Source organism: Monodelphis domestica, chromosome 3, assembly GCF_027887165.1.
Source record: "Monodelphis domestica isolate mMonDom1 chromosome 3, mMonDom1.pri, whole genome shotgun sequence".
Taxonomy (NCBI): domain Eukaryota; kingdom Metazoa; phylum Chordata; class Mammalia; order Didelphimorphia; family Didelphidae; genus Monodelphis; species Monodelphis domestica.
In genome coordinates this window covers 80,525,845-80,594,951 of record NC_077229.1, presented here as the reverse complement: position 1 = coordinate 80,594,951, position 69,107 = coordinate 80,525,845, and the positions used below count along the sequence as shown (strand labels likewise).

The window sequence follows — 69,107 nt, the reverse complement described above, 5'->3', positions numbered from 1 at the left end:
AAATGGTAGGTTCCGCTCCCCGAACCCATTTCTGCCCTACAAAATGGCGCCCTGCCCTCGGGGACGGCTCGGACCCGTGCTCGGGAGGCAGGGGAGGCGCTGCTGACCATCCCCAGGGCGCAGCCCTAGGATCGGGCCGGCGCTGCCTTGGGTCCCTCCCCTAGACCATTGTCGCCCCTCCCCCACCCCTCCCCCTCCTCTCATTGTCGCCCCTCCCCCCGCCCGCCCTTCCTTTACACTTCACCCCAACCCCCTTACCTTCCTCCTTTCTCCCCTTCCCCATTGTCACTCCGTCCTCCTTCCATTTTCACTCTCCTCCATTGTCACTGGCCCGTTCCTCCATCCGACCCCCTCATTGTCACTCCTATTCCCTTCTTCCTCCTCTGGTCTCCCCCCCCCTACTCTACCCTGACATTCCCTTCCATTGTCTCTTTTTTACTCTCCCTTCCCCCCACATTCCTCTCTCCCATCTTTCATCCTCTGTCTAGACACACCTAGCCCCTCCTCCATGGAGCCCTCCTCCCTCCTCCTCCCTTTGTCTCCCCCTCCCTCGAATCCTGACCCACCTTCTCGCTTTCTATCTCTTTGACCAACCACATGAAAACCTCTTCCCCACTCCTCCATGTGACTCATTTCCTCTCCACTTCATTCCCTTACATCCCCCCCTCCTTCTTTGGAGATCTCTGGCCCTTTGGCTTCCACCATTCTTGTCACCCTCCCCCCTTTCTCCTTCAATCCGTGAGACTTCATCTCCTGACCCCCTTATCTCTGCTGTCATTTCTACTTCCAGCTCACCCTCTCCCATCCTCTTTACTTTCTCCGTGGTTCTTCCCAGATATATGGGCTTTATCCATTTATTGCCGTAGGCTTTCTTTCCCTTCTTTCAGTCTTTTCCCTCTTTGCCTCATCCTAATACCTCCCTCCTTCCCCCACACTTGTTGGTATATCACACTTATGGTATGAACATAACCATTTTCTGTCTTTTGGATTTTTTTAGATTCTCCACCACTATTCATTTTATTTAGGCCTACCCTTAGATTAGAGCCTTCTCTCCTTTCTTCCCTTTTCATTCTTTCATCTCTTCTTTTCCTCTCCTCCCCCTCTTCCTTTTCCTTTTCCTATCTCTTTTCTCCCTTTCCATTCTTGTTGAGAGGCAGCAAGGCATAGTGAATAGAATAATGGACTTGAAGACATCTTTGCCTCATACAGGCTTTGTGACCTTGGGACAAATTATTTCATCCCTTGGAGCCTCAGTTTTCCTGTCTGTTAAATGAGGATAATAATAGCTGTCATGGCCCATCTCACTTTATTGATTTATCAAATGAAATATTTGTAAAGTACTCTGTAAACACAAAATCCTGTAAGAATGTGAGCTATTCTTATTACCCATCTCCTTTTACACCCCTATCCTCCCAACCCCAATATCTCAGCGCCTGGAAACTGGATTTTTCTCTTAACCTTTTTTTCTTGGATCCTTGTATATCATCTCTTTGACTTTGCCTTGAAATATTTTTTTCTTTTTTCTTCTGCTGAACCCCTCCTTGTGGAGATATCTTTGGGATTTCCTTTCCACTGTTTCATATTCATACCAGTCTTATTTGTACCTCCTCTCCTTTTTTTCCTTGACCCACCCAAAAAGTCCCTTATCCAGAGGGCTGTCCCTCTTAGGGGAAAGGAACATCAGGCCTGTCCTGCTCCTAAGCTTCACAATTCTTTGAGCAGATGGTTTCACCTCATTTGTAAAATGAAAGTGTTGAACTAGGTTATTTCTAAGGTCTCTTTACAGCTCTTAAGTCTTATAATCTTGACCCCTTTACCCCCTCTCCACATATATACCCCTCACCCCTTAGAATTTATAGAGGAAGGTGGTGTCTCATTTGTTTTGGTTGGTTGTGGGTGTGTTGTTTATGTTGGTGGGGTGGGAGAAGATGTCAAGCAACCAATTCTCTTAAGATTGGGTCATTTTTTGTTGAGTATCTTAATTGGATTTTTTGGTTCCTTGAAGCCCAGTAGGATGAAAAGGACCTGTTTCTAGCTCTTTCTTTTCCAAGTCTTCTCTCTGAACTATACTGCCATCTTTCTGTTCCAGTTGTTCCATTTCGCCTCTGCTGTTGCGCTACCACTTCTGTTTTCAGCAGAACTTAACAAACATTTCATCCTCTTTTGGGAGCAGGCTCACTTGAATGATTTCCAAACTGGAGAGAACAGGGAGGGGTGTCCTTTGATGCCAGTGAATGAAGGGGTCACATTCCCTCCACCATCCCTGTTTACCATTTTCTGCTTCCTGCCACGCCAGCCTCACTCATCTGCTTGTTGCCTTGGGGCGGGGCCTGAGGAAAGAGGATGGGTGGGTGGTGAGTGCTTCATACTTAGTGGATGACTCCCCCATGCATGCCCTTTGGAGCACTGTGAATAATCATTTTTACACAGCCCCATCTTTTGGGGTTCCAGCTACAGACAATTGAATCTCATTGGTTGAGGAATCAAATTTTTCTCACATGTGGCCTTGTTTTCAGACTTACCTAAGTCAGCATTACTGAAATCCTGCCATCTCTTAACACTCTCCTTGCCCTTTAATGGTTTGTGTTGTGCTGGCAGTATGATGAATGTTTTCATTGGCCTTATCAGAATGTAATACCAAGACTTCTTATTTCATTTAGGGGTTATCCATTCCAGTGGTTCTCAAAGTGGTTCGGGGGTCCCAAGACCCTTTCAGGGGATCATTTAATTAAAATCATTTTCTAATAATGCTGTTTTTCTAATATGGTAAATAATGATGAATATAACTGCTATAAACAAAAGCTCTTTGAGATGGGCAATAAAAAAAAAACTTGCCTTTTGTCTTAGAATGGTTCCAAGACAGAAGAATGGTAAGGGCTAGGCAATTGGGGTCACACAGCTAGTAAGTGCCAGAGGTCATATTTGAAGCCAGATCCTCCTGTCTCTGGGCCTGGCTCTCTATCCATTGAGCCATCCAGCTGTGTCCCCCACCCTCCCATAATTGCTAAAAGAGTATAAAGGGGTCTGGAGACCAAAATAATTGAGAACCACTGATCTAGAACATAGTAAGTGAACTTGCAGTAGTTTTGAGATTTTGAAGTAGGATGGGGTACTAGTTAAACTTTACCTAAGGGGGCTTTAAGAAGATATTTTTCAATGTTGTCTGAGCGTTATTTCTAACTAGAATATAAATCCTCCAGGGAATAGGCCATGAGAGAATGTAAACTGTAGATCAAGCCTTTTCTCAAATGGCTTTTGAATGAACTCTTTCATCATAGGACCTTGCATTTCTGGCTTGGAAATATCTAGAAGTATGGAAGGTTTTACTTTGTCAAAGGAACCTGTTTCCAATCCTCACTTTGGCAGTAGGGGCCTTCCATCTGAACTCAGTTCTTCATGTTTATCTTTTCTGCTTTAACTATACAGAAAGATTTGCTATTCCCAAACATGGTTCTCTCATATCCTTAGCTTCATTAAAAGTGATTGAACATTCATTAAACACCTACTAGGTATCTGATTCTCAAAGATAATTAGTAAGATAAAGTTTCTACCTTAAAGAGTGGCCTGGGAATCTTAACTCTAGATGCCAGTCCTGGCTTTGTAACTAATTTCTTCCTCTTGGATCTTAGACAAATCAGTGAGTTCCCTTCTTTGTAAATCAAAAGAGTTGTACAGGAATTACTTGCTTTATCTCTAAGCTTCTGTGATTCTAATAGGAAACATTAGGTTCAACTCAAATACTGCCTCTTGCATGAGGACTTCCAGATTTCTCCCTATTTTAAAGGTGTCAAGATTTTGTTTTAGATTTTCCCTGTACTAATGCAGATCCTAACCCCTCTATTCAATCATAAATTTGCCATAGCCAGAAAAATTAATCATTTGGTGTGACTTGTCATATTTCTAAGTTAACAGACTATTTTGAGTGATGAGTCCCTCCCAAACTTAACTGCTGATACTCAGCCCAGAAGACACATAACATAAAATTTATTGCTGGGCTTGTATTCAGGATCTTTCCTGCTAGATTTAGAACCTGTCAGTCAGTCAACAATTATTGCCTGCTTCTCTAGGAAGTAGGAATACAAAGAAATCATGTTTTCTGCCTTTGAGAAGCTTAGATTCTTTTGGGGGAGAGAACATGTAAACATAGAAATAGCCACAGATAATTACCACAGGGTAATTTGTTTTGGCGAAGTACTAGCAATTGGGAGAATCATGCTTGCATTCATATAGATGTATAATTTTTACTTTAAAACATGTTTGTTTTAACATTAAAAATTTTTTTTGAGTTCCAAATTCTCTCCTGTAGCTCCTCCCCTAACCATTGAGAAGCAAGCAATGTGATTGATAACCATTATACATGTGAAGTCATGCATATTTCCATATTAGCCATGAGGCAAAAAAAGTCTTTGATTATCATTAAAATATTGCAGTTATTGAGTATAATGTCCTCTTAGTTCTACTCACTTTACTTTGTATCAGTTTATGTAAATCTTCCCAGGTTTTTCTGAAAACATCCCTTTCATAATTTTTTTTTAACCCTTACCTTTTGTCTTAGAATCAAAACTGTATATTGGTCCCAAGGCAGAAGAGAGGTAAGGACTAGGCAAAGGGAGCTAAGTGACTTGCCCAGGGTCACATAGCTGGGAAGTGTCTGAGGCCAGCTTTGAACCTAGGACCTCCTTTCTCCAAGTCTGGTTCTTAATCCACTGAAGCCACCTAGATGCCCACATCCTTTCATCATTTCTTAACAGCACAATAGCATTCCATCATAATCATATACATCTGGTTCACCTTTTCTCCCAACTGATAGGCATTCTCTCGATTTTCAATTCTTTGCCACCACAAAAAGCTGCTATGAATATTTTGTACTTTTCATTGATCTCAGGTATAAACCCACTAATGATATTGTTGGGTCAAAGGGTGTGCATAGTTTTATAGCCCTTTGGGCATTGTTCCAAATTGTTCTCTACAATGACTCATCTAGTTTTACAACTCCACCATCTTTTATGTGATTGTGTTTACAACTATCAACATTATATAGTGTACCTATTTTTCTACATCCTTTCTAGAATTTGTCATTTTCCCTTTATGTCATGTAGCCAATCTGATAGGTATGAGATGGTATTTAAGAGTTGTTTTAATTTGCATTTCTCTATTAGTAACTTAGAATATTTTTACATAACTTTTGATAGCTTTGATTTCTAATGAAAACTGCCTGTTCATATCTTTTAACTATCAGTTGAGAATGCCTCTTTGTACATTTGTCTTAGTTCCCTATATATTTGAGACATGAGCCCTTCATCTGAGAAAGTTGATATAACTTTCCCCTCCCCTCAATTTCCTTCTAATTTTGACTGAATTTGGTTTTGTTTGTGTGAAACAATATTAAATTTCATGTAATCAAAATTATTCATTTTACTTCTCATGACCTAGCTCTTGTTTGGTCATCTACTTTTAACTATCCATAGATCTGACAAGTAATTTTTTTTCATATTCCAAAAGAATAAGGGAGGGAAGGAAGGTTAGAACCAGGTTGGAAAGGACTCTTTAAATGCCAAACATCAGAACTTGTATTTGCTCCTAGAAGAATAGGGAGGCATTGGAATTTATTGAGCAAGAGGATCAACTTAGTATATTAGAAATATCACTTTGGCAGCTTGGAGAAGAGAGACTTGAAGCAGGAAGACCAATTAGGGGAAGGTTAAGCTGTGGGCCATACAACCTTTAAGAAAGGCTCTCAGTGGATTGAGAGCCAAGCCAAGAGATGAGAGGTCCTGAGTTCAAATATGGTCTCAGACGCTTTCTGTGTGACCCTGGGCAAGTCACTTAACCCCATTGCCTAGTCCTTACTACTTTTCTGCCTTAGAACCAATATACAGTATTGATTTTAAGATAAGGAGGTAGGGCCTTTAAGAAAAAAAAAGAAAAAAACCAAGGGGCCACCCCCATTCCTTGATGAAATATGGGAGGAAATTTTTATTGGAAATCATTTAATGCTGCAGTTTTTCCTTAGTCTGCTTATTTGAGTATGTGCCATTCTTTCCTGTCCCCTCTTCTCTTCTCCTAGATTATTTAGGACAGGACTGAAATCTTAATTATCTTTGTGGATCCTCTATTTTCTAGCAGAGTTCTCTGAACATTATATGCACTTAAGCAGAGATTCTTAACCTGGGGGTCTGTTTAAAAAATTATTGTGCTACCTATATTTGCATTGGTTTCCTCTGTAATACTATGCCTTTTATTTTATGCACTAAAAAACGTTCTTAGAAAAGATCACAGACTTTACCAGATTGCCAAAGATGTCTGTGACTCCAAAATAATACCCTCATAGGATAGTTGTGAGGAAGGCATTTTGCAAACTAGTATGTAAATATGAGCTTGTATTAATGCAGTCAATTCTTTACCTGCAATAACTCTGAATATATATGATGATAATTTTTATTTTGGGTCTGAAAATATTTCCTTTCCTCATTCTCCCTATGTCTGAGAATGAGATCATTAAAAAAAAATAATAAATTTTTATTTATATCATTTGCTTTTTACATCACCAGAATTTCTCCAAGTATCTTTCTTCTTCCCTACTTCCAGAGAGCTATCCCATGTAATAATTTTTCAAAGCAAAAGAAGACAAAAAACCCAATCAATACATCAAATAAATCTGAATATCCATACAGGATATCACATCCCTGGACCTCCCACCTCTGTAAAGGTATGAGGAGGAATGTCTTCTCATATCTTTTCTTGGGAGCCATGCTTGTTCTTTGTGGTTTTGCAACATTAATTCTTTTGAGGTGTCATTTATGTTGTTGTAGCCATTATGTATATTGCTTTCTTGACTTTGCTTCATTCTGTATCACATGATGTAAAAATTTCCATGCTTTTCTATCTTCATTTTATTTTTTTTACAACACTGTAAAAATCTATTACATTCAATTACCGTAATTTGTTTAGTCCCTCCTCAATTGATGAACGTCTACTTTGTTTCCAATTATTTGTTCCCCAAAAAGTACTGTTACATATATTTTGGTGTATATGGGGACTTTGTTCGGACTTTGTTCTCATTCATGATTTCTGTGGGTTATAAGCCTAGAAGATTCTCTGGGTCAGAGTGTATGGACATTTTAGTAATTGTTTTTGAATAATTACAGATTGCTTTCCAGAATGTTTGTAATTCACAGCTTCACCAACAATGCACTGTGTTGCCTATCCTTTCAACACTGATTATTCTGAATGAGATGATCTTAGCAGCTGTGTGAGAAAAGTGGGGTTGTGGTCCTTTGTGCTAGAAGAAACCCTATGACTGGTACCAAAGTGGAAGGCTGATAACAGCCTTTGAAAACAACCATACTTTCTTGGATTTAAATTTGGAAACAGATGATTTTCTTCTTGTCTCTGGCTCCATCAAGACAGCATATTTCTTGGCAGTTTGGTCAACTGTGGCCTTCTGCTTTAAGTAAGGTAACAGTTAGGAAACAAAGATTCTCTGCTTTCTGTAAGACCATTGAACTTTTGCTATCTCATTGAAGCATGTGATATTTAGACTGTATATTTTCAGCTGGGAATTGTGTTCTAGGACAGGCAAGATCTGTTTCTGTTCCAAAGCCCTTTTCTTTCCATGTGAGAAAAGATATGACTGTTGTGAGAACTTGATTTATTCTAGCTACTATTTTAGGTCCAAAGGATTATTTCTTTTGTGATCATTTATATAATCATAGAATTCCCTAGTTGGAAGAGCTAACTTGTACTTGGACAGGAATCTCTTCTACACCATCTCTTGACAAGTTGTCATCTGTCCTGCCCCAGTTAAAAGGTATACACTGGCTCTCAAAGCAATCCATTTCCCTTTGAGAGTACTCTCCTTAGTAAATTTCTCCTTCCATGGTACTTAAGTCTGTCTTTATGGAACTTACACATGTTATTCTGCTTAGCTAAATTTAGTAAATATATTTGAATGTGCAGGCCACTATGGGTAGTGCCTATACTGAGCTCTGGGTAAGATAAAGAGATTGGGGAGACTTGGTTCTTGCCCTTAGGGAGCTTAAAATGCCATTAACTGTAATGCCTTGGGAGGGGGTGGGAGGAGGGGAGGGAAAGAACATGATTCATTAAATAAACATTTTCAAATAAAAAAATGAAGCATGCAGAAAGGAATAAAGATTAGCAGGGGTCAGGTTATAAAGGGCTTTAAAAGCTACACATGTTACTTATTCTTATGCTTCTGCAGGTAATAGGGAGACACTGGAGTTTATTGAATGGGGTGGTGGTGGTGGCATATATAAGTAAGTAGGATGATGAGAGAAAGATACTTTAATTTAATAATACAACTCAGTGGGCACCTAGGTAGCCCAATGGATTGAGAATCAAACCTAGAGATATGAGATCCTATGGTTAAATGTGGCTTTAGACACTAGCTGTGTGACCCTGGGCAAGTTACTTAACCTCCATTGCTTAACTCAATGATGGTGAACTCTTTAGAGACTGTGCACCCACACTTCACCCTTGAGCTGCCTGTGAGCCCCCTTCATTACCCCAGACCAAGGAAGGAGGAAGTGCTCAAGTTGGGCTGCTGGGCAGAGGGGCAGATGATGTGAGAAAATGTCCTCAGGCCCAGTGGAGAGGGAGAGGAGACCAGCCCCCTCCAGCATTCGGAGGCACACATGCCATGGGTTTGCCAACATGGGCCTAGCCTTTAACCACTTTTCTGTCTTGAAAACAATATATAATATTGATTCCAAGATGGAAGGTAAGGGTTTAATTAAACAAAAAAAATGATGTAACTCCTCTTGCCATATTCCTTGAAACGTCAGCCATTCAGCCATCTTGACTTAACATTTTCAGTCATGTTGCAAGGGACCTCTGGACTAGAATCCATTTCTCTGGAGGGTGTAGTGAGAGATGTTCACTTTCTTTTTTCTTTTTCTTTTCTTTCTTTTTTTTTTGCAAAATTTGGCACTTTATTTTACTTTTTCAATTTATTTAATGTTTTTCCATGGATACATGATTCATGATCTTTCCCACCCCTCTTCCCTCCCCTCTTCTGAAGCTGACAAAATTCCACTGGGTTATACATGTATCACTGAGAGGTTAGCTTTCTGCTAAGACAATCACCACCATCTCACAGTAGTAGAGATGCAGTGGCTAGCAATTATGAGCCTATAGATGTGAAAATGACTTCATCTTTTCATTTGTGGCATACTTGACAAGACTAGCCAGACCCATGAAGAGGGAAGGCATCTATCTAGCACTAAGTAGTAGCCTACAGAACCCATGTGACCAGATGATGATATTGTTGACAGACTGCAAGCAGTATCTAAAGTTTCTTTTGGTTCACTCTTCAAAGATCCTGGAGTTTTCTCAGGCCCAGTAGCAAAATGTAAAGGCTGCCTCCTTGGATCTTGGATAAGCCTGCTAAATGTTTGATTTTTTCAGCATGCCCAAATGGCAAATCTCCCCAAACAGCAAGTATGACAGACCCCCAGCAGGGGTTTGTTTGTTCCTTCTGATTGTCACTGGTTTATTAGTCTTGTCACTTGGGCCCCTTCTGGGTCCATGTCAAAGTGTATGTTTTTTAGCATGGCGTCTTTCATGGCACACTAGATGGAGAGAAGACCATGTCTTTGCTGGACCCCAGTTGCACTTGTTCTTAGCTTCATCTTTTTCACTTAAAAATCACTCTTTACAAGGTATCTTACACTTAGATTTTTAAACAATGTTTAGATGCTTAAACTGTTGATTTATTTTGAATAAAACCCACAATTCTCTTCCTGTGTTCATTATAACTGGCCTTTGGGCTGGAAGAGCCATAAGAATTATAGTGAGAAAAGCACCAGATTAGTCTCTTCACATAAAATTGTGTGACCTCTGCTAAGTAATTTTACCTTCTTGGGTCTCAATTTGTTAATATTTTTTAAAAAAGGGATAATGGTACTTGTTCAATTTGTCTTCAAGAGTTTTTGTGAGGATCAATAAAGGTTATTTATGCAAAATCTTTTCTAAGTTGAAAAGGGCTACAAAAATGTGACTATTGTTACTACCATACTCTTCCCATGGGGCCTGTTGTTTTTGGCCTCCTACCTAGAAACCTGGTTTCCCATTCAGACTTAAAGCATTGTTTCCAATACAGATAGTGGGATTTAACTTAATGTACTGCCTAATGGAGTCTCAACTGTCATTGTAAGCAGCTGAGCTCTGAACTTCTCAGACTTGTTCTGGGATGAGGCCTATTTTGCTTCTGCTAGCACTAGAAAATGCTGGTAGTATTTGAAATGTTGAGTGGAGAATGTTTCTTCTGATCTGACCAGTGCTGTAAACTTTACTGGTGACCCTGCCTTTTGGACATCATCCATGGTCAGGGAACTCATCATTTTCTTCCTTAAAGGACATTATATCATGGGAATTCAAAGACCTAGGTACTAGGCCCAGCCCTACCACTCACTGGCTCTGTGACCCTGAACAAATCACTTCCCCTTAGGGTCTTCCTTTTACCATCTTATGGGGGAGTAGAATGGGAAAGAACTCTAGCCCGATAATCAGGAGACCTAGAGTCTAGGCCTGTCTCCAACACTGTGACCCTGGGCAAGTCACCTTAGACCTCTCTGATCCCCATCTCTGGGGATAATAATTTTCTACCTCCTGTCACAGGAAGATTATGGTGAGGAAAATGTGCTTTAAACCTTAACCTTACACAGGCACACACAGGGAGAAGCTATTAGATAATCTATAAGGTTCCTTTTGCTTTAATTTAATCAACCTAAATTAGGAACCAATCAGTTTTCTCTTTGGTCGCTTTAGCTATGTCCTGAACATGTTTTGAAAGCAGCTGAACATTTATTCAAGAATTGCTGATGCAAAGGAAAGAGCTTTGGCTTAGGAGCCAAAGACCTAAGTTTCATACCCTCAGCTCTACTAATTTATAGAAAAAGAAAGTGATTTATAACCTATGGCCATGAAGGTGGTTCATAGGTACTATTATCTCCTTTTTGCAGAGGAGGAAATGGAGAGGTTAGATAATTTGGCCAGGGTCTTACAGCTAGTTAAGTTTGAGGCCTACAGGGTACTTTCATACGAAAGTACGAAAATACTTTCTTCAAGTACAGCTTTCCATCTACTATGCAACGTATTTGCTAATAGTAGTAGTGGAGTAAGCAAAAAGGGAAGGTAAAAAGGAGAGAAGAATTAAACCTCTTGTTGGAGTAGAGCCTTAGCTGAGATGAAAACTTGACCTCTCCATTTGTGTTTGTGTTTGTGACACACATTCACTGGACATCATTGAGAGTGGTTTGTCTCCTACATTTGGATGCTGATAAGAGACCTTTCAATTGCATACATCTTGGTATCTCCTTTTCTCCCAAACCTTCTCCTCTAAGGGTAACCTGTAATTGGTCAGTAAGGATGATTGCGTGCTCTAACTCTTCTTGACTGCTCTCTGACTCATCTCTTTTGCAACAGTCTTTCCTTCCTCCTTTGGAAGCTGTCTGATATTCTTAGAACAGAAAATTCTTTTCTTCCTACAAAGACAAGAGAATATACAATTTTCAGAGGGACATTGGAGTTGAAGAAAGCAGTTGCTGATGACTGTCTTCCTCCAGTTAACCTCTTATCAATAGCCTGATACCTGAGATTCTGATGTTAAGAGTGGTGGTTAGGGAGATAACTATTGGCATAGAAGGAGGTAATTCCAAAAAGCTTATATTATTGAATTGGAAGAAACTTTGGAGATCAGCTAATTCAAATCTTTTTATGGATTGAGGATCTGAGGCCTGGAGAAGCTAGGTGACTTTTCCTGGGTCACCCAAAGAGTAAGGAACAGAACTAAGATTTGAATTCAAGTCTTGTGCCCTTTCCACAACCTGTACTGTTTTTCTTAAGACTTTTACTAAATAATAATAATAATACTCAGATTCCTCTTAGTAGTCTGGAACTACCCTTGGGTTTTTTGAAGACTGTGCCAACAAAGTCAGAGTATACCAAATCAGAAAGGCATTGTGGATAGACCTGGTGACCATTAATATGTCTATTGTCTAAGGATTAATTTAACAGTTAAGTAGGGTGAGGTTCATCATTAGAAGATCAACATTTATTTTAGCCTCAACAACTTAGGAAACTCAAAGCAGTTTGCTTTTCTTTGAGGAGAGGTTGAAGGGTGGCCAATATCAGCAAGACCATGGTTTCTTCAGATGATTCAGTTATAGATGGGTGTTGTTACCAAAACAGTGGTTAAAAGCCATAGTATGATCTTCTGATCTCACTGTGGGACTTGGCGAGCCTGAGGACAGCCAGTGAGTTTAGCATACCTTATCCTGGGTGTATAAACAGAGGGATCATTGAAATAATATTTCTGTAGCATTTGACAATTTACAAAGCACTTTGCTTGTAATCATACTGTTAGGCAGTCAGTACAAGTGTTATCCTCAATTTATAGCCCTGAGAGGTAAAGTAATTAGTGGTGGAGTCAGACTTTATACTTGGGTTTAGGACTCAGGTCCTGTAATTCCTCCCTCCCTCCCTTCTTCCTTCCTTCCCTTTCTCCCTCCTCTCCCTTCTCTCCCTTTCCTCCCACTAGAGATGAGGATGAGAGGGAAAAAGGGAGCAATTATTAGGAGCTGGGGAGAGAGGACACCAAGCAATTATTTTAGTTTTTGCTTGTCCAGTGGTCTCTAGCCTTTTCCCCTCCATTGGTGACCTATGTATTTTTGGTGCAAATAACTTTTTATTTTTTTGCTGGGAATGGGAGAGAACATTGAATATCCTTTATGAGTCTGCCCTCATTGAAAGATTTTAGACCAAAAAGGAGCCTTTCTTTCCCCCTTCTCCTCTGACCTCATCTGATCAAATTGTCTGAAGACTTCTGAGTGCTGGGGAGCCTGCAGGAACCTGAGGGGTGGGATAGTCATGAGGAGATCTTGGTTTTCATACACAATAAAGGGCAGCATTGAATCCTCACCTGTATGACCTGTATGGGTATAATGGTGCATCTTGAGGCCCTGGAGATCACCCTCTGTTATGGCTGGGCTACTCTTTTTTTGCTGGCTTATCTTACTGATGCTACAGGATCTCTTCTTATGTCTTTTCCAGGCAGATTTTTTGAAAGGATTACCTGTCTACAACAAAAGCAATTTTAGTAGATTTCATGCTGATTCTGTGTGCAAAGCCTCGGTGAGTAGAGCTTTGAAGGGTGGGACTTTATTGAAGAGAGGCACTTTGATAGGATGAAATATCCCTTACCATGACTCCTCTTGTCCTCTGAGATCTTGTAGTTGTGGACAGAATTGAATAAAGGAATGGAGGAGCTTGTAAGTAGCAGTGGAGGCACATGATTCAGATGTATCACTAATTGTAGTTTTTGCTTTGTTTCTTGTGCTTTCTCCACCTAAAAGTGGAGACATAGCACTATCAGACAGGGAGGGAGGGCACTTGCCAGAGAGTCAGAAGAGAAGGGTCTGGTCCCAGCTTGGACAATGACTCTCATAGTGTGTCTTTGGACAAATACTTTTTCACTCAGAACTTATTTTCCCTTCTTTAAATTGAGAAATTGTACTAGATGATATTTAAGATATTTTTAACTCTAATGTTTTTTAAAGTTCTATAATGAGAGAATCATCCTGACCATCTTAATTCCAAGAATTTAATTTTGATGCGTCTCATTCTACCCCAGTAACACAGGGTTGCTCACCTGAACTGAGTGGTTAAGGGAAGGAGAGGATATGGGCTAGTTGTCATGTGGAGGTTTTTTATGGATTCCTCCCCATCACGCGGTTCCTAATCTCCTCCTTCCTGATTCTCCTACAGAACAGACGGCCGTCAGTCTATCTTCCCACCAGAGAATATCCATCAGAACAGAGTAAGTGAAGCAGCTTTCTTGGGTTGTTGTGCTTAAATGTCTGGTGGGGATTTGAGTCCAAGAACCTGGGACCTTGGAAGGAGAGCACCCTGCTTCTGCCCAGGAGAAAGATGGTGACATGGCATGTCAGGGTTGGATAAGGAATGTCAGGTCCAGTCTAGCAGGAGACTGTGGTCTTCAGTGATTTCAGCAGCTGATCCCAGGAAAGAGTCTTACAGATCTCTGCTCTGCTGTCATCCCCATTTATAGCAGCTGGGCTTTGATAGCTCTGAAGGCATTCTCTGATCAGATCACCTGACACCAAGTCTCATTCCTTCCTCTTACTGAAGAGGGTGCTATTACCAAGCATAGTTAAGTAAAGGCCTGTTAATTCAGACCTTCTCATTTGGAAAGTTTTCATTTTGGGGACATAAGTGGAGGGTTGCCTTTTAAACTCAATCTATGAAGAAAGAAATTTACTGATTTGGAGTACAGTGAAGATTGTGTATAGTAGCAAAAACACTGGATGTCACATCAGAGGATATGGCTTCAAGTCACAGGTTCTGTTGCTGTCTCTCCCATGTGACCCATAAGAAAGTCATTTCCCTTCTGTTCTTCAGTTTCTTCATCTCTAAAATGGGGATAATAGTGCTTACAACACTTACTTCATAGGGTAATTTTGAGACAGTGTTTTGTAAACTGCAAACACCATATAAATATGAGCTGCTATTTATAAAAGTAAGAACAGCAGCGAAGTTTTATAAAATCTGGAGAATGACTTGGTTCTCCAAGGCTGTGTCCATAAGAGCAACAAACCCAAAAAGCTTCTTATGTGGGCCTGATGTTTAACATTGAGGACCTTTGGTGGGAGAACTTGTTGGTCTTCAGGAGATATGAGTTCATTTTGTAATTGAGACTTATCAAGACCTTCTAGGGGCCTTATAAAATATGCCTGGAGGAAGAATTCCCACTAATGGACCATTGCCTCTTTGGAAGTTTTCATTTAATCATGTAAATAGCATTTTATTCTAGAGTTCACTTGGCATACTTGGGAGCAAACTTTTTAAACTCCTCAGGTATTTAAGGTATCCCACTGAAAACACAAACACTGATCTGCTCATTAGAAGCCCCTATCAAAAACCAGCTCTTCTGAGGACTTAGCAAAGTTTGGGGAAGTATTTTGCTCACCTTGGGGTTCTGATGGAGTCCAAATCTCAGAGCCAGAAGGGACTACCCAATCCAGCCTGTTCATTGAACTGAAAAGGAAATGGGGGGGGAGGGTCACAGAAGGGAAGGGACTTGACTGAGGCCATGTGATGTGAAGTAGAACATACTTTAAAATATTTTACATTAATTCAAAGTAGTTCTGGTGGTGGGAATTAGTGATATATTTTTTTAAACCTAGTGCAAATCAGTCAGGGCCAAATAAGTCACACAGCTAGGAAGTGTCTGAGGACAGATTTGAAGCCAAGTCCTCATCCTGACTCCAAGCCTGGTGTTCTATTCACTATGCTACCCTAGCTGCCCTGGAATTAGTACGGTTTTTAGTCTTCTAATTTTTTAAACTATATTTCATATACCATTATAACATGCCCCTGAAATACAGGATCCATAAATCCGGAGAGCAGAATTTTCTGGTTATCAAAAATATGGATTATAAGCATTTATTAAGTCTTACTAAGAAGTACTCTTTGTTGTCCTCTTTCTCCCCACCCATCCTCTCACACAACACATGTATATTGCAACCTAGGCCCAGTGGGTTGGTTGAAAATGAAGCCTCATTACCAATTGCTGCTTTCTGTTTGTGTCTCTCTCTGCCCCTCCAGTTATCGTAACAGAAAAGACAAACATTCTTTTACGTTATCTTCATCAGCAATGGGACAAAAAGGTACGTGCCTAAAGCCCTACAAGTTGGAACAAAGATTATTTCATTGCTGAAATAAGAATATACAAATAGGGTTGATGGAAGGCAGCATTCCCTCTCTCTAGGGGCAGACTTGGATCCCTTTGAATCAGTCACCCAACCAAATGCATTTTCAGGTGCCCACTAGGTACTACTCTATTAGGGGCTGGGGATGTAAAACCAAGGAAGTGGCTTGATAGTTCTTTGTTTTTGAAGTCCATGATCTTTGCTTAAATTCAGGCAGCTTTTTGGTGCTCAGCAGATAGCCTGACTTAGAGATCAGGAGCAGCCTCTTGTGTTTCCCATGGCCTATTGAGCCTCATGTGGGAAGGAGGGACTACCTAGCACACATAGGCTAGTGTTTCCCAACCCTTCATATTCTGGGAAAGCAGAGACTGACAGGGCTGGGAGGGACTGGCAGATGGAACAGCCAAATCAACTAATGGTATAGATGGGGCACTGAAGGCCAGAATCGGGTCATGAACTGGGTAATTGGCATTGTCAGAGCTAGGACTAGGCTTCCTGGTCCCCAGCTCAGGGTTCTTTTTTAAAAAACTTTGTTGATTTTGTTTGTTTGTTTATATGGGAGTCACCTATATACCCATTCCCTCCCCCTATGCCCCCCATCCACACCTTCCCCTGGAGCCATGAAAAAAGTTAGGTAAAGGCAACTGATACAGCACTGTGTCTGACAGTCTGTGGAGCATTCCATTCCATAGACAGCCCTTCTCCTCCCTCCTCCCATGCTGAGAGGCTGAGGGAGATGTCTTTTAGGAACCATTTTCTGGAATTCATGTGTTTTATAGTTTATGGGTGTTATGTGCCTGCGTGTGTGTGCAAGAGTGCATGAGACCCTCAGACTCTCTTTTCCCTCTATGTCTGCTTTGCCTTCACCTAAGTTTGTCTTGAGCCACACACATGTGCATGCACACACACACATACACACACATGTGCACATACTTCTCCCTGCCATTCCATCTCAGCATTTGAGAGACTCTGGGAACACTTAGTCTATTCCCAGGACTTGCTGTGCTGTGGCAAGCTAGTGATTGGGAAGCCCCTTGGGTTATCACTGAGTTGTTGAGTTGAGAGGGACCTTCATAGTCTCCTAGCTGTGTTTTCTCTCTCATCTGAGAAGCCCTTCCATACCTTCCTTTGCTTGAACCCTGACACCTCTAGAGAGGAGGAACTTGCTGCCTAAGGCAACAGCCCATTTCCTTCTTGGGAAGGTGGTTCAAATTTAGCCTGTCAACTTCCAACTTCCTTGGGATATGCTGCTACAGTTCCTCAGTTTGCTCCCTAGGATCAAGCAAAACAAGATTCATCTCTTTTCTGCACGATAGCCCTGCAAATCTGAGGGTCTGAGCACTTCCAGACTCATTATCCCATATTTCTTCAACCAGTGTGGCTTAGTTCCAATAAATCAAAGAATAACAAACATTTACTAAGCCCCCCATGCGGCTCTTTGGGACACACACACACACACACACACACACACATATGAAACCATTCTTTCTCTGAGGGAATTTGAGGGACACAAGATATGTAGATGTAAGGATAGTATGCAGAAAAGAATAGATACAAAATAGATCCAGGTCCTTTTTCAAGTAGGGAAAACACTAGAATCTGATTCAATCAGGAAAAACTTCTAGTGCTGTTTATTCTGAGTCTTGAAGGAAGAACTAGGAACAAAAGGAGGCAGAATTTAGCTCATAGGAGAACTTCATAAGTTGTGGGAGGGAACAGACTCAGGAACTGACCCCCACCCTCAGCTTCAGTGATGAAGGCTGCTCAAGATCCTCTGATCTGTCTCCCATTTAAAGATGAGCTGGGAAGAAAGAGGTGTTGTCAAGGCCTCACATGGGTTGCCTCCCAGGGTTCTTTGCATACCCTAGGTACAAAGAAAGGGAAGATGCCTTCTCTCAAGGAACTTACCTTTGAACAGGGAGAATAGTTAGCATTTACAAAGTGCTTTGAAGTTTGAAAAGCACCAGCCATGTTATCTCATGATATCTCCCCTAAAGGGAGATGCTGTTACAATTTTACAGATGAAGAAACTGAGGCTAAGGGAGGTTCTTGCCTAAGGGAGATGACTTGCCAGAGCTACCTAACCAGTATCTGAGGCAGGATTTGAACTTAGGTTTTCTTGGCTAAATTACATGTTTTGTTGGCTGGGACAGGAAAGCCTTTGTAGGTCAGGTAGTGCTTGAACTGAGCTGAGCTTTATAAGCTTGGAGTTCTGAGGGGCCCAGGTGAGGAGGGAGGGCCTTCTAGGTATGGGGGGCCAAACCTTTGCATAAATATGGATCCAGGACATCTAGCATCTGTCATTTGAAAGAAACAGCAGGGGCTAGTTTGACTGAACTCAGAAACATATACATGGAGGGGGTCAGAAATGTATGGTGAGGTGGGGAAGGTAGGTTAGAACCTGATTGTGAAGGACTTTTAAGTGTCTAATGAAGGAGGCACTTCTTAGGACTGATCATGGAGGCACTAGGGAACCCCTGTAGTTTATTTAGATGAAAAGTGATAACCTATACTTTAGAGAGTGAGGGAGATAGTGACCAGTAGAATTTGAATTTGAATTCAGATCCCAACTCAAAGTCCAGGGCTCTTCCACTGTGCTGTTTAGCCTCTAGGTAGAAAGGATTTCTGCTAAGTAAGTGTTGGATTCATTTCCCTCTGAGATCCCTTCCAACTCTTGAGTTTTTCTGAATGTTTATTATCTGGGCTCTGCTCTTGAGTCTTGAATGTTATTTGGTGAAGTGCTGTAATTTCATACTCTCCCTGCCTTCTCTGACTCCTGGTTCTCAGATGTAAATAGTCCCCTTGGCTGAGCCTTCTGGCCAATGCAAAGGTCTCTTTCATGCCAGAGGCTCCCAAGGCCAGGCCAGTTAACTCCCACTCTGCCCCACCCAGCTCTTGTTTGCTGCCATCCAAGATTGCAGAAAGGGTGTGTGCCTCACCTTTGCAAACCTAGCAACCCAGCCAGCTGCTTGCCTGTCCTTCCTTCTTTCCCTCTTAACAAATTTCAGGAAGGGGGGGGGGGGAGGAATTAAGAAAACCATCCTTCTAACTTCTGGCAGATAGGCAGGGCTGGCATGAAGTTGGTAAATCAAGTGCAAAGCATGGCAAGCCCAGGAATTGAATTTGCCTTTGGCCTTATTTTTGATAGGTAAATAACTGACCTTAGCTCAGTCCTACATTAACCCTGTGTCTAGAAAATTGCTCTGGTAGCCTTCAGGGAGTAGAAAGAGCCCTGGGCTGTGGGTTAGTAGACTCCATCATTGATAACCTTTTATTGTAAGCATGTAAGACCCTGTTTGAGTCTCTGAGAGACAAGAGAGATGGACACAGTTTCTATATCCATGGAGATCACATTCTGTTCAAAACAAGTTCCCTTTTTATAACCCCTTTAAGCTTCCCTTGTACATGAGTGAGGATAATCACACTTTTGCCTAGCTATCTCCTTGGAAGGAAAATGCTTTGTAAACTTGAAAGGACTTTATCTTGATTTAGCTAGTTACTCTAGAATTCCCTTGTGAGAGAGTGGTGTCATCCTAGAGTGACAAGAACATTGCCTTGGGAGCCATAGCTCTGCCATGAATTTTAGCTGTTTGACCTCGAACAAATCAATTAGCCTTGGTTTTCTCCTCTGTAAAATAATACTTTATCTGCCTGGACACGTTGCTATCTTAAAATCCCTTCTGTGGCCTAAAGATCTAAGATTTCTAACGTCAGGAATGTGATCCCTGTGAAGAGATTTGTTATTCCAGCACATGGAAAAAACCTTGTAGCTGTATAGATTCTCCAGGCTGACCTCCAGAAACCTGTAAGCCAACCCGTCCCTCACACATGAGCCTTGCTCTGGCATTCCTGACAGATGTTGTTTGGCCTTTGTCTTGGGAGTTCTTGTTCCCGCTCCCGCCCTTGAAATCTCACTTGGTTTCTTTATCTCATGTGCTTCATGCTGCTCTCCTTGGTATGGATCTTTGCCCTCTCATTCAGTTCAGCAGACCTTTATTAAGTACCTGCTATGTGGAAAGTCTTGTACTAAGTACTGGGGAAGTAGCTTAGATTAGACAGGATCTACCCCATGGAGTTCAGTCTTAGGGTATTAAGGGGATGTTGGAGAGACACAATCCATAGTGAAAAGTCATCAAGCTTATTTTAAGTGGCTGCTATGTGCTAGGAATTGTGAGGGCCTCCTGGAGGAGGTGACATTAGAAATGAGTTTTATAGGATTAGTAAAAATTCATTTGGTCAAGGGAGATAGGGTTAGGTTTAGAGTAGAGCATGCTTAGGGGACAGAATGTGAACCAGTTCGATTGGAGCTTCAGGAATGTAGTGATAAGAGAGGCTCTGTACTACAGAGGCAGAGGGGCCATAGAATATCATCATGGCCACAAAAGCTAGCCAAGAGCTCTGAGCTCAAAGGGACCTTGGAACCATCTCATACAAATGACTTTAAACTGAGGGGGAAACTGAGAGGTTGAGGGAGTGAATACTGAGCAACAGGATTATAGAATTTAGAGGCAAACGAGACCTTAGGGATTGCCTCATATAGCTCCTTCATTTAACAGATGAAAGGAAAGTCCCCAGGGTAGAGCCCAGAATTGAGCTGGGCTGGGCAAGTCTCCTGACTTGGTAGTTGTTAAGTAGTCTGCTCCACAGACTTTTTTTCCCCTTAAACTCTTACCTTCCATATTAGAATCAATACTGTTCCAAGGCAGAACAGTAAAGACTAGGCAATATTGAGGGTTAAGTGATTTGCCCAGGGTCACACAGCTAGGAAGTATGTACCACAGACTTTGATTCTAAGACTTCCTCGGGGGGAATTGTGATTCCATCTGGCAGGGGTCGAAGAATGGCTACTGTAGTGCTAGGCCAGCAGGACCTCAGACCTTCAGGGAAAGGCCATTTTAATTGCAACTGTCCCAGGGAGGGGGGAAGGGTAGGGATTGGAAAACAAAAGTGCCACTAAGACTTTAGGGTTAGAGCTGGGCCTCAATTAGTCCAGTCTCCTGGGACTCAGAGCAGACTTGTCCCAGGTCAACGAGGGACTCATTCCTTACTTTTTCTCCTAAACAGAATGCTGCAAAGAAAAGAGACCAAGAACAAGTAGAACTAGAAGGTGAGAGTTCCGCGCCCCCCCGAAAAATTGCCAGGACAGACAGCCAGGACATGAATGAAGACACTTAGGACTCTTGCTTTCCCTCAACAACTTGTCTACAGGCGCTTCCTGTCTTGTTTCATCACAGTGTGTAAGCCCCTTCCCTCCGCACTATGCAGCCCAAACCACTTCTGACTTCATAGGAGCCAATGTATTTATTTCCGTAATTTTTATTTATGTTGTAAAATGTATGAAGTGATGGTCAAAAGCAAGTCATCAGATGGTGTAGTGTAACATTGGTAGATGCTTTTTAAAAAAATACATGGTCACTTTTTTTTTTCCAGGTTTTACTAGATCTGTTACTTAATTAACTCGGAAGTAGCTGGGAAAAGGTGGGAGCCAAACACAGCCTTCTGTGTCTGTTCCATCTAGGGCTAGGGCATTACCTAGTCCCAGGTCCTGGGGGTGGGGAGTTGATGACAGTTCACCCTGGACCTACCAGGCCTTACCCACAAGCTTCTTCTGGGACTTCTTGGAGGACACATTTGGGAATCCTCCCGATGGCAGGGCCCCTAAGAGGCCAGTGGGTTTGCCTGCAGCTCCACCCTCAGCCTTGAAAGCTGCTGGGCCCCTCCTAAGGGAGTTGGTCAGTTTCAAAGGCTCACTGTGGGCTGCTTCTGTTGTGCCTTCTGGGCACTTGGAAAAGGCTGTATGTTTGGGTAGTACTGAGTACCCCAACTGCAAGGCCTCCATTCTAGGAAGCTGGACTTAACAACTCCTTTTTTTTTTTAAATTTCCCCCCACATCATTTTAATAAGGACTGGCGTGTTCAACTTCTCCAATCAAATAAAAGGATATTTCTTATCCCACCTTGAGTATTTGATCGGCAGCACAATTAGTACATACTGCACAGAGGGAGCTGGTTAGGGTCAGAATTTTCTGGTTGTCTGTCTTTGGCCAATCCTATTGAGGCCCCCTAGCCATCGCTGTGGACTGGTACTTTTCATAGGCAGGGGAGCTCAGTTGTGATGACATTCCTAGGCATGGGCTCTTGTGTGGGTCTGAGGAACTGAACTTGCCTGAAGAACAGAATTTCTCAGCAGGCCCTGGGCAGCCTAGCTCAGCCCCATTGGTCAGGTGCCACTCTGGTTCAAGAGGACAGGTTGGGAATGATGTTGACTTGCCTTGTCAAAGTGTGACCACGAAAAGAACTGTCTCAACGAAACTGGGACTTGCCTTCTAAACTGTGCCAGCCCCCTGGGGAAAGCTTGCCAGTATCCCCTGTAATGGGGTCATAAGGAGAGCATTAGGAATTCTTAAAGTGATAGTGGTGCCATCAGAAGGGCTTTGACCCCACAGCTGGAGCCAAACCACCTGAGCATGTGGATAATTGGAGAAAAATGCCTATAGGGGTCCCAGGAGCAGATGTGTCTGCAAGACACAAGGTGTCTCTGCAGATACCACTTGGACTGGGACTGAAACATCTGGCTCCTTTCCCTTCCTCCATCACCTCCAGTTAGGATTGTGTTGGCTACCGCATTCTTTGAAATCCTAGATAATAGAAATGATCATGAATACTAAGTGTTATTGTTAGGAGGGAATAAAACTAAGTTTCCTGTAGTGCTATAGATGGAAATGGGACTACCTCAGCAGGACTTGAATTTTACCCCTCCATGCCTACCTTAGGCCTGCTGGCAGGGATGGGAGTCTTATACCCTCTTCCTAGAGTTTGAAGGTAACTTTTAAAGCATTCAGCCCTTCTGCAGACAGCAGGTGGTGAGATGGAGAGCATATCAGCTGACTTTTCTTCTCCCTAGAAGGCAAAGCCAACAGACTTGGAATTTGTTCTGACCCTGAGGCAGGGAACTTTGGATTTTATCCTTATTTGTTCCCTGGCTGTTTCCTGGGATCTTGGCCCTTAAAGGAAGTTGCTACCCTTCTCTGGCTCCATGGGTGCTCCTCAGGTGGCTTCCTTCTGAGTCATTTGGCACTTGAAAAACAAGGATTCTTGGGCGCCCTGTTTGATCCCAGCACCAGTACAGAATGGGATCACTGTAATATATGCTGGTTTGGGAACTGAGAGGCCTGTTCTCTGCCTTCTACCAGGTGGATCCTATAGAAATTAGAGTTGCCTCTGCTTTCCATGGAGCAGGATAGCCAGCCTCTGGATCTTCTCAGCAACCTCAGCCTGGGCTAGCACCACATCTTCACTCAAAACTACCTTGCTATAGAATAGCAAAATCTTGGAGCTGAAGGGACTGCTGGACTAAGTGATGCAATTTCCCTTCCCCCCTCCTTCTTCCCCAGTTTTTGGAATGATGGAATTTAGATCTGAAAGTAAATGAAATCATCTAGTCCCAATATCCCCTTTCTTTTCCAACTGAGGCAACTGAGACCCAGAAATGGGAAGGATTTGTCTGCTGTCTCATACACATACATAGGATACTGTAAAAAGTGCCCGGTATTTGAACTCTTCTATGGTGATAGGTAAATTTAGACCTAGAAGGACACTTGGCACTTTTTTCTTAGTTGAAGGGTTAGGGACAATTTGCTTAGCTTTCAAGGGAACCTGTAGGAGAAAAAGTCTGTGAAAATGCTCCAGGGTTACTAGAAGATTCTTTGAGCACTCTCATCTGAGCAGTTAGAATAGTAGTGATCTCATATTTTTGTTTAAAGTTTACAAAATATTTTCCTTTAATAGCTCTGAGAGGAGAGGGAATGGAAATCTTGTTAACTGCTGTCCCACAGATGAGTAAACTGAGGAGGCTCAGAGAGCTTCATTGATTTGCTTAAGATTGCCCAGGAAGTGTCAAACATGGGATTTAGGAACCCAGGTGTCCTCACTCTTAAATTCATTGTGTTTCCCTCTGTACACATCTGTCACAGTTATCTCTTGAGCTCTCATGAGATTAGCTTGGGCCAGTTTCTTTCCTGTTCTGTCAACACATAGTTGGGAATCTCAGAACTTTGGGGAATGAGTAGATAGGTAAGAGAGACTATACCTTACATATGGCTTCACTTTTTATTTCAAATGCCTTCCTTGGCTCCCTGTCAGGAGTTATGAATTCCTCCTTGTTTGGGGTGAGGGGAGACATGGAAAGAGTTTTAGGGACTTGGATTATGGTTGGACTCAGCCTATGCGGGCCCAAGTAGGCCTGAACCTGGCTGTCCTTTGTCCCTTGTGCATGGATGTAAACCTTGACTTTTCTCTTAAAACCTCCTGAAAATTGGGAGAACTTTTACTTAGCTAATCCCAATAAGTTCCAAAGGTGCAGAGGGTTTGGTCATCTTGTCTTCAGCATCCCCTTTGTGGGGTTCATAATACATGCACCCTGGTTTTGGACAGTGATAGTGAGTGGAAGAAGGAGATGGCTAGATGGAGGGAAGGGAAGACTGGGCAGGACTTAGCAGGTGCTGCCTGGATAAGTAAGTGTCCTCTGACTGTGTTCTAGATATCTGTTCCCTTGAGGGAAACCCATCTCAACTCAGTCTCTGTTGGAACCAGGCATAGCAGAATGTACAAGATTTGGAGATTATTAGAACACCCCTCCCTCCCCCCTTCCTCCATGGCTTTGTCCTGTAGAATAGAAGTGGCATTTATCTGGGAAAACAAACCCAGGGGTGGGAAAGGACTAATTCTGGGTCCCATAGGAAATTACTAGTTGATCCTAGGCCTCTTTCCAGTTATCACTACTGCTTCCAGTAAATGGTCTCTTCTTAGCTCCCTGCCAAGGAGGAGTATGTGTTCAGCCCTCTTCCTGAAATGAAGGTAGGAAGGGTAAGAATTGGGACTCCATGTGGTCCCTACTATAAGCTTGGACAGCAAAAAGTGAAAGTTTCTGATAATCTGGAAGCAGATATTTTTTTATTTTTTTTGCCTCTTTCATTGGGTTATTTTTCCCTAAAACCACCAATCGGGGCCCTACAAAGGTGACTGAAGCTTTATTTAATCCTTGTGGATCTTTGCATAGGTTCTTGGCCCATAAAGTTGCTTTAGGATGTCTTGGGATTTCTAGAACAGATTCAACTGGCTGCTGACATCTGTCCAGATAGTAAGTTTTCTTATTCATTCACCAGGTTTTTTAATGGCTTCTCAGAGAAAGGAGCTCATGTATATAAGCTCTGCTCACCTCCAATTCCCTCCCTCAAAAAAGGACATTGAATGTCAGGTGTCAGGGACCTTCGAATAAAGAACAGAATGTCTCTCTGGAAAGGAGAACATACAGGAGTGCAAACATCTGAACTGAGAGACCCCTTAGAACCCAGAATGTCAGGGCTGGGAGTACCCTTAGAACAGTGTCAGAGTTTGGGATGGAAAAGCATGGCTTGGAACACAGGTCAGGGCTGGGTTGGGGGGAAATTTCACATTCTTCCCTTTTATAAGTTCCATGTTCTTGTCACACTAGTTCACCTGCTGTTCCCCAAATTAAGCATTTTGTCATCCCATCCATCACCTCTGTGCCTTTGTACAGACTTTCCCCACATGCCAGGAACACATGTCTTCATCTCCTCTGACTCTTAGACTCCTTAGCTTCCTTCAAGGTTCTTCTCAGGTGCCACCCCACAGAAAACCGTATCAGATTCTCCTCTCCTCTGCTCCACCCTGCCATCCAGTGGGTAATGCCCCCTTGATCCTCAAAGTATCTTGCATTTCTTTGTATCTGTGTCAGTGTTCTGTTCTCCCAGGAGAATGTAAGCTCCTTGAGGGCAGGAGTGGTTTTTAGCTTTGTCTTTGTATCTCCAGTGGCCTAGCACGTGGTAATAATAACATAGGCAATAAATGTTTGTTGAATTAAATTGAACATAGACTGTCCAAACTGGGAAGGACATTAATTACCTTCTATTTGTATATCTGTAAATTCCACTGATAGAATGTAAGCTCTTTAAGGGCAGGGGCAATTGAAGATTTTTTATTTTTGATTCTGTTTCCAATGCCTTGCACCGTTAGTAAGTGCTTAATACCTGTATTTGTTGAACATCAGAGCTGGAGGAGATCCGTAGAACTTGCCATACAGGATGAGAAGGAACCTCAGAACTTAAGTTCTCAAAACAAGAAGGGGGCTTGGCTTGAAAAGGGCCCCTAGAGCCAGAGGGGATGTTAGGGTCCAGCAAATCAGAGCCTGGAGGCAAGCCTAGGCCTTAAAGCAGACACTTCAAACTCTTTTTCCACCATGGATCCCTTTGCCCACTAGATCAAGCCTGTGGACCCCTTCTCAGAATATTGTTAATATGTAAAATACACAAGAGTACAAAGGAAATCAATTATGTTGAAATATAGTTATCAACGTGTTTTTGTTGTTGTTGTTGTTCTAGTAACAACTCTTAAGACAGAAGGACAAAGGACTAAGCACTTAGGGACTTATGAACTGCCCGGGATCAAACAGCTAAGAAGTGTCTTGAGGGCAGATTTGAATCCAGGTCCTCCCAGCTCCAGGACTGGCATTCGACTGTGCCTCCTAGCTACCCGTGTCAAAAGTATTTTTATAAAATGATTTCATGAATCCCAAGTTAAGAACCCCAGTGGATTTGGAGCATTGAATGTCAGAGCTGGGAGGGTTCTTAGATATCACTGCTCATGCAGGTCCCCCTTGTCTTATTTTGGGGATAAGTAACTAAAGCCTAAACAAGTCACACAGCAAGTCTTCAGCAGTGCCCTGACTCAAACTGAGTCCTCAGTTGAAGGCCTTTCTCCTTGGCCATACTGCCTCCCTGTGGTCTCAGGGTGCTAGGCCAGATGTGCTGGGCCACTTAGGCTTGGGGCATGAGGATACCTACTTTTGGAAGCTAAAGTGGAACCATGGGTCTGGGGTAGGGTGGAGGGAAATACTGCATGTCAGAGCAGTTTCTGTAGAGAGCCGTTCCCCATCCATTCCCCTGGTTGGGTCCCCTCATTGCTGAAGGGAGGAGCCAACATTTGGAGAAGTCTGGGGGTCTTGCCCCAGGTCACCCAGGGAGCCCTGTTCCTTTCCTGAGTCAAATTGGCCCACACAGAAAGAGAATAGAATCCTTCATTTGTTGTGGCCACCTTTGGATTTTGAGTTTGTTAGAGTGATCCAAAGATATGGTTTAGGTTGCACCAAGGATTCAAGGCAAAGATTCCCATTAAAGGTGCAAAAAAGAATGGTACCCTGGCCTCCCAGAGTTCAACAAGGCAAGCCAGGGAAAGCTGAGCCCTGCAATGGCCTGGGTCTTCTTTGTTGTTTGCCCTTTCTACCTTCCTTTCCTGCCTGGAGTGGGCTTGTTTTATTTTTTATCATTTGAGGAGGCCCAGATCCCAGCAGGGGAGGCCAGCTTCCTGTTGGGGAGAGGGAATGTTGAGGCCTTTGGTTTCATGCTGTAGCAATAGTCTATCACATTTAAGGCCACCCTGCTCTGCTTAAGTCTACCCAGGTTGCTCCCAGTCCTGGGCAGTCAACTAGCTTGACTGGCAGCCCTCCATGTTCCCAAGGGCTGTCCAGCTTCTGCCTGAATCTGAACGTTTTTCCTGATATTCCTGGGGAAGCCTCTTCAAACGTCAGATGGCCCTAATGGTTAGGAATCTCCTTGTTCGGAACCCCCCAATGCCCCAATGCCTCATTGTAACTTTTTGGCCCTCGTTCAGCACTTGGGAGCTAAGAGACAATTAAGCAAATTTCTTCCTTCTCCGTCCTCCTTCCCAGAAATAGATCAGGCTGGCTTAGGGTGGAGAAATACAAGGTGAAGGGCATGGACAGAGAGTCCTGCAGCTTTGGGTGTGAACCCTCCCCCGATGATATTCCATTCCCACCCTGATGCCCACAGAGCAGAAATGTGATTCCTCTATTGCTCCCCCATGGTGAGTTCTAGGGGCCTCTCAGGATCCTGGGCTTGCGGCCAGCCTTAGCCTCTTGGGTTCACCAGGGTCCAGAGGCCAGAAAGAGGAGGCACAGGGGAAGGCCAAAAGAAATTGTGGATGGAAATCTGAAGCTAGTGCTGGGCCTTGTAACTGGCCCCTTGGGTGAGGAGCGTGGGCACAGGGGAGACCATATCCTAGTCCACAGCCTGACTCCCTGGTCCCAAAGCCCTGAATTTTAGAATGACGGGGGCTGAGCCTTTCAGGGCTGTTGGGGGTGGCGGCGTCAGAGATGGTTTGGCTTGTCTGTGACTGGATGTGGAGGTTGGAATGAAAGGGTTCCTAGTCTGAGGCAAGAGTGAGCAGGAGGCCCAAACTGGGTATTAAAGTGAGGGAAGTGCCCCAGAGCCGTCCCTCCCCTTACCATTTTCCTACCACACAGGTTTGTTGAAATATATTTTATTGCATTTCTGCAAAGTTTACAAAAATATGACAAAATAAATTAAGAAGAAATCAAAATAATCCCCGTTAGGTATTTCCTTCTGGATTGAAAGAAAGAAGACAGCAGAAAACTTGCCTTTTCCTCTTCACCTCCGAACAGAGGACAACCATCAGAGCCCTAGGGAGTAGTTGGGGAGCAAACAGATGGGGCCTGGTGGATCCTGACCCCCTGCCCCCAGCCCATGTGCCAGGCCAGGCCAGGCTGGCTTTCACCAAAGCACACCCTCCTAATCCACCCATCTCCCTCCCTGGCCTAGAGGCCAGGCTGCCCAGCTCTCATCAGTCATGCTCAGCCTCAGCTCCTTGCATTAATAACTCATATTGCATATGTGAATGAAGGAAAGCCCAGGGCTTCAGGAGTGGAGAGTGGGGAAGAGGTGGGGCTGGCTAGTGCCACCCAGCTGGCCAGCAGATGGCTTGGGGACTGGGGCTGGGGCTAGGGCTGGGGCTGTCAGCTGGGGGCAGAGGGTAGGGCCCTGGGAGTGGAGGGCTGGAGAAGCTGTTACCACCCTGAGCAGGGGGTGCAGGGAGTGGGGCAGGGACCCAGGCAGGGCTCCCCGGGGCCCGGGCACAAGGTGGGCACTCCGGTCCATGGCTCTCCCCTCTGGTGGCTCCCCCCTCCCCCCCACAACTCCAGGGGCCCTCCCATTGCCAGCAGCCTGTGGGCGGGGGTGTATTGGGCGACGGTGGGCAGGAGCGGCGTGGTGGTGCAGGGCTCCGGCGGTGGGCACGGGAGGGGACGCCAGAAGCTGGCTGCGCTGTCCCTGCGGAAGGGGAGACGGGGCAGTTCCAGCGCAGTGCCCTTGAAGGCTAGACCAAGAGGACTGGGGACTGGCTGGCACTGCCCCTGCTTCACACTGGCATTAAAGCCCTTGAGCTTCGCCTGGGCACAAAGTGGCATTCCCCAATCTGGGGTCAGGAATGGAGTTTCCTTCTTCGGGGATTCCTAGCGTCCATCTCAGCTACTTATATCCTCCGTGAACCAAGAAGGGCCTAGTCTGGTCCTACCCCCACCCAGCATTGCGTATAGCCCTGTGCCCCCATGTTGGCACCAAGCACAGAGAAGCTGGGCCAGGGTGGATGTGGGGCCCTGCCCTTACCCCCAAAGAAGGCTTTATTGCTTCTAGACAATGGCTCAAGGGGGAGAGGGACGGCAGGGGAAAGCTCCTGCCTCCATGCTCCGGACCCCTCTCAGATGGGAGGTGGGGGAGAGGGAAGCTTCCCAAGGTCTAGCCTCGGCCTCTCGCTTGCAGACCCGATGCCCACTTCTCCCTCTGGCTCAGGCTCTGCTGGGCAGGGGGAGAGGGAGTGGTGGTGCCACACCCAGAGCACGCGTGTGGCCACCCAGTGCGGGGAAGGTGCGGGGTTGGAGAGGGGGCGTCCCTTTGTTCCTGCCCGTGGCCTGGCCGGGCTGAGGCCGACCCTCCGCCGAGGACAGGGACCCAGTCCTCTACCACAGCGCTTGGGTCGAAATACTGGTTGTGGAGGACTGACCACTCCCAACTAGCCCCTTCTCCCCGATTAAGGTCACTCAGGCTCCTCCAGGAGGACAGGTCCCTGGGCCAGCCCAGCTAAGGAGCCGGGGGCACTGGGGTTTGCATAGAGGCAAGGGGGTGGGAAGGCCATGGAGGTGGGCAGGTCAGCCATGCGGGGGTGGCCTGTCCTTGGAGGGCAGGGCAGGGAACGGGAAGGGGGTGCTATCCAGGCCATCCCGATGTTATCTCTGAAACCAGTAGCACAGAGACTGAGGGAAAACAAAGGAGGAGGTGATAAGTACCTTCATCCCTCCAGGGGGCCCTGGCTTCAAGGAGCTGCCCATCCCCAAGAGGATTGGGGGTAGCCCTCTCATCTCCAGGGGTCAAATGCAGTGGGGAGGGGGACCTATGGCTTTTCCCCTACCCAGCCTTGCCCCATTTGCCCTTGCATCTGCCCCTCACTCCTCTTCTAATTGGGACCCAGGTGTCCCGTAGGTCCCCACCCCACCCCAAGTTAAAGCTTATGACCTGAGCCTTCGTCCTCTGCACGAACGTCTGGCTCTTCCCCGCTGGCCTCCTCTGCCAGCCCAGGGCGCTGGGCCTTGCTGGGAGCGCTGTCAGGTCGCACCTGCCCCCCGCCTGCCCCGTTAGATGCAGTGGTGGACTCTGCCCGGCCCCCAAAGGGGAAGAGCTTGCCCGCGTGGAAGGGCTTGGGTGGCGAGTGGCTGCGCTCTTGGTCTCTCTTGGCCTCTGGTGACTTAAGGAACTTAAAGCTGAGGAAGGCAGGCAGGCGGGTGTCTCCTGTGGGTGAGGGTGCCTGAGGCTGGCGTGTAGCTGGGCCAGCACCCCCTGCAGAGGATGACGACGAAGAGGATGAGGACAGAAACTTCCCCTGGAGGGGGATCATGTGCTTGAGTTTCATGACATTGTTGGGGGCGAGCAGGGAGCCTGGCCGCTTGGGCCGATCTGGGCCGGGCCCACCCTTGGCCTTGGCTGGTGCCTTCTCTGGGGCAAGATCTGGACCACTGCCCTCAGCCCGGCCTTCCTCACGCCCAGCCTCACGTTCCCGTCGGGCATGGTGCTCCGCATGTCTTTGCCGCTCTTCCTCCTCCCGCCTTCGCCGCTGCTGCTGCTGGTAGTGATGCTGAGCCTGGCGCTCGTGTTTCTGGGGACAGCCGGGGAGTATGAGTGGGAGTCAAGGCGGGGAAGGCTGGACATGAGGTCCAGATGGAGGAGGGATGGGTGAGAAATGGGACGCCTCGCTCTAGGGAATCCAGGGGTTAAGAGACAAGCACTGGGGGGCCAAGGGAACAGACCTAGAAGTTATGAAGCACTGGGTAGGGAACAGGGCTTGGGGCACCACCCTGGGCAGGAAGGAGAAAGGGCATCAGTGGGGCAGGGTGGGGAGAGGTTGGGAATTGAGTGGACATCCAGCTGGAAAGACCAGATAGGAGGAAGGTTGAGGAACTGTGGAGGCAGAGCTGAGTATCGGACCGAGACGTCCGATGACCAAGGTTGGAGGGGGCAAATAAGGGGGAATGTGGCTTTTTGGGGACTGAGTATGAAGGTTGGTGGATGAGGCTGGGAGGACTGTCAGAGAATACTGGGGAAGATGAGGCACGATAGAAGGGAACAGACACCAGGACATTCAGAAATGAAGAGGATGAATTGGAAAGGCTTGGGGAAGCCCTGGGAAGGAGTGGCCTCAGGAGGGACGAATCTGTTAGGGGGACAGGATTCCTGGTCCTGAATGCATTGGGGTGTCTCCCTTTTGGGGGGCTTGAATAGGGGGCACAGGGCCTTCTTGCTGCATCAGACCAGGGACGGAAGGGGCTGAGACCGGAGAGGTTTTCAGACTCACCTTGAAGGCCTCTCGCCGCTGGTGTTCCAGCTTGGCCATCTCCTCAGCTACCCAGGCAGGGATGTCGGGGATGGCCGCCTGGATGAGGTACTTCAGAAACAGGGCAAAGTGCTGTAACCCAGGATGGGGAGATAGAGATGGGAGTGGGGAGATGTCCCTGAATGATCCAAGGACCTTCCCAACACGAAGGCTGGCCCGAGCCACTGAGCTGCCCTGGGAGTTGGGGGACTGCCCCCAATCCCACCCTGTCTCCAGGGAGGGTGTCAGGACTCCCCAAAACCAAGGTTGCCCACTGCCCTCAGGAGCCAGGACTGGCCAATCCATACCTCTAGCACTACTACGGAAATGATGGCAGCCTCAGGGCTCAGCCATGGGAAGAGGCGCTGCAGTTGCCCACATTGACCAATCAGGTAACAGTTCACCACAATGGCCAGGATGCCCATGGCCTCCATCACCTTCTGCAAAGTCAAGGGGACAAAGAAAAGCATCAGCCCAGACAGGATGGGCTTTCCAAATGTTAGGGCTAGCTTGGATCCCCTCCTCCTCCTCACAGAATCCCCACCCCCTCACAACCGTCCCATTTCCATGAGCCCTCATCCCCCTGAGGGGACCCATTTTCTGGGCTGTTCTGAATCCACCTGCCTGTCAGTGAGATCCCACATCCCAGGAAATCCTCATCCCCAGGGGCCCCCCAGTTTCTCTGTGCCCTCACCCCTTTCCCCACCACTAGATTCTCATCCCCCTCACTAAGCTACTCTGACAGGCCTAGCCACGGATGGCCTTCCAGGCCTACATGTATCACCTGCCACTGGCCGATGCTATCAACACGCTGCCCAAAAGGCCGCTGGAGGCCTGTGCACAGCTTGAAGGCATCGCTACGGATCTCGATGAGGTTGTTGACCAGGGCACAGAGGGCAGCCAGGGGGAAGGCTGAGGAGAAGAGCACCACGTAGCCAAACTGTACAAACATCTCCTGGTAGTCCTGGAAGGGGTCCTGGGGAGTGGGGGGGAAAGGGGGTGCAGGCAGACTTCAGCCCAGGCCCTGGTGCTTGTGCCCCTTTCCTGCCCAGCCCCCTCCTTTGCTAGGGCAGAACACAGAGCACAGAATGGCAGCACCAAGTGAGGAGGGGAGGGGACCCCGATATCTGTACTTAATCAAACTACTTTTACAGAGGAGATGGGGCCAGCAAAGGGCAGTCATTTGTCTGAGCTCCCAGAGCAGGCCTGTGTCAGAACAAGCGAGGTCTTCCCATCACCCCAGCTCCTGGTCCCTCAGCCTTTCCTCTAGTTGATGGTGTCCCCCCCTCAGAAGGCCCCCAGCCCTCCTGGTGCCAGGTAGCTCAGGACGCCTCTCTTGTTTGCCATGATTCTGGTGAGTTCCCTCAGGGTTCAGGGCTCTTCCTTCTTGGGGGCTGTCTGAAGGACTCACCTCGTACTTTTTCATGCAGCTCTCCAGCTCGGCCTGGGTCAGCTGGGGGGAATAATTTTCCTCAGGAGGGTCGATCCAGGATGTGCGGTTGGCCTTCCTCCGCTTGTCCTCCCCAGGGCCTGAGGCCTCAGCCTCATCCTCACCAGTACCCTGGTCTCGGCCCTCCCCCCCAGGGCGCTCCCCACGCAGGCCCCCAGGTGCTTCTAGGGGCTCCCTGCCAGGACTGTCTGAAGGCTCCTCAGCGTCCTCTTCATCCTCGCACAAGGCAAACACGGCTGCTGGGTCCAGGCCCTTGTCCACCATGGTTGGGCTACCCTCTTCCAGGAAGTTCTCGGGACCTGTGGGGCCTGCCCTCCGTTGCCGCTCGGCCCGCTCGGCAAAGCTCACCTTTCTTAGCTTTAGGCCACAGTCCAGAAGGCTTTCTTCCTCATCATCCTCCTCCTCGTCCTCCTCCTCTTCCTCCTCGTCCTCCTCCCCCCCACCCCCACCTTCTGCCTCTTCCCCTCCCTCCCCAGCCCGCCTCCGCCGCTCCTCCTCCTCCTCCTCAGGGACCCCGCAGCCCCCATTGAGGCACTTCCGGCTCCCACCGCCACTGCCCTCCTGGGCCCTGGGCTCAGGTGGTCCTGCCAGTGGCTCTCGGGGCCGGGCCTCTGGAACGGGAGGCCTGTGAGTAAGCAGCTGCAGTAAAGTCTTGGAGAATTCCCAGAGGGTTCGGGCACTCAGGTCCCCGCTGGTCAGCCGTCGGTACAGGTGTGGCTGTAGAACCTCCCGGATGTTCTGCAGGAACTGACGGGTGATAAGCAGGGTGGCTAGCATCTGGGGGAGAACAAGGCTGTGTCGGAAGGGGAGAGGGCCAGGGAGAGTGGAAAGGCGGGGAGGGGAAGGAGAGCACCCCATGGAGGGAAGCCCACCCCAGTTTACTAGTGTGACTTTAAATAGTCAACCCCCCCACCCTTTAATGCCCTTTGTGACTTTGGCCAATCATTTTCCTCTCTGAATTTTGGAGATCACTAGGGCATCTCTGAGCTCTTGACAGTTTAGGTTTTAAGGGTGTTCCTTCTTTCCCCAGGAGAAGCGAATGGGAAAATGGTTTGGAAAACCCCAAGGGTCCCATCCCTCCCTCACCCAAGGGCCTGGACTCAGGACCTCAGTCTCAGGCACTTGGTGGGTCCAGCTTCTGGGCACTTGACCTCCCCCGTCGCCATGCCCCTTCCCCTAGCACCTCGATCCCAGCCTGACCCATCACTGGCCTTGCTGGCCACACCCTCAGCATGACCCCACCTACGCCAGCCCATACTCTGGCCTTGGCCAGAGCCAGGAGGCCCTGGAAGGAGAAGAGGAGAAGCTGGAGACGGAGGGCAGCATAGGGGACGACAGCCGCTCGGAGCTGGCGCTCCAGGCTTTGGGAGAGAGAGAGGATGAGCAGGAGCTGTGAAGGGATGGACAGAGGGACAGGACGGATGGCAGGACAGACAGACAGACAGACAGACAGAGAAACAGACAGAGAGGAGAGGAAGGGCTCAGGAAGTCACTGGGAGAGGTGATATGGAGAAGTGATTAAGAAAAAGGGAGAAGATGGAGAGGAGTTGGGAAGGGATGAGGGTGATGGAAGCCTGGAGTAGGTGTGGCTGCAAGGCAAGTCATGGGATTGCCCCGGCTCCTGGCTCCCGTGTTCCATCTACCAGAGAGGCTCAGGGGGTGGGGGAGAGAGGTGGGAGTGGGGGGAGAAGGGGCAGGGGGCTTGGAGCCCAATTAGGAGCCAAAAGGCCTAAGGCTCAGGGCCCCAAAACCATGGGGGTCTCTTACCTCCTTCAGCCTTTCCATGTCCTTGAGGTAGAAACCGATGTAGAAAAGACTCAGGTACGAATTTACAAACTGGAACTGGGGTGGGGAGTAGGGTGGGAGAGACAGGGCTGAGGGGCTATGCCAGGTCTGGGGAGCCCAGGATCTTGAGGGAAGCAAGGACATCCCACCCCTGCCACGCCAAGCCCCCAGGCCACCCCCAAGTCTAGAACATCCTTTAATCCTCACTGCCCTGTCTCCCCTCCTTCATTCAGGAAGTCCTCCCACTAATCACTCTAGCCCACAGCAAGGCCTTTCTCCACTGAGTTCCTGGGCCACTAGAAACAAAGCGAACCTTGAATTTAAATAGCCAGCTCTTCCCCGCCTCCCTGTTTCCCCACAGTGTAGCAGGGAGAGAACAGGGACCCAGGACATGTCTATCTAGCGTCCTGTGGGCCCGCGCACATCCCTGTCTGGGGGCGGCGAGAGCCAAGTGGCCCAGCTGATTTATTGGAGAATGGAGGCTTTTGGGTGGGAAAGCTCTGGAGAAGCCCCCCAGTTTGGGAGCTTTCCAAGGGCTGGAGTGTGGCCTCGAGGCCCAGGCAAAACCCTTCACTCACCAAAACAATCTTGACGATGAGGTGTTTCTCATAGGCACTCTGTAGGCGGTAGTTCTCTGCCAAAGGGAGAGGTGTGAGGTGGGGCAGGGTTGCCAGGGCTGGGGGACGCACACCCTCCCACAATGAGCACAAGCAGAGAGCCAGGTGGCGGAGCTGGCGGAACAAGAAGGCAGCGCCTGCCGCCACTAGCACCAAGGAGGGCACCTCCTCGTCTCCCATCAGAGGCTGCGGGGAGGCAGCTGGGAGGAGAAAGACCAGTCGGGGCCACCGTTCCTGGCTAGTGATTGCGGATTGCCTAGATAGAAAGGCAAGGGCTGCGAACCCAAGAATGAGATTCTGGGGGCCAGTACTCCATGGGGGGCTCTCTCTGTGCCCTCTACCCTTACTTAAGTCCTGTGTGCTAGTCTGGCTGGGAGCTGCCTGAGACTTTAAGCTCAGAGAACCCCAAAGGGCTGGGCCGTGACGGCTCTGGGTCACAAGTCACCAGAAGGCGCATCTTTCATGTTTTCCCCCTTCTTTCCAGCTGGCTAGGGTCAGAGGACATGGCACTCTGATACCCATAAAGAGAAGCAATCCGAGTCCCAGCCGGCCGCCTTTCCCCACTCTCCATCCCGCCCCTAAGCTTCCTAAGGGCCAGGTGGGGAGTCCTATCCCCCAGGCCTAGAGTTTAGCCCCCCTGGGCAGGGGGGGTCCCCTTGCATACCCATGTCATTAAGCCAATAGGCAAGCTTCTTGTAGGCCTCGGCACAGGCACTGACCAAGAGGGCCAGGCCAATCTTGGGCAGGAAGCGGACAAGGCGAGGCAGCCCCTTCACACTGAGCACCAGCTCCTGCCAGGCAGGGAATAAAGGGGTCAGGCCAGGCCGAAGGGCAGGGAAGGGCTCAGGCTATTTGTGGCTGGAGTGGGCACTCTGCCCGAGCCTGGGGCTAGGCTCAGGACTCTCTCTGGGCTGTGCCTGGGCTGGAGGTCTTAGCCTCAGCCTGGAGGTGGGGATCTTGGATGAAGTTTTGGGCCAGGGTTGGGGTTCAGCCTGAAGCTGGAATCAGGACTTTGCTTGGGCTGGGACCAGGGGATGGTGAGTCCTGGGTTCCTGGTCTATGGCAGGGGAGGTGGGAAGAGGCCTCTCACCTGCAGCTGGAAGCAACCGAGCATGAGCAGGAAGCCCCCGACGAGGCAGGCGGCGCACACTGGCAGGCTCACCAGCAGCTGGAAAAGGAGCCGCTTCCAGGGAGGGTAATAAAACTCCTCAGCATTGGTCACAGGGCTGATCCGCCGAATGCCCTGGAGAGGGAGGCAATGTGGAGACCGGCATGGCTGCCCCTGCTCAAGTACTTTTTCTATCTCTCAAGGGAACCCTGATTGCGAGGAGAAAGTCGACAGACTGCTCTTCAAGGCTTTCCATTACCCAGCCTTAGCCCTTTCCCTTCTCCCAACCTCACTTCATTTTACATGAGGAACCGAGGGCCCAGGGAGGGGATAGCTCCTGCCTCTTGAGCCACACTATACTGGGTGAGTCCTGGTGCGGGCCTGCACCCCTGGAATGGACCTCTGCCACGGTCCACTCAGCCGTGTCTGGCTCTGTAACCTATACCTGCACTCAGGGTGACCAGGCGAGTCCTGCCCATCTCCACCATTGGCAGCCTTCCTACTTCTCCAGGCCCCAGGGCTTTCCCTTTTGGTATTCTGGGTCAGTATAATACACACTCCCCTCTCAGGGACTATGAGAACTCTAATCTCTCCAACCAGCTCCCCAAAAGCAAGGAAAGACCTTCCCCTATCCCCTCGATTACCTAGGAAGGGGACCAGGCCTCCAAGGAGACTTACTGTGATCCTAGGAGATGGACAGAGGGTGAGCAACTCACCCTGAACTGAGGCCGAGGCTCCTCGATGGCCTCCCCAGGGGTGTCCAAGGTCCCCCACTTATAGGCAAATTCGGCCCCACGGCGCTTCCACTCCTCCAGAAACAGTGTTGACCAGATCACATTGAAGATGGCAAAGATTACACAGCAGATGTCCCGGCTGGTCTGGGGGAATCCAGAGAGACAATGGGAAAAAAAAGGACAAGGCAGGGACTTCCCAGCCCTAGCAACTTCCGTCTCTAGTCTCAGAGCCAACCAGTCAATAAATATTTACAAAGTGCCCACTATGTGCCAAGCCAAAGAATGAATCTTCCTCCTATCCCTCCCACATTTACTCTCCCTGCATTGCCCCATCTCCTATGAACTTTATGTGATAATCCACCCCCAGGCTCCCTTGATTCCTCTTCCCCTGACTCGTTGCACTGTCTGTAGGACCAAGTGCCCCCAGGTCTTCCAGGGTATTGACATATCTCCCCAAATCTCCCCGAGTCTCCCCATTTCTCTATCCCCCAAGCATCTTCTCTCTCTTGGGACCTTTGTCTCCAGATCTCCCTGGCTTCTGGGTAAATTTCCCCAGGTGTATCTTGGGATATCTTCCCAGGGAAAGCTCACCTGGTCAGCCTCAGTGAAGGTGTAGAGCACCGAGCCAAACACAGCTGGGTATACCATGGCAGAGGTATAGAAACCCAGCCAGGCAAAATACATGGCGATCTTCACCCCGAAGTAGTCACAAATATCATCTGGGATCCAGAGAAGCAAGTTTTTGGCTTGGGCACAGATGATACGACCTAGGACATTTCTTCTGCCCCCTCCCCAGGATTTCCCTTCGGACTGGAAGAAGGGGCCACTCCTGAATAGTGAAAGAGGGCTACATCTGATTGGGGGTGGGGCACTGCTGGACAAGAAAGAGGGGGCTACCCCTGTGCAGTAGAAGGAAAAGGCTTCTTATAGTATGAGGAAAGAGGGTTTGGGTCCTCTTTACTCCCTGCCCTAACCCAGGACATCTCTCCTTTCTCAGTGGATTCCTCTGGGCTACTTCTGGCAAGAAGGATGCATTAAAGCTATCTGGAAGCATGTTCGTAATGAGACAAAGAGGGAGGGGGCATGCCTACTTATAGGTGAATGGGGAAAGCCCAAAGACAAAGTGGGAAGTGGATGGCTCAAGATTCCACCTCACCTAGGGGCTGGTTCTCACATACAGCTTGCACCCAGGACTTCATGAGCCGGTTGAGAATTCTCTGCTCATGTACAGGGAACACTTGCTGGATAATCCCACGGGCAGCCAATTCTGGGACTGGGGAAGAAGGGATGAAGGCCCATCAGGGTGAGAGGCCCCTCTCCCCAAATCTAGTCCCTGACAGCCATGCCTCAGTTACCAACTCTAAGGATGACTTTGGTTATGTCCCTTCCTTACCCTAGGCCCTGTTTTCCCTTTTTTTTTTAATTAAAAAAAAAAAAACCCTTTCCTTCCATCTTGGAATCAATACTGTGTATTGGTTCCAAGGCAGAAGAGTGGTAAGGGCTAGGTAATGAAGGTTAAGTGACTTGCCCAGGGTCACACAGCTATTGGAAATGTCTGGGGTCAAATTTGAACCCAGGACCTCCTGTCTCTGGGACTGGCTCTCAATCCAGAGTCACCCAGCTGCCTATATTTTCCTTTTCTAAATTTCTATTTTCTAAATGAAAATAATAGTCCGTCTTCCAATGGCTGTGAGAATAAAGGTGAGAGGGAACTAAGGAGAGGGAAGACGTAGGAGCAGAAGCAATGGTCTCTCCAAGTCCTTCACTGCAGACTCAGTTGTCCCCACATAGCCATCATCCAGGCTGGGGCTTTGACTGAGACATCCTCATGATCTCAATGCATCACTTTGTGTCCTGTAGACATTGGCCCACAGCATTCAAGGCTCCCTCCAGAGGATAGAGCCTTCCCTTTCCTCGATCAGCACCACAGACAGCAACAGAGGGATAGGCAGACAAAGCTGCAGCAGTGGCCCTTGAAAGGGGGTGAAATTCAAGCTACAAACACAATTCATTCTTCTCCAACCCATTTCCCAAGCCTGGAGATACCTTGGGAGATAAGATTCTCAGGGTTCTGCCTCAAAATAGGTTAATATGCATGCATTATGGGCAGACATGTAGAGCTTTGCAATCAGGAGACCCTTTTCTGCTTTGGGACACAATGTTTCTAAGCCTCAGTTTCTTCATCTGTAAAATGGGGATAATAATAACACTTCACTCCCAAGGTTGTTGTGAAGATCAAATGAGATAATATACATAAAGAACTTGGCAACCTTAAAACACTACATAGCTATTGTTATTATGTACTACCTAAAGTATTTGGGCAAAGACCCAGCATTTCGGAACCTGAGGCTCCTCATCTGTAAGATGAAGGGATTGGACTAGATGTTTCCTAAGATTCTTCCCAGCTCTGATGTTCTAGGTGCTAAGGACGACCCCCCCCCCCCCAGCTCTAACTCCTACAAACCTCTGAGCTATATATGTGTATATAGGTTTGTGCTTATGTGTGGGCAGGATCCTGAAATAATTTTACAATGAGAAACCCAGGCCTCTGGGCACTTTTCAGAGGATGTGTGTGTGTTCTAAAGAGGAGGGAGAAAGGAGGCAGCTAGGTGACTCAGTGGACTGAGAGCCAAACCTAGAGACAGGAGGGTCCTGAGTTCAGATTTGACCTTAGATACTTCCTAGCTATGTGATCCTGGGCAAGTCACCTAACCCCCACTGCCTAGCCCTGACCCTTCTTCTGACTTGGAACTGATACACAATATTGCTTCTAGGACTGAAGATAAAAGGTTTTCAAAAAAAGAGGAGGGAGAGGAAGACAGGCAAAGAGAAAATCTCACTGTCTGGGCTATCAGAGCCTCAGACTCCCAATTTGGTTTAATCCCTATATTATTATTAGAGTGGCTATGCTTATTATTGTCCAAATGATGCTAATTATCAATATAATTATGTTACTAGAATACTTTAAGCAATTAGTGATCAGAGCAAAATAATTATTTATTAATGGTTGCCATAATTATGGTATATAATAACCTTTCCTGCTTCTATGGTGTTTTCCCAACCATAATATCTAATGAAGGGGGTGGAAAAGGATAATTCTCCTTTTTCTAATAAATGAAAAAACTGAGGAGAGGAGAGGGATGACTTGTCCAAGGTAAGAAATCAGTTCTTTTTTTTTTTATCCCTTACCTTCCATTTTGGAATCAATACTGTGTATTGGCTCCAAGGCAGAAGAGTGGTAAGGGCTAAGCAATGGGGGTCAAGTGACTTGCCCTGGGTCACATGGCTGGGAAGTGTCTGAGGCCAGATTTGAAACTAGGACCTCCCGTCCCTAGGCCTGGCTCTCAATCTACTGAACCACTTACCTGGCCCCTGATTTTGTTTTTTGAAACCCTTACCTTCCAAATGTCTTGGAGTGTGTTGGCTCCAAGGCAGAAGGGAGGGAAGGGCTAGGCAATGGGGGTTAAAGGACTTGCCCAGGGGCACACAGCTAGGAAGTATCTGAGGCCAAATTTGAACTCAGGGCTTCCCTCTGGTCTCTAGGCCTGGCTTTCAACCCACTGAACCACCCAGCTGCTCCAAGATGCTGGGCTTTTCCCCCTGCTCCTCCACTGCTCTCCAGGGCTGCCCCTCCCCCCACCCCTTAAAGGATTCATGGTAACTCGCTCTTCCCTTTACAGCAGTCTCCCCCATTTTACTCATTTGCAGGTTCTCTAATCTAGATCTTATTACATTCCATTAGGCCATAATGGCCCCCCTCCCAAAAGAACCAACGCCACAGGTTCACTTACTGTCGGGCTCGGGGGGCTCTCTTGGCCCCTCCCATGAGGCCTTTCGCCTCGGGTTCCCTCCAGCACGCCCCGCCCCTTTAACCCTCTCAGGATGCCCCCTCCTCCCTCCAGCAGGGTCACACCCTGACTGGGCAGGCGACTGGCCCCGCCCCCAAAGCACTCACTGATGGGCTGGTCCTCCAAGAAGCGCACGTTGTGCAGCGCCTCCCCGGCCTTGGCCCGCAGGTTCTCCAGCCAAAAGCGGATGATGCTCTGCCGCTCCTGCGGGGGAGGATGGGAGCGGAGAGGGTGAAGAGTAGGGGAGCCCCGTCGCCCCACCCCGCCGCCCGCCGGGTGTACGGCCCGAGGGGACAGCGCACCTGGGAGGTGAAGAAGCGAAGCTCACTCTCCACGTTCTCGTAGATGAAGTCCTCCTCACAAGAGAAGCCCCGAGTGCCGCCGCCAAACTCGGCCTTCACGGCCTTCCGCAACCCCAGCTCGTCAGCCCCGCGGAGCAGGCTGCGGGGAGCAAGATGGGGTCGCAACCGGGCGGCGGCGGCCAGAGGCCAGCTCTCCCTCCCGCGGGGCAAGCCTCTGAGGGGCCAGTGGAGGGACAGGGAGGAGGAGGGAGCCTGGCCGGTGGCGGGGAGTGCCGGGAGGGAGGGTAATTCACCAGGAGGAGAGAGGCACGGGGTCGGGGGACCCGAGCTGGGGAGACAGAGCGGGGTCGGGCGGGTGCTGGGCCCAGAGCCTCAACCTGCCTCTCATAGGTGGCTGTGAGAAAGAAGCCGTAGGTCCTCGTGTGCCGATGGTGCCGGACTTGCACTATGAGTTCAGGGATGCCCACCCGGATGTGATTCAGAAGCCACAGTAGGGTGTGGTCGTCCGTCGTGTCTGGGGATGGGTGGAGGCAGAGGAAGCCGACTGGGTTCCTTGTTCATGGAGATGGTGGTGGCCCCCTCTTGGAGGGCCCTTGGGTCCCTGTCCCATCTCCCCAGCACTTGCAGGGTCTCGGGGCCCCTTCTCTCCCTCCCAGGGAAATCAGGCCGTCCCAGAGGTAGGCTGAGCCATGGGAAAGACAAGAGGGAAAGTGAAGGTTTAGGGTACCTGGGAAGGTCATGAGGACATCACAGTTCTCTGTGGGCACCGTCTTCATCCATGATTTGTGGGACATGATATATCGGCCTGCTTGTAGCAACCGCTTCCCAAACAGCTTATCTGGGAAAAGAGAAAGAAAAGGGTCACTAGGGCCAAGGACTACAGCAGGACAAGGAGACAGAAAACCTGGATTCCAGTCTTGGTTCTGGCCTTTGTAACTCCCCAGAAGTCATCTTGAGGATCTCCATCTTTCTAAGTCTTAAATTCCTTCTCTACAAAAGGAAGATGATAATCCTTGTTCCTGCCTGCCTCTTGGAATGTGGTACAATGACAATCCTGCCCCTGATTCCTAGTACTAGTTGTGGAACCTGGCAAATCACTGGTAAAGTGGGCCTCAGTTCTCTACATCTGTAAAAAAATGAGGGGGATGGCTTCCCTTCTAACTTTAGACCCTCTTAATGTACCATAGAAATGGCAATTCTTAAAACAAATAAATAAATAACTGATAAAAAGTAAAGAAATGGCAATTCTTTAAATAAATAACTGATCAAAAAAGGAAAGAAATGGCAATTCTTAAATAACTGATAAAAAAGGAAAGAAATGGCAATTCTTTAAATAAATAAATGATCAAAAAAGTAAAGAAATGACAATTCTTAAATAAACAACTGATTACAAAAGGAAAGAAATGGCAATTCTTAAACCAAATAAATAACTGATAAAAAGTAAAGAAATGGCAATTCTTTAAATAAATAACTGATCAAAAAGGGAAAGAAATGGCAATTCTTAAATAAATAACTGATAAAAAGGAAAGAAATGGCAATCCTCAAAACAAATAAATAAATGATAAAGGAAAGAAATGGAAATCCTTAAAATAAATAAATAAATAGCTGATGAAAAAAGAAAGAAATGGCGATTCTTAAATGGGAAGCATTGGAAAAATGGGAGTGAGGTCCTACCAAAAGCCAGCCTTTACTGTTTACAAAGTGGTGTCTTATAAAAAGTGCTGGACTTGGAGTCAAGGGATCCTACCATGGCCACTGACAGTTAGAACTAAAGCTCCCTAACTTTGGGTAAGTTCCCAGACATCTGAGCCTCAGTTTTCTCATCTGTAAAATGAATGAATTGTTGACTGATAGCCTCTCTAACATTGCTCCCACCTCTAAGGATTCTATATTCTCAGGCTTATTAAATGTGTTATTTAGTCCAGTTGTTTCTGACTCTTGCTTATCTACTCTGTTCCACTAATCTACATTTTTTAAAAAACTGGCACCATATTGCTTTGAGGATAACTACTTTGCCTTTTTTTTTTAACTCTTACCTTCTGTCTTGGAATTAATACTAAGGATCAGTTCCAAGGCAGAAGAGCAATAAGAGCTAAACAATTGGGCAATTGCCCACAGTCATACATCTGGAAGTGCCACTGCTTTGTAAAGATTTGGGATCTGGAAATGATGGGTCCCTTCATTGCTATTTTCTGTTCACTATTCCTTTTAATATTCTAGACCACCAGCTTTGTAAACGTCCCCTTCCAACCCTCTCCTGTTCCTCAATTCCCTACTTCTGTAAGAGGGCACCACCATCTTTCCAGACTCCTGGATTCTTCACACTGTGGAGCCATCCTTTATTTTTCATTTTCCCTTTCCTCTCCTCCCCACAAGCACCAAGTCACATTCATTGTATCTCCCCTCAAACTTCTCTTGGATCCATCCTCTTCTCTCCTCTTACACGGCCACCATTCTAGCTCAAGCCTCCATCACCTCTTGTCTGGTCCATGGCAATAAGCCTCCTAATTGGTGTCTCTGTCTTCCTCCCCTTCCTTTCTCCATCCATCCTCTAGCTGCCAGAGTAATATTCCTATAGCACAGCTCAGGTCATGCCACTCCCCTTTCTCAAGAAGCTCGAACAATTCCCTCTTGCCTGTAAGATAAAACACTAACTTCTCCATTTGGCATTCAAAGCCCTTCATCATCCGGTTCCAGCTACTTTTCCAGACACAGTGCACATTATTTCTTTTCATATACTCTGTGTTCCAGCCAAATAGGTCTACTAGCTCTTACCAATACCTTGATGCTAACGTGATCTTTGAGCACAAATATGATGTCACTCCTGTACGCACTATTAACTCCAATGGCTCCCTACTACCTCCAGGATCAGCAAAAAACTTCTCTGACTCTTAAAATCCTTCAAAACTTGGCCCTAATCTATCTTTACAATCTCATTATATATTCATTATTCCTCTTCCCACACTGTAATGTATAAGCCAGGCAAAATGGCCTTCTGTTTCTCCAACAAGACAGGCCATCTCCCACCTCTCTGCCTTTGCCCTGGCTTTCTGCCATATCTGAAATGCCAGCCCTCCTCACTTCTGCTTTGAAGCTCAAGCATCACTTTCCACCCAAAACCTCTCCTGATCTCACCAAGCTGGGGCCCCCTCTCCCAAAATAAATAAAAGCATTCATTTTGCACATACCATATTTATTCTGTATACGGGTACTTCTATTCTTAAAAGAATGGAAACCCTCAGAGAGCAGGGAATATTGCATTGTTTTTGCATTTCTATAGTCATACTCATAAAAGCCTGCATTTAAATGCAATTTAAGGTCTGCAAAGCACTCAGCAAATATGATTTCATCGTATCCTCACAACAACCTGGCAGGGAAGGTGCTATTACTATCTCCTTTTTACAAAACAGAAAACAAAGGCAGAAATCAAGTGACCTCCCCAACCTTACATATAGCCAATAAGGCCAGATTTGAACTCAGGACTTCCTGACTCCAGATCCAACAGTATCTACTATGCCATCTAGATACCTTAATACATAAATGTATACCTCACATATGTTTACTAAAATACTCATGGAATGAATGAATGAATTTTACAATTTGCCTTGTAGCAACACTGTGTAGCAGACAGTACAAAGATTATCCTCTTCATTGAATGAACTCAAGACTGTACGCAATCACATAGCTGTGAAATAGTAAGATCAGAAAAATTGGGGAAAAAAAAGAAAATGGACCCAAACTTCCACTTGGATGGATCGCTTTCCATTCAACACTCTTCTCGGGGAATCTACTTTGTGCTCACACAGGGAGGCTATTTGGGAGTTTGGGGAGAACTATTTGTGGTGCCCAAATGAAATGAAATGATGATGAAAAGCCAGGCTGCCCCTCTAAGCAGTAAAAAGAAGCTGAGATGGAAATAAAAGTGGAAGGTATTAGCTTACAATGGTAGGGGTTGGGGAACAGGCCCCCAGGGGAGGGGCTGGGATTCCCCTGCCTTGTGCCACAGATTCCATTAAGGTTCACTGGATCCTAGATTTAGACCTGGAAGAGGCCTTGGTGGTCAGTTAATTCAACCTTTCCTTTTACAGATGAGAAAACTGAGGTCCCTAAAGGGGAAGTCACTTGCCCAAGGTTGGAAAGAGCAGAAGAGGCAGGATTCTACTTCTTCTTTTGATTTTAATTCTAAAGCTTTTCACAAAAGAATCGCTTACCTTCTTTTTTAGAATTAATAGTAAGCATCAGTTCCAAGGCAGAAGAGCGGTAAGGGGCAGGCAATGAAGGACAAGTGACTTGCCCAGGGTCACACAGTTAGGAAGTATCTGAGGTCAGATGGGATCCCTGGTCCCCTTGGCTCCAGGCCTGGCTCTCTATCCCCTGAGCCACCCAGCCCTCCAGCTTTTTCTATGATGCCATGACCTACAAACATACTGTCTTCCACATTCGTTTTTTTCTGGTTTTCTTTTGGGGTTTGTGAGAATTCTCTTAGATCAATGATCAACATAATCAAGTATGCTTTGCATGACAAGACATTTTAAATGCAGATCAATTGCTTCCCATCTTCAAGAGGAGGGAGAGAAGGGAGGGGGACCATTTGGATTTTATCATTTCAGAAAACAAATGTGGACAATAAACTATTTCTGTGTAAGAAAAACAAATAAAGTCCTGCTTAGCACTCTGTATTTTGGAAAAGAAAAAAAAGATGCCATGATCCATTTGGGGGGAGGGTGGAGAGAGGGGGGCTCATTAGGTCTGGATCCTCAGAGCTTGGCCTGTTCCCTGGGCAGGGGGCCCCCATATTGCCCTGGTAGGCTAGTGAGAAGGCACAGAGGAAGGTTAAGGCTCTGCCAATCTACCCCTCCGAGACTCAGGCCCCTTAGGAATCTCTAGGCTTCTCGGGCCAGTGGTTCTCCAAGCCACCTCATTCCTCCTCCCGCGCCCACTGCTCCCCGCCTCCAGGCTTGGCCAGTTACTAGTCCTGGAGCCCCGTCCGGGCTGCCACAGTCCTCAGTCTCCCACAATCACCCACAACTAGGCCCCGAAGCCTGAAGGAGGAGAAGGACCGTCTAGGGAGACACGAAAGCCCCAGCGAGGGGATCAGGGCCAGCCAGGCCCCAGTTCAATGATGGGTTCCCCCACTTACCACAAAATGACTTCAAGCAAGGGCTGGGAAACCAGGCTCCTTGAGTCTCCTGTACGGGGACCTTGCTTGGCTCCGTTCCCCCACCCCCATCCCGATCTGACTCAAAGGGTTTCCGGTTCTCCCTAGCTCTGTGTGGGTACGTCTGTGTGTGCACACGTGTGTCTAACTTAACCCCTGCAGCTCCTGAGCAGGCAAACTCCCTTGGGACGTGTGGCCAAAGACAAATTCTGGTTTCCCCAAGCCTGAGGAGCAACACCTCCACCCCTGACTCCCCCCGAGGCCCCCACTCCCCAGGAACACCCTAGGACCATGGATGATCATTTCCGGGAGGTAGCTTAAGTCTTGCTCTGAGCCTGGCAAAAACTTCAGTCTTTCTGAGCCCCAGGACGGGAGGACTTGAAAAGTGGGAGAGATCTTAGCAAGCATTAAGTCCAGTTCTCTTATTGTACAGATGGAGAAACTGAGGCCCACAGGGGAAAAAGGGATTTTTTTTTTTTTTGCTGAAGGCCAAATAGGAGTCGCTAGCCTGGCCAGGATGTGACCTCAGCTCCCCTGACATCAAGTTGAATGGTCTTTCTACGATTCTGTACTTTAGCCTGGAGACAAAGGCAGCCAGTCTCTTTCCTTCAGCCAAAAAGACTGGCACTATCAGCGCCCATGCTCCCTGGCACAGCCTGAGCTGCTATGGGGGGAAGCCAAGCAAGACAAAGCAGGGGCAGGGAATGATGTACCATCCAACCAGAGTAGGAAAGAAAGGCAGGCCTGTGTGAGGACCAGGATGCCAAGACAACCAAGACCTGGGGTGTGGGGACACATGTGGGGAGAGGACTTTACATACTGCCAAGGCTAGTCAAATTGGAATTCTGGATGGGAACTATCTGCAGAATCACCAAGTGTCAGTGCTGGAAGGAACCTTAGTACGCTAAGGATAATATGTTGGAGCTGGAAACCTCGAAATATAGCAGATTATCACAGCTAGAAAGGAGCTTAGAACAAAGGGGCATAGAATGCCAGAGTCCAAAGAGAGCTGAGAACATAGAACGCCAGAATCCAAAGAGAGCTGAGAACATAGAACATCAGAGTCCAAAGAGAGATGAGAACATAGAACACCAGAGTCTAAAGAGAGATGAGAACATAGAATGCCAGATTCCAGAGAACTGAGAACATAGAATGCCAGATTCCAGAGAACTGAGAACATAGAATGCCAGAGTCCAAAGAGAGCTGAGAACATGGAACACCAGAGTCTAAAGAGAGTTGAGAACATAGAATGCCAGAGTCCAAAGAGAGCTGAGAACATAGAATGCCAGAATCCAAAGAGAGCTGAGAACATGGAACACCAGAGTCTAAAGAGAGTTGAGAACATAGAATGCCAGAGTCCAAAGAGAGCTGAGAACATAGAATGCCAGAATCCAAAGAGAGCTGAGAACATAGAACACCAGAGTCTAAAGAGAGTTGAGAACATAGAATGCCAGAGTCCAAAGAGAGCTGAGAACATAGAACACCAGAGTCCAGAGAGCTGAGAACATAGAACATCAGAGTCCAAAGAGAGCTGAGAACATAGAATGTCAGAGTCTAAAGAGAGACGAGAACATAGAATGCCAGAGTCCAAAGAGAGTTGAGAACATAGAACACCAGAGTCTAAAGAGAGATAAGAACATAGAATGCCAGAGTCCAAAGAGCTGGGAACAAAGAACATCAGAGTCCAACGAGAGCTGAGAACATAGAATGTCAGAGTCCAAAGAGAGCTGAGAACATAGAATGCCAGAGTCCAAAGAGAGCTGGGAACAAAGAACATCAGAGTCCAACGAGAGCTGAGAACATAGAATGTCAGAGTCCAAAGAGAGCTGAGAACATAGAACACCAGAGTCTAAAGAGAGATAAGGACATAGAATGCCAGAGTCCAAAGAGCTGGGAACAAAGAACATCAGAGTCCAAAGAGAGCTGAGAACATAGAATGCCAGATTCCAGAGAACTGAGAACATAGAATGCCAGATTCCAGAAAACTGAGAACATAGAATGCCAGAATCCAAAGAGAGCTGAGAACATAGAATGTCAGAGTCCAAAGAGAGCTGAGAACATAGAACACCAGAGTCCAAAGAGAGATGAGAACATAGAATGCCAGATTCCAGAGAACTGAGAACATAGAATGCCAGATTCCAGAAAACTGAGAACATAGAATGCCAGAGTCCAAAGAGAGATGAGAACATAGAACACCAGAGTCTAAAGAGAGTTGAAAACATAGAATGCCAGAGTCCAAAGAGAGCTGAGAACATAGAACACCAGAGTCCAGAGAGCTGAGAACATAGAACATCAGAGTCCAAAGAGAGCTGAGAACATAGAATGCTAGAGTCCAAAGAGAGTTGAGAACATAGAATGCCAGAGTCCAGAGAGCTGAGAACATAGAATGCCAGAGTCCAAAGAGAGTTGAGAACATAGAACACCAGGGTCTAAAGAGAGATAAGAACATAGAATGCCAGAGTCCAAAGAGCTGGGAACAAAGAACATCAGAGTCCAAAGAGAGCTGAGAACATAGAATGCCAGATTCCAGAGAACTGAGAACATAGAATGTCAGAGTCTAAAGAGAGACGAGAACATAGAATGCCAGAGTCCAAAGAGAGTTGAGAACATAGAATGCCAGAGTCCAGAGAGCTGAGAACATAGAATGCCAGAGTCCAAAGAGAGCTGAGAACATAGAATGCCAGAGTCCAAAGAGAGCTGAGAACATAGAATGCTAGAGTCCAAAGAAAGCTGAGAACATAGAATGCCAGAGTCTAAAGAGAGATGAGAACATAGAATGCCAGATTCCAGAGAACTGAGAACATAGAATGCCAGAGTCCAAAGAGAGCTGAGAACATAGAATGTCAGAGTCTAAAGAGAGATGAGAACATAGAATGCCAGATTCCAGAGAACTGAGAACATAGAATGTCAGAGTCCAAAGAGAGTTGAGAACATAGAACATCAAAGTCCAAAGAGAGCTGAGAACATAGAACATCAGAGTTCAAAGAGAGCGGAGAACATAGAATGCCAGAGTCCAGAGAGCTGAGAATATAGAATGCCAGAGTACAAAGCGAGCTGAGAACATAGAACGCCAGAGTCCAAAGAGCCGAGAACATAGAAAGCCAGAGTCCATAGTACAAAGCATAAAATGTCAGTATTTGAAGGCTCTTGCTTTCCTTTTTTGTATTTTTTGATTGCACAAGTAGTTGGTTATTGTTTTTAAATCAACCCTACCTTCCCTCTTAGAACCAATACTTAGGATTGGTTCCAAAGCAGAAGAGTAGTAAGGGGTAGGCAATGGGGGTTAAATGAATTGACCAGGTTCACCCATCTTGGGAATGTCTTGAGATCAGATTTGGACCCAGGATCTCCCATATCTGGGCCTGACTCTCAATCCCCTGAGCCACCCAGCTGCCTCTAGCACAAGTAGTTTTGAAGATTAAGATGGAGACAGTGCATGCCAGAAGTTAAGCTCCCTGGCAAGCGTTCAATCCTTTATATGGTACGTTTCTCTAACTTTGCAAAAATTCCTAATGTCCACATTATCCAGCTCTACAGAAGAGAAAGTAAATCCCTCAAGCAGCTATTCTCTCTGTAAATCCAAGCAAACTGAAGGACCAGGAATCTGGAGAAAAGTTGGAAAATGAGGAAGAAACTTAAGGAATCACTCCTTTACCTCATGGCACCTTCCTCAAGTGATCAAATGTAATCAATACTAGGCAGTTACTATTCTAACTTCAGTCCAAGGAATATAACTAGGCAGCAGACTCTAGAAGTAAGGATAGTACCATTTGGGTGTCCTCTGATGTTTGCTGAATAGGTGATTTCTGCCAGAGCTGGGAGGGAGCTTAGAAGAGAGAATGTCAGAGCTGGGAGGGTCCTTAGAACAGAGAATGTCAGAGCTGAGAGAGACCTTAGAACAGAGAATGTCAGAGCTGGGAGGGATCTTAGAACAGAGAATGTCAGAGCTGGGAGGGACCTTAGAACAGAGAATGTCAGAGCTGGGAGAGACCTTAGAACAGAGAATGTCAGAGCTGGGAGGGATCTTAGAACAGAGAATGTCAGAGCTGGGAGGGATCTTAGAACAGAGAATGTCAGAGCTGGGAGGGATCTTAGAACAGAGAATGTCAGAGCTGGGAGGGAGCTTAGAAGAGAGAATGTCAGAGCTGGGAGGGTCCTTAGAACAGAGAATGTCAGAGCTGGGCTAGACCTTAGAACAGAGAATGTCAGAGCTGGGAGGGATCTTAGAACAGAGAATGTCAGAGCTGGGAGGGAGCTTAGAACAGAGAATGTCAGAGCTGGGAGGGATCTTAGAACAGAGAATGTCAGAGCTGGGAGGGATCTTAGAACAGAGAATGTCAGAGCTGGGAGGGAGCTTAGAACAGAGAATGTCAGAGCTGGGAGAGACCTTAGATCAGAGAATGTCAGAGCTGGGAGAGTCCTTAGAACAGAGAATGTCAGAGCTGGGAAGGAACTTAAAACAGAGAATGTCAGAGCTGAGAGAATTCTTAGAACACTGAATATTAGAGCTGGTAAATAGCTTGGAACACAGAATGCCAAAACTGGGAAAATCCTCAGAAGACACAATGTCAGAGAAGGGCTCTTAGAACAGATTGTCAGAGCCGGGAGATACTTTGAAACAGAGATTGTTAGAGCCGGTAGAGCCTTTAGAACAGAGGATGTCAAAACTCAGAGGGAGCTTAGAACATATAATATTAGAACTGGAAGGGCCAATAGAACACAGGATATCACAGCTGGGAGGACCCTTAGAAATCATCTGATCCAAATCTTTCCACATTTTAAAGATGAGAAAGCAGAGAGATCACTTAAGTTACAATCAAGGTAAGGTATAGAACCCAGGACTCCTGAATCCCAGGCAATCCCTGGTTCTATCTCCTCTATTTCACTCAGTGCTCAGGTTCAGGTCATCTTCTCCACAGGGCTCCATCTCCTATTCCTGACCAGTCAGTTCTATGTGCTCATGGAATGCAAAGTAACTTAAGCAGTCGCCTCAGTTTCCCAGCCCTGGCAGAACATACCCAGGGACACGTATCGTGAAGCCAAATAAAAATGGTTTGGGATTATCTGTTCTTGGGATGAATCCCTGGTTTGGGGCTTCACCTCCGGACCAAGCGGCGATGATGAGGACATTCAAGAATTGACCACATTACATAATCCCCCAGTTCTGGACCCAACATTTCCATGTATGCTCCTGGGCAGATGCCCAGTAAGCTGAGGCTGCCAAGAAGGATTCATCAAGGCTGGAGGTGAGGACAGGGGCATGTGTACATACTTGGGTACCTGTGGGTGTCTATGGTGTCTGCAATTACAAGAGTATAATTATGCCCAATTACAGCTGTACATTAAAATATCAGGATGGGGCCCATGTGTATAGCTCTAAATCTGCAGGTATAAGTTCACTGTCTGCAGGGAATCTGCAAAGTGTGATTTAAGGATCACACAGCCAGGCAGGACCCAGGCTGGGGCCCCATCTGCAGATCTGGGTGTAATAAGCCTGAATAGAAGGAAAAGTGGATTCAATTGTGAATTCAGGGAATGGAGAATGGTGACCCATGATCAAGCTGAAAGAGCCCAGTTGCTTTCTTTTCTTTTCTTGAGGGGGTAGAAATAACTAAAGGCAGCACTGTGATTGGCCAGGACGGAGAGCCAGCCTCAGCCCATTTCTGGAAGGCAATTCTGGAAGGCTGGAAATTGAAGAACAGTAGCAACTGTTCTGCCTTGAAGGAAGAAGTTTTCATACCACCATATCCTTACGGGATGAAAATCCCAGGGAGGGGAGGTGGGATCCTTCCTCCTCCTTGGTCCCCCCCAAAAGGAGCACATCAATTGAAAGTTCTTCCCATTCCACCTTTGGAAGAGGTCTCCGTAGATAGCTAGTGTAAGGAATCCCCCCATCCAGTAGTAATGAGGAGGCTTTCTGATTAGTTCAGAGTGACCAATGGACTCAACTAGAAAACCTGGGTGGACCATCTCCAAATCGGTAATGGGAAGGGACTTGGTTGTAGGTCAGGAACCAAACTGGGGCTTGATTAGGTTAGAAACTTCAGTCACAGGGTGTTTAAGTGGCTCAGTGGATAAAGTACCAGATCTGGAGTTGGGAGGACCTGAGTTCAAATTTGACCTCAGATACTTCCTAGCTGTGTGACCCTGGATAAGTCACTTAACCCAATTTGCCTAGCCATTGCCCTTCGGTCTTGGAGTTGTTGTTAGGACAGAAAAATGAGGGTTTAAAAAAAGAATGGAAAAGAAAAGAAACTTTAGGCATGATCAAGTCTGAACCTGGGAAATTTTCTCTCATAGCACTTATACTGGGAGTAGCAGGGTGGAAGGAGCTAAGGAGACTCTGAGGGAAGTTCAGGGGCCTCCAGCTGAAAATCAGAGATCAGGGAAGACTTAGAAAGTTTGAAGAATGAAAGTCCTGGAGCTGAAAGCAGAGGATTGGCTCCAGCGGGAGCTGCTGTGCCAGGAAACTGACCCACATCAGAGAAGCCCAAGCGGACTGCAGTGCCTACCTGGGTACCTGGGCAGGTAACCTAGCTGCAGATCTGGGCCAAGGCCACATACACATTCCTGGGCCTGTGGGCTGCCACCCTAATGCACGTGTGTGTGAGTAAGCTGGTCAGATGCCAGGAGGTGTGTGCCTGCCATCTTTGGAATCTCTGGCCAGGAGCTGTCCAGGATGCCTCCCCAGGCTTGAAGACTCACTGAGCCAGGGCCGCAGGTGCCAGGGGTGCCAGGGGCCATGGGGGCCAGATCTTTCCTATGAATCCCTTTCATGTGAGTGTCCAGCTTTAAGGCACAGAGGAAACCCCCTCCCCACAACATCCACTTCTGTCCGTGGTCCCAGACTATCCGGAAACGTATCCATCTACTACCCAAGGCAGTTCCTGATTCTGGTCCGGGGGAAGGGCTCAGGCCTGCGGACATTATCTTAGTCATTATCTGGGTCTGGGTCCAGGGTCTCAGTGGTCCAGTCTAGGGCTCGGTTGGGCCTGGAGGCAATCTGGGGCCTGGGAGAAGTTGGGTTCTGCCCTCCAGGGGATTCATTTGGAGTCAAGAAACAGAGGAAAGAGATTCCACTGGTGACCTTGGCCTCATTAGACCCCAGCTCTGTCTGGTGACAGCAGCCTGTGGTGAATGGGGAAGGGGGCAAGTGAGTGGGCCCAGCGAAGGCAGGAGATCTGGGGCTCAAAGGCCGGCTATAGCATCCTGGCTCAGAGGTGGCACTCCCCAAACGGCTTCCTGAGCCCTGACTGTGTCCCACCTGGCTAAGTGTTAGCGGCTTTGGGAGCTGGCCACCAAGATTGCCTGGTCCTCAGGCAGAGGCCCCCCTAAAGGTCTCTCACCTTGACCTTAGGTCACCGGGACTGCAGAACAGGAGGGGGTCTCGGACTCCCGGCAAGGGGGCCCTAGGGCCTTCCCGCCAGGGTACCCCTAAGACGGCCGGGCAGGGGATGGGCCGCATATCCACAGGGCAGCCGGAACTAATGGGGAGACTGGGGTGGCCGCGCTGCACTGCCCCGCAGCGCCCGGGGCCTTGGAGTGCCCAAAGCCTCGCGTGCCCCCATCCCACCCCACTGCAGCCGGCTTGCCCAGGGCGGGGTAGGAAGGGGGGGCTTCCGCAGCGCTGCAGTGCCCCGGGCCGCCCCGCCCCGCCCCTCCTCTCGCAGCCCGGGCCCCGACACTTCCTCCCCGCGCGCTCCTCTCGGGTCCCACAGCTGCCTTACCTAGGACTCCGGCCCCCGCCGCCGCCGTCGCGGGCTCACCCTCCGGGGGGGGCCTCTTGCCGCGCTCTCCTTCTGCCGTGCCGCCGGCCCCGGGCCCGGCTGTGTCCGGCATGGTGGCGGCGGGAGGTCCGGGGAGGGAGGGCTTAGGGGCCGCGGGGGGCGCAGCCCGGCCCGGGCGGCCGCAGGGGCATGGGGCCGGAGCCGCCGCCGGGGCTAGCGGAAGACAAAGGAAGGAGCCGCCGCCGCCGCCGCCGCTGGAGCCGCCGCCACCGCTGCAGCCGCCAGAACCGCTTGATCTTGTGGGGGGGGGGGGGGCGGTCCCCGCCCCAGAGCCCAGCCGGCCGCGCCCCCCGCCGCTGATTGGCCGCTTCTGGCAGGCCTGGGCGGGGGCCGAGAGTGCCGGCTCGGGGAGCTGAGGGGGTACCGCGGACCCCGAGCACCCCACTCCCCGGCACCCCCTAACTGTGGCTAACCCAGGGCAGGAGTAGCCTCAGTGCCTCGGCAGGGAGCTCAAGCTCGGCCTGCTCTAGGGAGCTGGCCGGGCCCTGCAGAGGCTGGGGTCAGTGCGCCCATAACCCTGGCCTGGAAGTGGAGATGCTCTCAGCACCCCCTGCCTAGCCACGCCGGCCCCTCCCCTGTTGGGGGAAACAGGCCCTTCCCCCATCGGAACGGTGGGCGCTTGCCTGGACCCCCCTAGGGCCCAGAAATCTGTGTAGAAGTGTGTGGGTGTGTGGAGGGAGAGGAGGGTCCTCCCTCCAGTTTCTCCCCTCTCAGATTAAAGGAGGTTTGTCAGAGACCAACTCTCCAATGGGTCTAGGCTGAGAGATGGAAAAACAGCCTCTAACACGGACTGCAGATTGTCATTGACTTGAAAGCAGAGGGAAGGACCAGGTGCCCTCTTGAGATCCAATCCCACCCTTTGGCTCTGATAGTCCTTGGGCTGATGGGGGGTTCCTTCTCTCCAGAGAGGATGAAGAAGGGGTGGAGTGAGACAGATAGACAGGCTAGCAGGGAAACAGGCAGGTAGGTAAGGAAGAGAGATGGACAGGTAGATTGAAAGGCAGAAACAGAAGAATGGAGACAAAAAGGGTGGAAGGGCACAGAGACCCACCAACGCTTGGATAAGAGATGGGAGACAGATGGACTGGCAGGCAGGGAGCCAAAGAGGCAGACAGAGGGATAGTAGACAGGTGGGCAATGAGCCAGACAGCACACAGGGTAGATGTGCCAGGCTTAGGCAGAGCCAGGATGTCTTTGCTATCTCCTGGTGCCCCCCACTCCCACCCCAATCCTTATAGTTTGGCTTTCTTGTCGTTCTGTTGAAACAACTCTCTCCACTACTAATGATCTCCATCCCCAATCCCCTTGATCTCTCTGCAGCCTTTGATACTGTTGATCACTCTCATTCCCTTCTCTAGGGTTTTGGAAAACCATTCCCTTCTGGTTCTCCTACCTCTCTGACAGCTCCTTCTCTGCCTCTTTTGCTGGATCCTCCATCTTGCTCCGACTAACCTTAGGGATCCTTTAGGATTCTGTCCGAGGATCTCTTCTCTTCTCCCTCAATATTACTGCACTTGGTGATCTCATCAGTTTCCATGAATTGAATTACCATCTCCATGCCAATGATTCTTACATCAATGTATCCTGCCCCAATCTCTCTGCTGATGTCCAATCTCCCATCTGCATCCGCCTTTCAGACATCTCAAACTGACTATCCAGTCAATATTTTGGTAGGTCTGCCTACCTCAAGGCTCTCCCCACTCTACTCCATCATCCATTCAGCCACTAAGGTGATTTTCCTAAAGCTCAGGTCTAATTTTGTCACTCCCATACTCAAGAAATTTGCCTCCAGGATGAAATACAACATGCCCTTTTGGGCATTCAAAGGCTTTTATAAATTAGCCCCTTTGCTACCTTTCTAGGCATTTGACACCTTACTTCTTGACATGTACTCTTCAAACCAGGGACAATGGTCTTCTGGCTTTGTTCCATGAACAAGAATATTCCATATCCCAGTTCTGGACATTTTCTTTTTTTTTTTATATAATATATTTTATTTGATCATTTCCAAGCATTATTCATTAAAGACATAGATCATTTTCTTTTCCTCCCCCCCCCCCCACCCTCCATAGCCGACGCGTAAGTCCACTGGGCATTAGATGTTTTCTTGATTTGAACCCATTGCTTTGTTGATAGTATTTGCATTAGAGTGTTCATTTAGAGTCTATCCTCTGTCATGTCCCCTCAACCTCTGTATTCAGGCAGTTGCTTTTTCTCAGTGTTTCTGGACATTTTCTCTGGCTCTCTATCCCCCATGTGTCCTTTGCTCCAACTACTGATCTCTCAGACTTCTTTTAAGTCCCAGCTAAAATTCTATTTCCCCAGCCCCTCTTCATTCTAGTGCCTTCCCTCTGCTCATTATTTCCTACTTATTCTTTATATAGATTTGTGTACATGTTGTCTCTCCCATTAGAGTGTAAGCTCCTTGAGGGTGGGAGATTGTCTTTTGCCTCTTTTTGAATTCCCAGGGCTTAGCATAGTACCTGGTATACAGTAGGTGTTTAATAAATGTTTATTGATTGATACTGATTGATACTCTGTCCCAGACCAAGCTGAATTTTTCCATATCTGTTGGGAGAGATTTGAGGGAGTCAGCATGGGCTGAAGGAAAAGGTTGAGTAGACAAAGGGCCAAGGTAGGGAGGTACTGTGGACAAATAGGATGAAGGTGACATGGGATTATGCGGGCTTGTCTGTGTGTCTCACTGGGGGGAAGGTATGTGTCTAGTCTGTGAGGAGGTGAGTGGGCACAAAATAGTGCCCAGGTGAGCATGCAGAGGTGGAGCTATGAAGGGTGTATTCAGGAGGGAAGGAAGTATTTCATCCCTATTTCCCCAAGATTTTCCATGTGACTAGTCTCACTCACACCATCTATCTGTAAGATGGCCCACCACCTGATTTGTCCACCTCCAGAACTAGAAGACTAGAGGAGATAATAGCAATGAAAGTCAGCCCTCTCAATGGAAAGAGGAGCGTGATTTAGTCAAAGGGGCTGCTGTTGGTGACTAGGAAATGCAATGTCCTCCAGAACATTTTCTTCCAACTCCCCATTACTTGTGTACATCTTACATCTTGTATTCTCTTTCTGGACAGTTCTTTTTAAAAAAAAATTCATTTTATTTTTATTGTCATGCAAACACTTCCATACTGGTTATTGTTGTAAGAACAGACTCATGCATAACCAAAACCCTAGAATAAAATCCTGAATCCACTGATGTGAAAGACGGATTCCAACCTTTCTTTCTCTGGAGGTAGATGGCATTCCCCAACATAAGTCTTTCAGGATTGTCCCAGATCATTACATTGCCAAGGGGAGCCAAGTTTTCGCAGATGATTATCTTCCAATATTGCTGTTACTGTGCACAATGTTCTTTGGGATAGTTCTTGAGGAAAGAACTGGGGCTCCAATGAGAAGCCCATCAAGCAGAAGGGTTCAAAATTGGTCCTTGAGTTACAGGGCATCTCATGCTGACCTGAAACAACCCTGGGCTAGATTGACCACTGAGCAATCTGGACTGGCATCTGGGATCTCCAGCCTGGCCATGTTGTTCCATGAACAAATCTGGATTTTCTGGGATTTCTTTCGGTAGAGTTGGACTTGGTAGGACCTGGGGTCCCTGGTCTGTGGGCTGAATTAATCTAGGATCTGATCTCTGGTCTGCTCTGGGCTCCCCTGGGCACTTGTTTCTTCTTTCTCTCCTGCCTGGGCTCCTACCTGTCCTCAAACAGAAACCCTTCTTCTTCCCTTTTCAATTTCTTGCCCTTGTACCCTGGACCCTTCATGCCCTTCCTTCTGGAACCCTGAGGTCCAGAGTCTGGGGATCCCAAAGCCCAGCCTAGAAAGTTGAGGATGGAAGGAAGGGTGATAGGCAGGGAAGCTGAGCCCACATTAGATTTCAGTAAAACCTCAGTCTCCCCTCCCTCCCTACTCAGGACTGCACCTGCCACAGCCCTGACATTGCAAAAAGGCCTAGAATCCCCTGCTGTGCACCCCAACCCATTGCCAATCCCCACCCCAGCAGTCAGTTCTCTGGTTACTGCACTGACCACATTGGGAGCTATGTGGAAGGGAGTGGTTGGTTCCCCTGATCTTAACACCCCTCACACACAGTTCTTTCCTTAACTTCCCTGCCCTCAGGAGACCTCACTCCCCAAAAGTCTTCTCTCCAGTGGCTAAGATTTGGGGGAGAAACTCCCTGCCTGCCTCCAAGATTGTATGAATATCTTGTGTTTTTACTTAAAAGACATGCCATAGTTACAGCCCCCCCCCCCCATTCCATCAAAAACAAAGAAACCAAACCAAACCAACCCTTTACCAAAATCAGAAGGCAGATATCTAGTCTGGGAAGGGAAGGAGAAGGGGCAAGCATTTATTAAGCATCTACTGTGTCTGGCACTGTGCTTTACAAAGATGACCTCATTTTATATCTCATTTGCCAGAGTGTGCAGCAGCCTACACACATAGCCCCCCACCTTTCTGTCCAGAAGAGGGAGAGGAATTTGGTCTTCTCTTTTCTGGGACCTAGATGAGCCAATTACAATTCAATAGATTCCTAGATGTGTTCACATTATTTTTGTCCATGTCACTCTGCATCATACAGGTTTTCCTGCATTCCTCTGGATTCCAGTCATCATTCCTCCTGCACAATAACATTCCTTTACATTTACATGTCACAATTTGTTTAGTCATTCCCCAACTGCTTCAAGTCCTGCCACTTTGGCCTGGCCACAGCTCTCCAGGAATTCCACTCCTATCTTTTGAGCCCTGAAGGCCTAGCAGGTGTGTCTTCTGCTCTGGCAGGTTACCCCTTGCCTGTACTACCTGGGACGATGAGAGGATGAGGGTGCGGTGGGTGAACTGAGAGCCCTGGTTAGAGATCCTAAATTCCAGGGAGGATTCCCCCCACCCTGGCCCCAGAATGAACTCTTGGATCCAATTTTTCTCTTTTATTTATTTTATTATTTAAAAACCCTTAGCTTCAGTCTTAGAATCTATACTAGTATTGTATCAATTCTATGGATTGGTTCCAAGCCAGAAGAGTGTTAAAAGCTAGATAATGGGGGTTAAGTGACTTGCCCAGGGTCACACAGCTAGGACATTGTTGACTGGGAAAAAACACAGAACTATTAAATAGTCAAAATCACTCTTTAATCAAGGGCAAAAGGGGTTCAGTGCTACTAGACCTCGACACAGAGCTGCTCACCACACAGGACTGCACAGCGTCTGGCCACTCTGGTCATTGACCCCTGGGAGTGCCATCAGCGCTAGAAGATGACTCCAAGGAACAAAAGAATTTGGGGAACCTATAAACCATTTGGGGAATCCAGGGGCAGGGAAAGATGATTGACATCACTATAGCTACAAAGAAAATGGGAGTGCTCCAACTACACTGACAGGTTACAATGAAGCTTGGGAAAGGAATCATAGCTACAGGCTAGGGTGTAAGGAAAGAGGCTGCTTCCAGTGGATACTAAAGGATGGTTCCTGCTCCCGTGTGGATCTTCTTGGGAAAGGGTCTGATATAATAGGGGAGACTACTCAAAGCAAAGAGGGTCCTTAGCATATGCTTAGTTCCACCCAACTAGGATTGTCATTCCCTTGAGGGTCCCCCACTCAGTCTGAAACTGTTAACCTGGGATTTCCTTCAGGGTGGATTCATGGGAAAAGGGAACAAGGACAAGCTTTGGGGTCTCCAATTTACAAGCTAATCCTAAACCATGGGATTCATTAGATCCCACTAGGCCACAAGTTTGGGGTTCCCAGATTCCATTCTGGGGTCAAATTTGAACCCAGGACCTCCTGTCTCTGGCCTGGCTTTCTATGAGCCCTAGAACTGTCCCTCTTCTACTCATTTCAGTCTTCATTATTTCATGAAGGTCTTTCCAAGTTGTTGCTGTAGTTTTAATGAACCTGTTTATCTGTCTTCCTACCTTTCCAGTCTTCTTACACTTTTCTTACTCCCTGCCATATAGTCTTCCATCTAGCAACCCTGGCCACCTTGCTGTACACGATGCTATTTCTTCAGTCTCCGAGCATCTACGTTAGCTGTGTCCCATACCCGGAATTCCCTTCCTCTTGATCCCTTCTTTCCATCCCTCCTTCCCTGAGATCTCTTAAATGCCTACTAAAACCCCGTCTTCTGCGAGCAACCTTTCCCCGCCCCTCTTAACTCTAGCATCTTCGCTCTGTTCATCTGTGTCTTCTACATATTTTTTCCTGTTTTATCCCCCCATTATCCTGAGCTCCTCGAGCCCTGGAATCATCTTTCACCTTTCTTCGTGTCCCAACATTTAGCCTCGAGTCTGACACCTAGTAGGCGCTTCTTAAATGCCTGATGATTTGATGCGGGACTGATGATGCCTGTTCCCAGAATGAACCCGGGCCTCAGAAAGAGTCGACTTCAAGACTGAGGTCTGACCGTGGCTTCAGCCTTACCTGCCCCACCCCGCCGCCCGGAGCCCCAGGGCAGAACTCTAATCTCCGCCCCAGACTGCTCCCGGGGTGAGCCGAGGCTAAGAAGCGCTTAATGAATTCGGGTTCAAATTAACATTCCCCTTCACTCCAGATCTTTTATGAACGTCAATGCAAAGCGGCTGGACCGTTTGTGTCACCACATGAATATTCATTACAGTCCACTAGGGATTGGTGGCAATCCGTATTGATATTCATGATCGTTACATCAATATTCATTATGATCATAAAAATATTCATCATGTTATCCCTCCCTGTGGCCCTACTCCTAGAGAATTAAAGCGAGTCCGTTTTCCCAGCTTCTCGCTCTGGGGGGCCCCCACGTGGCGGACTTCAGTACAAAACACCCTCGTCTCAACCAATCACGACAAGGCACTGCCCAACCTCGCACAGGGCATCTATGATAATGACCAATCAAATTTCAGAGGGGGCGGGGCCTTTCCCCACTGAGGTGTCTTAGGAAGTGGGCGGTACCACTAAGAGGCTAGTCGATAAGACATGGCAGCAGGAAGGAGGGACTTCTGTGGCATTGACCAATCATATCTCAAGGAAGGCGGTGTCTTAGGTATAGTAGCTAACCAAGCATCAAAAAGGATGGTGTCATCAAGAAACAAACCAATAAAAAAACCTCAAATAAGGCCTGACGCTAACCAATGGGGTTCGGGAGGCCGGGCTTTCATGGGAAGCCGCTGCGGAGTGAGCCGGGGCTTGAGGGCGGAGCCACGACAGCGGCGTTGGGATCAGAATTAGGGTCGCCGTGGCTACGGAGCCGGGAGGGGGCGCTCTAGTCCCTCCGGCGTTTCCTCCAGTCCACGCCATGTGGCGGCGCCTGGGAACCCTAGTATCCGGGTCGGGCCAGAATACCGGCTTGTACGCCAGGTGCGTCTGGGCCGCTGTGGCGGGTGGGTGTGGGGATCCTCGACAGGCTCTAGGAGGTTAACTATGGGGCGGGACGTGGGCCAAACCGCCAATCTGGGAGACTCGGGTGTTCGAATCCGGCTGCTGTCTTGTCGTGCTGCGTGCTCTTAGGTCAGGGGCTGCCTCTTTTAGTAAAACGTCAGCAGACATTTATTAAACGCCTACTGTGTGCTCATGCCAGTTGCTCAGAGAAGGAAATGCAGACTACCAAAAAGGATGGTTCCCCGCCCTTAAGGACTTTACATTTAAAACTGGGGGACTGGACAGACATGGATTACGTAAGGGAGGTGGCCTCTTGTGACGCTGAGGAAAGATTTTGGAATCAGAACTGGCCCTTGTGGTCCACTCTGAGCCTCAGTTTTCTCATTTATAAAATGCACGTAGGATTGGACCAGTTGAACTGAGGCACCTTGTGCTCTAGAGCCAGGATTCAGCAATTCCCGGAAGGAGAGAGGCAAAAGGCTTTTTGGAGCTGAGTATCCGGGAGGGCTTCTGGGGAATGAACCTTGAAAGAAGGAATCAGAAAAGCCCTAACCCAGGAGGAGGAAGTGCATTCCAGGCATGCCCTGAGGCTGGGGATGGAATTTGCAGGAGGTGGAATGGCATTAATTGCTCCTTTGGCAGGAATGTACAATATGTATTTGCTGGGGAGTATGAGAATGAAGGCAGGCCGGAAGGGTGGGTGGGTAAAGGGCCTCCAGTGCCAGACTGAAGGATTCTTTTCATTCTCCTTCTAGAGCGGGGCTCCTTAGCCTAGGCTGTGGCAGTCAGTCCGGTGAACCTATGATCCGGCTCAGAAACATGTTTTTAAATCAATTAAATAAGAGGATTACAGAGGAAAGCAATTATGTTGACATTTTTTGTTTGTCCACGGGCTTTCTCAGCTAAGATCCTGGGGGCTTGTCCTTTCCTTCTCTAGCTCACTTTACAGAGGAGGAAACTGATGCAAATAGGGTGAAGTGACTTGCCCAGGGTCACACAGCTAGTGTTTAACGCTAGATTTGAACTCAGGAAGAAGAGTCTGCCTGACTGGAGCACCTAATAGTTATCAAAATATTTTTAAAATAGTTTAAGAATCTCTGGATTAGATGGAGTAGACAGTAGTCGGGGGAGGTTTTTGTTCGGAGGATTAGCCTGCGCGAAGCTCCTGTTCCGTCCTATGTGAATCTGGCTTTGGCTACTTTGTAGCCGTGTGCCCCTTCGCCACTTCATCTGTCAAATGAGCTGGAGAAGGAAATGGTGAAGGCAACCCTCCGGGCCTGCCTTCAAGGAGCTCCCTCCCACCCGCCTGCAGAGCTACAGTGTCCAAACAGGGCAGCTACATTGTACATGGATGGGTTAACTAACGCTCAGGGGGCCCTGCGATCGTGAGGAGAGAGAGCAAGCCTGCCATAGGAGCATTGAGCGAGGAACGGACAAGAAAGCAGGGAAGGTGGGAAGGACCAGGGAACGGAGGGGTTTCACGGTCAGACCCGTAGCAGGTGCTCTGAGGCTGCCCCTGCCACTGAACGGCTCCTCCCGGGGCACGGCCTGCCCACAGCGCCACCTCGTGGCTGAATCCTGCAATCGCAGAACTTGAGAACTGGCTGCCGGGTAGACCAAGTCCACAAGCATTTATTAAGCGCCTATTTCATGCCTGGGGCCGCTAGGTGGCGCCACAGTGCCCAGAGCGCTGGCCAGGAAAACCCCAAGTGGGGTCACAGAGTCAGGCAGGACTGAAATGACTAAATAGCACCACGATCAGAGCTAGACATAAAAAAAAAAGGGCCCTTAGATAAGAAGTGATGCGGAATGTTGGTTCCAAGGCAGAAGAGCGGTAAGGACCGCAGGACCGTCCTAGTCCTTGACTCTCCTCCCACTGAGCCGCCCGGCTGCCCCCAAGTGGCTCTCTTTCTGTTTGGGTGTGACACCCCTGTGTCTTTCCTCCTCCTCCCACCAGTTCCCCGCTGACTGTTGTTCTGTCCCCTCCCTGCACAGGCTGCCGAAGCGCCGCCGTTCGTGCCCGCCTGTGTCTGGCGGCCGAGCCACTATCTTTGCCCTGTCTTCTGGCCAGGGCAAGTGTGGGGTGGCAGTCATTCGCACCAGTGGTCCGGCCAGCGGCCCTGCTGTCCTGGGACTCGCAGCCTTGCGGGCCCTTCCCCAGCCCCGGCTGGCAAAGCTTCGCCTCCTGAAGCACCCCGTCTCGTCCGAACCCTTAGACAGGGGCCTGGTCCTCTGGTTCCCAGGTAGGTCCGGAAGGGTGGGGCCTTGCTTCCTGGGAGCCAACAGTGGGGGCTCTTTCCCATCAGCCCTCTGGCGTGGCTTTCTTTCCCTGACTTCTTGGCTGGCTCTCTAACGTGCCCCGCCGGCGAGAAACAAGTCTACACTTGCAGGAGGTCTAAGTTCTGAGTCCAGGAGTCTAGGAGCCTCTTGTTCTGAGACTCCAGAAGACTCCAGGGACGTACAGCTTCTGAGACTGGAGCTTTCTGTCTTAGTAACGACTCTAAGATAGACGACAAGCACCGGGCGAGAGGGTTAGGGGACTCTTTATTTTTAAACCTTCACCTTCTGCCCTAGAATCCATACTGTGTATTGGCTCCAAGGCCAAAGAGCAGTCAGGGCTAGGCCATGGGGGTCAAGTGACTTGCCCAGGGTCACCCAGCTGGGAAGTGTCTGAGGCCAGATTTGAACCCAGGACCTCCTGTCTCCAGGCCTGGCTCTCCATCCACTGAGTCACCTATCTGCCCCCTGGATTAAGTGACTCTTAACCAGAGTCATACAACTAGGAGATGTCTGAGGCCAGATTTGAGCCCGGGACCTCCTGACTCTGGACCTGCCCCCAGAGCCTCCTGGTGCTGGTAGTTCCCGGTTCTCTTTTCCCTTCTCCCCACCCAAAGGGAAGTTGCCTTTCAGGGAGCGCAGCTGGGCCCAGAGGGTTGGAGGGGCTGGGGCTGTCCTGGTTCCGTCGGGGGTTCGTGCGCCTCGCGGGTGCTGCCAGCCCGGAGCCCCAGGGTCTTCCGTGCCCCCTCCCCAGGGCCCCACAGCTTCACTGGAGAGGACTGCGCCGAGTTCCACGTCCACGGTGGGCCCGCTGTCGTGAGTGCCGTGCTGGGAGCGCTGGGTGAGTGTCCCCTTTTCTGGGCTCCCTGGGGTGAGCTCCCTCGGGGTAAGGCGGGCCCTGAGCGGACGTTCCCCGGCAGGTAGGCGGCGTCCCGGGCTGTCGGCCGGCAGAGGCCGGAGAGTTCACCAAGAGGGCCTTCCAGAATGGGAAGCTGAGCCTGACCGAGGTGGAGGGGCTGGGAGACCTGATCCACGCCGAGACGGAGGCCCAGCGGCGCCAGGCCCTGAGGCAGCTCCAGGGCGAGCTGGGCCAGCTCTGCCGAGCCTGGGGAGAGACCCTGACCACGGCACGTGAGGCCCGCCGGCTCTGGCTCTCCCTCTCCCTCTCTCCCTTCCCCCGCTCTCGCCTGCTCTCTGCTTCCTCCTCCAGGCCCCGGGGCCTGCTCTGAGCTTCCCAATCTCCTCTGGGACCCGAGAGTGTGCGCGTGGCGGGCGGGGGTGTCTCTTTTGGAGGGACGGAGGGTGTTACTGCTCCCCTCCCCCACAGGCCCTGGCCCACCTGGAGGCCTACATTGATTTCAGCGAGGATGACAACATTGAAGAAGGCGTGCTGGAGTGGGGTGAGGCCTCCCTGTCCACTCTCCCCTCCCCACGCCTCCTGCCAGCCCTGGCCCCCCCAGACTGGCCCCCCACTGCCCCTCCCCCCCAGGGCCCAGCGCAGCCCCTTCCCTCCCCGGCCAGCTCCGGCCCTTTCCCCGTGGCCGCAGCTTTTATGACTCCCTGCCTGTCCCTGCAGTGGACGGCACCGTGCAGGGGCTCCGGGAAGCCCTCGAGGCCCACCTGCAGGACGCCCGTCGGGGTCAGCGGCTGCGCTCGGGGGCCCACGTGGTCATCGCGGGCCCCGCCAACGCCGGCAAGAGCAGCCTCATCAACCTGCTGAGTGAGTGCGGGGGGGTGGTGGGGGCTGGGCTGGGCCCTTTTTGGGGAGACCCCGGAAGGAGGATGGAGACGGGCCGGGAGCCTCGCCACAGCCCTGCGAGCGGACAAGGAAAGCGAGGCAGCCCTCAACCAAGGGACCTGCCCAGGGTCACGCAGCTCCTCAGGGGGTCAGAGGCCAGATTTGCCCTTCATGACTGGGGGGGCAGAAGAGGGCAGCCCCTCCTTGGGAGGAGGGAGAGGATGTGAGGGGAGACGACCCCTGGGAGGAAGGCCCCCGTGAGACCCTCCAGCCAGACGCCCTCCTTTGAAGTGAGGCGGGACCTGAACCCGGGGCCCCTGTGGTTCCTCTGCATCACTGGGGCCTCCTGGGCTGCCATCTTCCCTCTGGCGCCACCAGGGGGCGGCAGTGCCCAGCTTTGGCCCTGGAGGGGGGGGCTCAGGGTGATGGGCCTGGCCTGGGGCAGAAGCTCTGACCATCCCCCGGCCCCCAAAGGCCGCAGGCCCGTGTCCATCGTGTCTCCAGAGCCGGGCACCACGAGGGACGTGGTGGAGTCAGCCGTGGACATCGGGGGCTTCCCGGCCCTGCTCAGCGACACGGCCGGCCTCCGGGACAGCCCCGACCTGGTGGAACGGGAGGGCGTCCGGCGGGCGCAGGAGAGGTGAGGCCCGGGGGCAGCCGCGGGGGCAGGAGGGGCTCTGGGCGCCTGGCATTCTCCTCTTGCACTTTTTCCCTTCTCCCTGAGCCCCCCACCCGCTCCCTGGGGGCTTGTCCCATGCCGGCTGGGCATCCCTGCCCCCGGGCCATCCTGCCCTTTTATAAGCCCTCACTGGCTGTCGTGGGGGCTAGGCCGTGTTGGGGCTGGGCGGTGGGGGTCCCGCAGCTAGGAAGAGTCTGACTTCTTTCTCACCTGAGAGCTTCCTGTATTGTTCATCGTGGCTTGTAGCCTCTCCCCCGACCTTCGCCCTGTGTCCTGAGCGTGCCGGGGTGCCCCTCTCCTGCTGTGGGGGGGCCCTTCCCCAAGGCCCCCCCGGCTCCAGCTCGTCCCGCTTCCATCCTGTCCCCTCAGGCTGGCCGAAGCCGACGTCGTGCTGGCCCTGGTGGATGCCACTGACTTGGCCTCGGACGCTAGCCGCCGCTTCCTGGAGACAGTGGTGACTCCTGGGGACCCCTCCGCCTCCCCCCGCATCCTGCTGGTGCTTAACAAGGCTGACTTGCTGCCAAAGGGGGGGGCCCCTGGAGGGGCCACCCTGCCCCCCCACCTCCTGCTGTCCTGCAAGACTGAGGCCGGCCTGGAGGCTGTGCTGGCTGCCTTGAAGAAGGAGCTGGCTGCTGTGTGAGCCTTCCCCCCACCCCCGCCACTCTGACTCTCTGCTTCTGACTGAGCCCCCAGTCTGTCTCTGTCCGTGCGAGCCCCTCCTTTTGACCAGTTTCTCTTGCAAAAGTTCTTTTTTTAACCCTCACCTTCCATTCTGGAATCACTCTGTGTATTGGTTCCAAGGCAGAAGAGTGATAAGAGCTAGGCCGTGGGGCTGAAGTGACTTGCCCAGGGTCCAGCGCCTCCGGGCCTGGCTCTCCATCCACTGAGGCCCCCAGCCCCCTCCAAAGGCTCGACCTCTGCCCCCAACCCTTTCCCTCCCATGGGGCTGGGGCCGGGGGTCACCCATCAGGGCAGCCCTTATTCCCGGGCATCTCTGGGGAGAATATTCGGTCAGACTCAGGCCCGGAGCTCTGTGGGTTTGGCCCCCCCAACCATGGCCCTCCCTTTCAGATGCGGCGATCCTACAGTCGGACCCCCCGTCCTGACCCGGGCCCGGCACCGCCACCACCTGCAGAGCTGCCTCGAAGCCCTGCGCGGTTACGGGCGAAGCCGGGCCCGGGACCTGGCGCTGGCCGCTGAGGAGCTGAGGGAGGCCCGGAGGCAGCTGGGCCACCTCACCGGGCAGGGCCGGCCCGACCAGATCTTGGAGGTCATTTTCCGGGACTTCTGCATTGGCAAGTGAAGCCGTGGCCGGGAGGGCCTCCTCGGGGCAGCAGGGAGGGCCTCCTCAGGGCAGCAGGGAGGGCCTCCTTGGGGCAGCAGGGAGGGCCTCCTCGGGGCAGCAGGGAGGGCCTCCTCGGGGCAGCAGGGAGGGCCTCCTCGGGGCAGCAGGCCGCCCGGCTTTCTGAGAAGTCTGGAGGCGGCCGCTCTGCTCCCCGTGGTCCCGGCCTGCGCGCCCAGCCTGGACTCTCCCCGGTGTGAGGGGCCGCCCTGCCATCCTGGAGGAGGGAGGAGGCGGCCCGGGGTGGCAGGAGAGAGTCTCCCGGTCAGGTCTGGAGGAAACAGCTCTGCACTCGAGGCCTTCCCTTGGCCGGGAATGGACGCCGCCTGATAATAAACAGACTTAAAAAAACACATTTTACTGAAATCCTTTGTTGTGTGCCCTCCTCGTCTCGTCCCTCCAGGCCATCCCTCACAGTAAAGGGGTAACAAACATAGACCGCCGCCTGTCCACACGGGTGGCCCTCGCGTCCCCGGGGGAGGAGGGCCGTGGGAAGCAGCGTGAAGGCCCGGGCCCCAGAAGGCCCTTCTTTGTTCATCGTTAAGGGTCCCTTTCCGGGCCTGGCTTCCTGTTTGGGGAGGGGAGCGCCCCCTGCCCCAGAGCCTCTTCTCCCTGAGTCGTTCTCCAAGTCTGCTCCAGGGCCCAAACCAGCTCGGGCTCTCCATCCTCCCTGGCTGGGGGGGCCGGTCTCGGGGCCTCCCCTCCAGCCTTCCCAGGCCGCGGGTCCTCTGGTAGCAAGTGCCCGAGGCTCCGCATAGACTGAAGGCTCTGCAGCCGGTGGCTGCGTGTGGAATTTTCCCTCCCGCATCTGTCCTCTGAGCCCCTCCCCCAAACTCTCCAGGGACCTCCTGGAGAGGCCCCCTAAGCGATTCCCATCCCAGCAGCTCCCCTTTGCCACAGGCTTCCTACCTCCCTTTGCCCTCACAGCAGTCTGATAAGACAGACGCTGTGATGCCCGTTTTACAGATGAGGAAGCCGAGGCTCAGGTGGGATGCCTTGCCCAGGGTCACGTGGCAAGGGTGAGAGGCCGGGCTTCCTCCTTCCGGGAGCCAGTGCTCTTTCCACTGTCACACACCGCCTCTTGTTCTCAAGCGGGGGTTCTTAGCTTGTTAAAAGTTATGATTCTTGAGGCCTCCCCCCTCGAGCAGTTCTGCCGGTTATCCATATATCAGGGGTTCTTAGTCCGGGAACCCCTCTGGCGGTCTGCCGAAGCCTTTGGACCCCTTCTCAGAATCATGTTAAACGCATAAGAGAAAGGAGGGGAGAAGAGAAGAGAATGTATTTATGCTCTCCTACTGTGTGTCAGCACTGAGTACTTTATATACATCTCACTGGACCCTCCCAACATCCCGGAAAGGCACACGCTGGCATCGTCCTCATTTTACAGTTGAGTAAACTGAGGCAAACAGG

General features: G+C 49.1%; 3 protein-coding genes and 1 non-coding gene across 5 annotated transcripts; 3 read left to right on the top strand and 1 right to left on the bottom strand.

Annotated features, from left to right (window-relative positions):
- Positions 1-938: 938 nt before the first annotated feature.
- Positions 939-21,699, top strand: DDA1 (DET1 and DDB1 associated 1). Of its 2 annotated transcripts, none has more exons than XM_056822269.1 (5): positions 939-957; positions 13,075-13,155; positions 13,789-13,840; positions 15,646-15,707; positions 20,814-21,699. In XM_056822269.1, the coding sequence occupies exons 1-5, from the start codon at positions 955-957 to the stop codon at positions 20,922-20,924; spliced, it is 309 nt and encodes a 102-aa protein (XP_056678247.1). In that variant the 5' UTR covers positions 939-954; the 3' UTR covers positions 20,925-21,699. The 2 variants fall into 2 exon arrangements, with proteins under 2 accessions (XP_056678247.1, XP_007489834.1); XM_007489772.3 differs by lacking the exon at positions 939-957 and adding an exon at positions 9,212-9,462.
- Positions 21,700-28,089: 6,390 nt separating this feature from the next.
- ANO8 (anoctamin 8) lies at positions 28,090-54,523 on the bottom strand. Its single transcript, XM_056822268.1, has 18 exons — positions 54,231-54,523; positions 42,073-42,183; positions 41,727-41,859; positions 41,346-41,484; positions 41,151-41,247; positions 38,352-38,468; positions 37,787-37,914; positions 37,178-37,339; positions 36,444-36,596; positions 36,018-36,144; positions 35,315-35,370; positions 34,719-34,793; positions 32,913-33,728; positions 32,286-32,477; positions 31,810-31,941; positions 31,484-31,594; positions 30,151-30,787; positions 28,090-28,911 (listed from the first exon to the last, which is right to left on the bottom strand). The coding sequence occupies exons 1-18, from the start codon at positions 54,340-54,342 to the stop codon at positions 28,535-28,537; spliced, it is 3,675 nt and encodes a 1,224-aa protein (XP_056678246.1). The 5' UTR covers positions 54,343-54,523; the 3' UTR covers positions 28,090-28,534.
- Positions 54,524-61,455: 6,932 nt separating this feature from the next.
- On the top strand, positions 61,456-68,054 carry GTPBP3 (GTP binding protein 3, mitochondrial). Its single transcript, XM_056822267.1, has 9 exons — positions 61,456-61,640; positions 63,657-63,904; positions 64,693-64,779; positions 64,863-65,065; positions 65,266-65,338; positions 65,515-65,658; positions 66,151-66,316; positions 66,725-66,991; positions 67,427-68,054. The coding sequence occupies exons 1-9, from the start codon at positions 61,579-61,581 to the stop codon at positions 67,656-67,658; spliced, it is 1,482 nt and encodes a 493-aa protein (XP_056678245.1). The 5' UTR covers positions 61,456-61,578; the 3' UTR covers positions 67,659-68,054.
- MIR7295 (microRNA mir-7295) lies at positions 67,474-67,526 on the top strand. Its single transcript, NR_127499.1, has one exon. It is a non-coding gene; the product is annotated as a microRNA mir-7295 (primary transcript).
- Positions 68,055-69,107: the final 1,053 nt, after the last annotated feature.

Excerpts from the sequence above, each read along its gene's own strand:
- ANO8 (XM_056822268.1), bottom strand. The coding sequence starts at position 54,342 with ATGCCGGACACAGCCGGGCCCGGGGCCGGCGGCACGGCAGAAGGAGAG. Across the intron at positions 41,860-42,072 it reads TGTCCTCATGACCTTCCCAG|ACACGACGGACGACCACACC; the intron begins GTACCCTAAACC and ends ACCCATCCCCAG. Across the intron at positions 36,597-37,177 it reads AGCCTCGGCCTCAGTTCAGG|GGCATTCGGCGGATCAGCCC; the intron begins GTGAGTTGCTCA and ends CTCCCTCTCCAG.
- GTPBP3 (XM_056822267.1), top strand. The coding sequence starts at position 61,579 with ATGTGGCGGCGCCTGGGAACCCTAGTATCCGGGTCGGGCCAGAATACC. Across the intron at positions 61,641-63,656 it reads AATACCGGCTTGTACGCCAG|GCTGCCGAAGCGCCGCCGTT; the intron begins GTGCGTCTGGGC and ends CTCCCTGCACAG. Across the intron at positions 63,905-64,692 it reads CCTGGTCCTCTGGTTCCCAG|GGCCCCACAGCTTCACTGGA; the intron begins GTAGGTCCGGAA and ends CCCCCTCCCCAG.
- DDA1 (XM_007489772.3), top strand. The coding sequence starts at position 9,439 with ATGGCAAATCTCCCCAAACAGCAA. Across the intron at positions 9,463-13,074 it reads CAAATCTCCCCAAACAGCAA|GCAGATTTTTTGAAAGGATT; the intron begins GTATGACAGACC and ends TGTCTTTTCCAG. Across the intron at positions 13,841-15,645 it reads AGAATATCCATCAGAACAGA|TTATCGTAACAGAAAAGACA; the intron begins GTAAGTGAAGCA and ends CTGCCCCTCCAG.